This window comes from Lactuca virosa, chromosome 3 (genome assembly GCF_052849685.1).
Source record: "Lactuca virosa cultivar CGN04683 chromosome 3, Lactuca_virosa_CGN04683_v6, whole genome shotgun sequence".
Lineage (NCBI taxonomy): Eukaryota > Viridiplantae > Streptophyta > Magnoliopsida > Asterales > Asteraceae > Lactuca > Lactuca virosa.
Window position 1 is genome coordinate 205,875,569 of NC_136428.1, and position 72,089 is coordinate 205,947,657.

Genomic DNA, 72,089 nt, shown 5'->3' on the forward strand with positions numbered 1-72,089 from the left:
TTAATTGTGGTGGGCTTGATCAGTGCACAAGAATGTGTACTCGATCCTTTACTTGACTCACACATCCATGTGAACAAGTAGTTAGTCTTAATTTTTCCAATGCTTGAAAGTTCTTATTCATCATGCTATACAACTTGCATGATTCCAAGTTTCTATCCAACTGAAACTTAGGTGATGAGAATCTTTCCTTATTTGGTAAATTTAGACACTACCACAAATGAAAGAATCAAATTCATATTTCCACTCTTGCTCTTAATGGAATCTTATAAGCAACAAAAGTTTTCACAAATGCCATTGTAAGGATATTTTAAAATAAATAAAATCAAAAAAAAATTTCTTTTATTTTAAAACTTTGTGGAAAAACTATCCTTACAATGCAAAAGCACATGAAAACTTTGTTGTTATTTATTCCTAAGCAATATATCATAACTCTTAAGAAGTAGCTCAAGAATCCGATCTTCAAACTATGCGATAGAAATCCATCTATGCCATCAGATTCAACATATTCTTTCTTTAAGTTTCTTCACTTTTTCTTTGATTCTTAAAACATCAACATGTGACCCAGTCACATCATGTATCAAGAATCTCAGAATAGAAACTTAGCAGAGTTAGATAGTGGACTTTACCCGAAGTAGAGTCAAACTTATTGACTTTAATATCCTTAGGTAAATTTGGCAGCTTCGCAATCAATGCCCCTTTCTTTGGCAATAGACCCTTGATAATGAGACTATCTCAGACTTAGCCGTTCTCTTTACCATTTGGTCAACCGAGTTGACTATGGCCGATCGCTTTCCATTGGGAAGAGAGAGCTTTACTGGATATCCAATGTCATCATTGTCAATGACCATAAAGTTTTAGGAAGTTGATCTTAGCAAATAGATAAGATCATTAAGGGTCTTGTCATAGTCTGTTTCATAGGAGTCCCAAAGGAACTCACTATGTGACTTAGAAAATAGTTGAGTCACCAACTTTCTCAAGACTTTGACACCCAACTCTCCCGGCTTGTCAATATCTGACTACATCTCCAAGATGTGATCACATATAGACCTTTGCTTGAGTGACCTTAAACTTTTCAGGAACTTGTGGGTTAGGGAGAATAATTGGAGGAGGTGAAAGAAGTATGATTTCCATGGGACATCATCTTCATTTAGGAAAGCTTGTTTCAAGAGATTTGGGAAGATCATCTTTTGGGAGATATTCAAGAGAGTTGATTTAAAGTCCTTAATATAACACCCAATATGAAATATTAAGGCTAGGACCCAACAACCTATTTATAACTGGAAGAGGGATGCCGTAATCCAAGTTATAAAATAGTTGAAGGTAGGTAAATGACGATTTACCAATTTCCACCATGAAAAACGAAATATAATTAAGTTTTAATTGGATTTGAAACTCCTAGATCTTTTGAGATACATTGAACTTTCAATGGCATGTTTGAATCTCGATTGTGCCCTCTCAAGTTTGTGACTGGGATGCTGAGGATCACAAACAAGGTGTGAATAACCATGCAAATTGACTTGGTACCCTTAACTTTATCACCTAATCGATGTGCCGGTTAACCACACACGCTCCACCGATCTATAATAGAGTCAAGTTACCCTTTGCCACTTTTACTAGTCCTTATTAGTGTGCCGGTTAACCACACACGCTCCACTAATGACTTGGTAAGGTACAAAGTGTAATTTCATGGGTTAGGACCTTTTCACATTTTCCTAAGTAACTAAGATTGGGAATGTACAAGTGTTTAGTTACTTAGTATTTATCATTAATACTTTTAATGAAGGGAGAATTATAGTCCTTTCCTACCCGTTCGGCTAACGACCCTCCACCAGTCAAGGAAGCGGTGGGTGAGAGTGGACACCCATTAAACTGCCATTTTATAGGCAGTAACCTTATACCCCCCTTATAGACCGGCTTCGTGAATGAGGCCTACTAACGGTAAGACTGACTTTACTCTTATACATATATATAAATATTATTAACTTATAATATTATAAAGTATAAGGGTTTGAATTTTAACTTTTAAAATTCTAAGGGCTAACTTGGAATTAAAGTATTCATAAGAGAAAAATTTTCAAATTCCAAAACTTGAGGGCAAGTTTTGAAACTATTCAAAACTAATTAATTCCATAACTTATGTGTTTAAAGTAGTTTTAATTAAAAAAAAAACCTTCAAGTTCCATAACTTGAGGACAAGTTATGGAAGACTTTAAACTAATAAAAGAATGTAACCTTTCTTTATTTTGTAATTTATGGAATTAATTAAGGTTACACATTTTATTACTTAATGAAGTGACTCTTGAACCTCCATAACTTGAGGACAAGACTCTTCATTTTTGTAACCATTACCAACTTTTATGAGTTTTATGAAACTTAAATGTGACTTTTCATATAACTTGAGGACAAGTTACAAAAACACATTTTAGAATCAACTCTTAGATTAAAATGGATTGAAAACACATAATCAATTAACTTTTCTATTAATCTAAGCAACTCATAAGAACAAGATAATTTAATCAAACTTTTTCATGTAATTAGCCTAATCACTAAACTAATACAAAACATGAATCTATTGACAATTATCTTTGAAATTGGATTAGTATGAACATTACCACATCAAAAACAGGATTATAGGTTCAAAAACAGCTTATGGTAATGTTCCTAGTCCATTTCTAGCCAAAAAACTCGAAGATATGCTGTCAGGGGCTCCTACTCGTCGAGTGTATCAACCTACTCGCCGAGTAGGATGATTTTCTTCATGGACTCGGCGAGTTCATCAGTGGACTCGGCGAGTCCAGTGCCCAGAATGCCCGAAATTCGACTTTTTCAGCATTTTTCAGCAATTTGCATCAAGTATAATTGAAAACAAGCCTAGGCTCTGATACCACTGATGGGTTTTGAGCATTCTAACACTCCTAAGTGTACATGCAACCCTAAATACCTTGGATCTATGTTTTCTCTATTATACATGCAAATATGATTATCCAAGGTATTATCCTAACTAGCATACCAAAACATTGATACTAGGATACTAAAATAGATAGAATACATACCTTATTGTTGTTGCTTGACTCCATGAAGCTTGAGAGCCTAGTGCCCCAAGTGTGACACCTCAAATGGTTCACACAACATCATGAACTCTTGGAATAACCATGAGAAGAAGACATACATGTTCAAATCGGCTAGCCCTCAAAATATGTATCACTAGTCCAATTTCTTGAACTAAAGGGGTTCTTATATAATGTGGCTATTAGGGTTACACCATGTAACTCATGACTTTACCCATTCCTTATGCTCCACCCATTCCTTATGCTCCATGGGTTTTAACCTCCATGGAGTATCCATGGATCACCACATGGGTTAAACCCAACATAAAGGAATCTTGGATCATAAGCCCACATATATAAGAATGAATGATTTACACAATCAATCCCCATATATTTCATTAGTCTCTTTTTGATCACTAAATTAAGTCCAAATTAATTCTTGATCAATACTAATTAAATAACATGATTTCATATTAATATATTAGAACTTATAATATATTAATATGTCACAAAATGTTTTTTCCTCATAAACGGTCTATCCAAATGTTCCGATGCCATGCAACCCAAATGGACCATGCCGAGTCGGGTCAAGTACATACCAATTATAGTTATGGACTTACACACTAATCCAACAAAAACGTCCATGGATCATCCATGGGTTGTGACATTGGTTTAGCCCAACATAAAGAACTATGGATCATTGGCCCACATTATAAGAATGAATGATTTACACAATCAATCCCCATATATTTAATTAGTCTCTTTTGACCACAAAATTAATTCCAAATTAATTCTTGATCAATACTAATTAAATAATATGATTTCATATTAATATATTAGAACTTATAATATATTAATAAATCATAAATAACCTCTTCTGAAAAGTCCATCCTTCAAATTGTTCCAGTGCCATACAACCCAAATGGACCATGCTACTCTCAGGTCAAGTACATACCAAATATAGTTATGGACTTAGACACCTTATCCAACAACTCCAATGTGCCATTGGCTCCCCCACATGGTCTTATATCCGACTGGCATAGGCTCCCCACGGGGTTTTCCATGCATATATCATATAATCGGTAGCATACCACTTAGCATAAAGCTAACTATCATACCACATATCTCTAATACAGCTAGTGTACCACATATCATAAAATGGGCCGGCCGTAGTGCCGTACACCCATTGGTATGGTGAGAAGTCTCACCTCTCGAATGCTGAAGTTACAAGCTAAGATCAGATAAATTCCAATCGCTGCTCCAACTCAACCGCCTATAATCATCATGTGATTAACTTGTCGCAATCCCAAAATACTGAAAATACCCTTAAAGTCAACCCTGGTCAAAGTCAAGGTCAAGAGTCCATGTTGACCTCAACTCTTCATGTGCATATAGCAACTTGTCGAGTTAGCTGCATAACTTGTCAACTCACCGAGTTACCTTCGTAAATCGTCGAGTTCTTCCTGAGTCCATTCCACTGACTCCCGAGTCAACTCGCCGAGTCACCTTAGTGACTCGTCGAGTTCATCAAATGTTCAGAAACCTAAAGTCCATTCAGAGCAAAAACCCTAATCCTTCACTGTACTCAGTCAGAAACTCGCACATGGGCAAACCCTACCCCGGCTCGTTGAGTCAACTAAGGGACTCGATGATTTCCTTTAGTCCCTTTTATGTTCAACCCTTTTTAGTGAGATCTAAGGTCCCAAACTTCAGATCCAACCTCCGCTAGTGCAGATACCACGTAAAGCTGCAAACTTTACATGCATGCAAGACCCTCCAAGGCTATAACATCAAAACTTAGATTCCTACAAGGTTTTAGTAGATGGAAAGGGGCTAAGCTAGATAAAGTGAGCAACTTTATGTCATTGGGGACCTAGAGAGGTCCAGATCTGGAACCATATCCTTGTGATAAGTCCAGATCCGAGTATGACCCCATTTTGCACCCAAAAGTGACCACATCCTTCCATGAAATGAGATCTAAGAAAACAGAGATCAAGGTGGTAACTTTTTACCTTTAAATGGATGCTCACAACTAGTAGATGCTGGATTCCAAGCCTTCTCCTCTCTTCAAGCTCGTCAACCTTCAAGTTTCCTTCTTCAAAGGAACAAGTTTCACTCTCTAAGACTCACACACACTCAAGGAAGCTCAAATATGCGGCTAGGGTTTCTTTCTGTGCTGTAAGGACGATGAGGGAAGCTACAAATGAACCATAAGTCCTTTAAATAGGGGGCAAACCCCTAAAAATTAGGGTTTCTCTCTACAACGCCTACTCGTCGAGTCGGGGCCTTCCGACTCGTCGAGTAGCATCCAAATCCCGCGTCCTCTAATTGTCTCTACTCGACGAGTTGGAAGACCCCAACTTGTCGAGTCCATGCACAAAACCCTAAAACTTAGATAAATTAAATAATACCTGGAAGAAGTGGTATAAGTCCCCTCCACTTGAACTAGACTTCGTCCTTGAACTCTGCTGGCCCAAACAAATCCGGGTAGTGGTCTCGCATCTCATCCTCCGGTTCCCAAGTCCACTCGGAGCTCCTGCGGTGCTGCCATTGCACCTTCACTAGCTTCACCTCCTTGTTCCGAAGAACCTTGGTCTTCCTATCTAACATCGAAACAGGCCTCTCAACATCGTTCAGGCTCTCATCCACCTGAATGTCGTCTAGAGAAACGACTACGGCCTCGTCGGTGACACACTTCCGAAGCTGTGATGCATGGAAGGTGTTGTAAATCTGGCTAAGCTCCTCCGGCAGATCCAAGCAATAGGCCACCTTGCGCACCCGGGCCTTAATCCTGAACGCTCCTATATATCGGGGCCCTAGCATTCCCCTCTTCCTAAACCTGATGACTCCCTTCCATGGTGACACCTTTAGTAACATAAAGTCCCCCACCTGGAACTCAAGATCCGATTGTCGCCGGTCAGCATAACTTTTATAACAGCTCTGCACGACCCGCAGTCGGTCGCGCACCTGCTGAATCAGACCGGTAGTCTTGATCACTACCTTAGTGCTCCCCATGACCCGGTGTCCAACCTCGCCCCAACAAACCAGGGTCCCACTCCTCCAACCATACAACATGTCAAACGGGGGTCAGTCGATACTGGCATGGTAACTGTTATTGTATGAAAAATCTGCCAATGGAAGGTACGTATCCCAATTCCCTCCAAAATCCAACACACATGCCCGCAACATATCCTCAAGTGTCTGGATCGTCCTCTCACTCTGGCCATCTGTTTGGGGGTGGTACACCATGCTAAAATTCAACTGAGTGCCCAGTTCCTCATGGAACTTCTTCCAGAACCTAGATGTAAACCGAACATCCCTGTCAGAGACTACCGACATTGGCACCCCGTGTCTAGCCACCAGCTCTCGCAAGTAAATATCCGCCAACTTTTCAACGGATATACTCTCAGAGATCGGAATAAAGTGGACACTCTTCGTCAACCTTTCTACAATCACCCATATGGCGTCCACACCCCTCGCTGTCCTCGGTAACTTCGTGATGAAGTCCATAGTGATCTCCTCCCACTTCCACATTGGAATGGGTAGCGACTGAACCTTGCCATGAGGCCGCTGATGCTCGGCCTTGACCTTCCTGCAGGTCAAGCACCGCTGCACAAACCAGGCGATCTCCCCCTTCATGTAGGGCCACCAATATCTCAGTCTCAAATCTCTATACATTTTCGTAGCCCCCGAATGTATAGAGAACTTGGACCAGTGTGCCTCCTCTAATATCTTCCGTCTCACTCCTCCAGTTATTGGTACCCACACCCGGCCACACTGTGTCAGAAGGCCACGACTATCCTTAACAAACAAGGGATATTGCCCCCGAATCCGCTCTATCTTCAAATTCTCCTCTTCAAACCCTCGACCTGGGCCTCCTTGATCATATCCAACATGGAGAGATCACCTTCATCCTCAAACAAACAATCCCAATCGGGGAACCTGCCGCTTTACGGCTCAAAGCATCAGCCACCACGTTGGCCTTCCCTGGATGGTATAAGATGTCACAATCATAGTCCTTCAGCGCGTCCATCCACCTCCTCTTTCGCATGTTGAGGTACTGTTGATCCATCAAATACTTCAAACTCTTGTGATCAGTATAAATAGTGCACCGTACTAAATACAAGTAGTGCCTCTGAATCTTGAGGGCAACTACCACTGGCCCCAATTCTAGGTCGTGAGTGGGGTAATTCACCTCATGAGGCTTCAACTGCCTCGAGGCGTAAGCTATCACATGCCCCCTCTACACCAGTACCGCGCCTAACCCTGAGATCGATGCATCACAGTACAACACCAAATCACCTAATCCCTCAGGTAGTACTAGAATTGGAGCCTTGCATAACCTCCATCTCAGGGTCTCAAAAGCCAACTGTTGATCCGTGCCCCATCGAAATGTCACATTCTTCTTGGTCAAGCGAGTCAAACGTACAACAATCTTGGAGAAAACCTGGATGAATCTCCAATAATAGCCTGCTAGACCCAAGAAGCTACGGATCTCGGAAGCATTGTTCGGCACTTCCCACCGCATCGCAGCCTCAACCTTGGCTGGATCAACCGAAATGCCCTCCTGGTTTATGATGTGCCCCAAAAACTGTACCTCTCGTAGCCAGAAATCACACTTGCAAAACTTGGCATATAGCCTCTCCGCCCTCAGGGTCTCCAATACCTCTCTCAGATGCTGCTCATGCTACTCCTTGGTCTTAGAATAGACCAGGATATCATGAATAAAAACGATCACTGACCGATCCAGCATCGGTCTACACATTCTGTTCATGAGATCCATGAACGCTGCTGGGGCATTGGTGAGCCCGAATGGCATCACCACAAACTTATAGTGCCCATACCGAGTCCTGAAAGTTGTCTTTGGTATATCCACATCCGGAATCCTCATCTGATGGTATCCCGACCGAAGATCAATCTTGGAAAACCAAGACGCACCCTGCAGCTGATCGAACAAATCATCGATCCTCGGTAATGGATAGCGGTTCTTCACCGTTAGTTTGTTCAGCTGTCGAGAATCAATACACATCCTATCTGACCCATCCTTCTTTTTCATGAACAGGATCGGAGCTCCCCGACTTCTTGGTTGGATAAACCCTCGGTCTAGCAGCTCCTGATGCTACATAGATAACTCCTACATCTCAAGGGTGTGCTAGTCGGTATGGTGCTTTTGCTATCGGTGCGGAACCCGACCCTAAATCAATGCGAAACTCTACTTGCCTCTCCGGAGGTACGCCCGGTAACTCCTCGGTAAAGACATCCTGAAACTCCTGTATAACCGGCACACTGCCCACATCCGTCGTGGGCTCAACCCTCGTATCCGAGATATAAGCCAGAAATACTGTACATCCCTGCTGCAGAAATCTCCTAGCCCTCGCTGCTAAACAGAGGGTTAGCCCCTGTAAGGCCCTCTCACCATGAATAACCAGTTCTCCCCCACTTGGGGTTCGAAACCTCACCAAATGGCGCTCGCAATCGATCATGGCCCCATTGGCCCCCAACCAGTCCATCCCGACAATCACCTTCAGCACTCGCAACGATATCAGGACTAGATCAACACAAAACCTCTCCCCAAGCACATTCAGGACACAACCCCGATACAGCCTCACAACACTCACGGTGCGGTCAGCAGCAATCTCCACCTCGAGCAAGGAATCCAAAGTTCCCGGCGCATCCCGAAACTTCTTGCTAAGCGCAAGAGATACAAACGATCGGGTAGCTCCCGAATCGAACAATACATGATCAGACATACCATTGACCAAAACGGTCCCTATACAAGCACAATGTACACATAAGCGATGCAAATAAACATAGAGCAGAGGAAGATAAACACGTACCATCCACAACGTCTGGCACTACCCGAGCCTCCTCGGTAGTCAACTGAAATGCACGGCTCTTCACCGCTGGAGTATCCGCCTTAGCAGGGCGGCCATCAGTGAACCTCATAGTGGCGGGTGCAGGCGCCATCACTGCCCATCCCCCTCCATGAAACCTCGGGCAATTGGACTTTTTATGGCCAATCTAGTTGCAGTGGAAACATATCAGGCCTTTCTTGGGGCAATCCCTGCTCAAGTGACCCGGTTGGCCACATGCGTAGCATGCTGAGCCTACTATCCGACAAGCCCCACTGTGCGGTTTACCGCACTTGGCATACCGCCCGGCCCTGCTGGCCCCTATTGGAAGTATCTGAGGTCTTAGGCTTTTTAGCCTGACCTACCGCTGCCTGTGCCTGCTCCGGCTTCCGCTTGGGGCGGAAGTCCAGCTCCATCTCCCGCTCACGGGCCTTCTCCACCATCTCATTCAGGGTCTTGCACCCTGTGAAGGTCACAAACTCCCGGATATCATCCCTCAGCATGGAATGATATTTTGTCCTCCGCATGTCCTCATCGATAGCATACTGTGGGATCAACAATGCTCGCTCCCGAAACTTGGCGGTGATCTCCGCCACAGTCTCGGTGGTTTGCTGGAGCTCCTGGAACTCCCTCACCAAATCTGCACCTCAATAGCTGGTGCAAACTCCAAATCAAATCGCCAAAAAAACTTGGCCCATGTCATCTCAGCCACACCGACTGCTCCCACCTGACTAGTCACCTCACCCCACGAGTCTCAGGCTCTGTCTCTCAGCATATATGAAGCAAAACTCACATTCGCCGCATCAGGGTAAGAACTCGTGCGCTGGGCGTTCTCTATATCTACCTCCCAACGTCGGCTAACAATGGGGTCCTTGGCCCCAAAAAACTCTGGCGCTCCGCACACCTTGAACTCCCGGAATGAGAGAGTTCGGGCCCCAACCTATCCCGCATAAATCTCGGCTCTGAATGACATGAGCCTCTCCTCCATAATCTCCATCATACCCTCCTTGACCGTCCCAAAGATCACTGGGGTAGCGTCTAAGATGCCCTTCGTCACCTCGGCTGCAATGACCTCGCGCAGCCTCTCAATAATGGGCTCAGTACCACTGCCCGATCCGGATCCAGATCCCGATCCTAATCCCCTTGCTCCCAATCGTGTCACCACCATGCTGAACTGAAATGTCATAAATCATATTGATCATGATATCTATATAGAGGATCTTCTCACACCGGTCCTCCTTAGAGCTGTCAGATCTAACATTGGTCTGGGTACATGTACTGTGCTTTCAGTAGTACGCGCCAATTACTACCTTCCACACCTACCTGTACCTTCCCCAAGGCATTAACTGATAACTCGAATTCTTCACAAAATAAATCATATCCCACAAACTACCGCATAACCCAAATCCCAGGCTATCCTAAGATTTGCTCTACCCAACTCAATCAAACCAATCATAACAGGTTGCCTTTGTGCATGCAAATTATACACAGAAAAGGATCAAATAGACTTTCGAACAAGATATTCTACCCTAGGACCACAACTAAACAAAGAACAGGAAATACGGCCAAATCAATCATTTTAAGGCTATAAGCTCCTAACCATATACAATTTTAAAAGCATACACATAGCAAGATCCATACGATTATCGTAGCTCAAATAACAATATAACATGGCTAAAATATTGGGGAACTACTTACTTGGCTCGGCCGATCACGCGCGTTGCACTCTCCTCTTTTCCATTCTTTAAAAGTTTTAACTTTTATTTTATTTTTGAAAACAATTTTACATTTTCCTTAGCTTAAGTCCTGACACACCCGAGAGTCTGAATCCCTCAAACCAAGGCTCTGATACGAACTTCTAACAACCCAATTTTTCAAAAGAAAATTTTCATTTTTAATAAGTCAAATATTTGACACAAACCATAAAATCCCCAAATACAATTGTGTTCAATTTACTAACAATAACAATTTTATTCCAAAACATCAGAGTGTCCCACAAACGCCTGAGAGAGAGAGAGAGAGAGAGAGAGTGCACACCAAGCCATCAAGCCTTGCTCTTGCCTTTAGGCTCAGATGTACCTCAAACAAATCCACAAACTGTAAGCTAATGCTTACTGAGCCCCCCAGAGCATATCCCACACACAATCCACATAACACATATCATATTAGCTATAAAAGATACATATATCACATAAGCCATGCATACTAACATATAAGGATGTCGTGGGCTACTCCCAGGGTCTTATACCTTGATGCCATGGGCTCCCCCATGGTCTTTACTCAGGAATGCCACGGGCTCCTCCACGTGGTCTTATATCCAACTGCCACGGCCTCCCCCCCGGGGTCTTCCATGCAATAACATAATAATCAACTAGCATATCATATATCACAGAAGTATCTATCATACTACATAACTCATACATAAATATATAAGGATGTCGTGGACTCCCTCCAGGGTCTTACTCCAATGTGCCATTGGCTCCCCCACATGGTCTTATATCCGACTACCACGGCCTCCCCCCGAGGCCTTCCATGAAAATATCATATAATCACTAGCATACCACTTAACATAAAGCTAACTATCATACCACATATCTCTACTACAACTAGTGTACCCCATATCATCAAATGGGCTGGCCTTGGTGCCGTAGACCCATTGGTATGGTGAGAAGACTCACCTCTCGAATGCTGAACTGACAAGCTAAGATTAGATAAATCCCACTCGCTGCTCCAACTCAACCGCCTATAATCATCATGTGATTAACTTGTCACAATCCCGAAATACTAAACATACCTTCAAAGTCAACCATTGTCAACCCTGGTAAAAGTCAAGGTCAACAGTCAAGGTCAACAGTCCATGTTGACCTCAACTCATCGAATGCATACATCAACTCGTCGAGTTAGTTGTATAACTTGTCAACTCGCCGAGTTACCTTCGTAACTCGTCGAGTTCCTCCTGAGTCCATTCTACTGAATCCCGAGTCAACTCGTCCAGTCACCTTAGTGACTCGTCGAGTTCATCAAATGTCCAGAAACCTAAAGTCCATTAAGACCAAGACCCTAATCCTTCACTGCACTCAGTCAGAAACTCGAACACGGGCAAACCCTATCCCGATTCGTCGAGTCAACTAAGGGACTTGACGAGTTCCTTCAGTCCCTTTTATGTTCAGCCCTTTTTAATGGTATCTAAGGTCCCAAACTTTAGATCGAACCTCCCCTAGTGTAGATACCACGTAAAGGTGCAAAGTTTACGTGCATGCAAGACCCTCCAAGGCTATAACATCAAAACTAAGCTTCCTACAAGGTTTCAGTGCATGGAAAGGGGCTAAACTGGATAAAGTGAGGAACTTTATGTCATTGGGGACCTTGAGAGGTCCAGATCTGGAACCATATCCTTGTGATAAGTCCAGATCCTAGTATGACCACATCTTGCACCCAAAAGTGACCACATCCTTCCATGAAATGAGATCTAAGCAAATAGATATCAAGGTGGTAACTTTTTACCTCTAAACGGATGCTCATAACTAGTAGATGCTGGATCCCAAGCCTTCTCCTCCTTTCAAGCTCCTCAACCTTCAAGTTTCCTTCTTCAAAGGCACAAGTTTCACTCTCTAAGACTCACACACACTCAAGGAAGCTCAAATATACAGCTAGGGTTTCTTTATGTGTTGTAAGGACGATTAGGGTTTCTCTCTACAACGCCTACTCGTCGAGTCGGGGCCTTCCGACTCGTCGAGTAGCATCAAAATCCCGCATCCTCTAATAGTCTCTACTCGACGAGTTGGAGCACCCCAACTCGCCGAGTCCATGCACAAAACCCTAAAACTTAGATAAATTAAATAACACCTAGAACAGGTGTTACAAAAAGGGGAAACAATCATAAATGTAGTGGAACAGTGGGAAAGAAGGTAGTGTATCACATTATTGTGTTGTTGCAATAGATGATCATTTACACAGTGTTGCAAAGTCTCATCAGTGTATGGTTTTATACGTTGAATCATTAACTACTTCTATTAGAAGAAAATATTGGGAGAGAATGGTATGATGCATGTAATACATTTCAGTACGAAATGTACCTATCGGCAAAGAGTGTCGAATTTTTATCGGTGTATGGCTAATATAGTGGAATCATAAAATTCTTAATTAAAAGCTTTATAGGGAAAGAGTAGATTTGTGCATGTAATATATCATGGTACATGATATACCCATTGACACAAATTTTTCAAGTTCTCATCAACATCTGGTATCTTACGCTGAATCACAAATTTTTTAAGAAGAAAGTTAGGTAAGAAAGGGTTGGTGTGTGTGATAAACTACGGTACATAGCTTAACCATCGACATATTTTCAAGCTTTTATCAGTGCATGGTATCAAACATTGAATAATCAATTTTTATGATAGAAAACTTGTAGTTAGAGAAAAGGATGTCTCGGTCACACCGAGGTGCAGTCGGTGTGAATCATAGGCAAACAATCATCAAATTAGTCGAATATTGTACCACCTCTTTAATGTGAACCAACAATCACCAAACTTATGCTCCTTTATACATCTAAGGGTGTTTGAGATTGTTTTATTTAAGAAAAACATCATAAATGGTCCCTATGGTTTTTTCAAATATGATGTTTAGTCTCTAAGTTCAAAAATTTTACAGATGGTTCATTTGCTTTCAAAATTTTTGATGTTTGGTCCTTATTGCTTACTCTGTTAGCTTTTGGCCGTTAATAGAAGGGCATTTCCATCATTTCACTATCACATGGACCATTTATGAAGTTTTGTCTTTTTTAAAAATAAGAAAAAGAAAATATAATTGTTTAATATACAAAGGTCTCTCTCTCTCTCTCTCTCTCTCTCTCTCTCATAAAAACACACACTCAAATATGTACCTTAAAAGCAGGGTATTTTTTTCTTTGCCATTAAAAGGGTGTGATGATCCATCTTGACATAACAAAGCAAAATTGATGGTGATTTATTGAAAGATGTCATTAAAGAATACGAACCACAATTCAACTGTTGCGGAGATGTATTATGTGTGTTTGTACTGTAGTCTGAGATCGATTCAACTGTTGCGATGACACGCTTTGTCGTCCTGGATCAGATGTTTATGTAGAAAGAGGATTTGATTAACATGTAAGTTTGAACTTTGAACTCATCCAGCAACATGGATCCGATCCCCCTAATTGGTAAGAATTTAAGTCAAACTTTTCTTTTTTAAATTAGGCTAGATTAAGGGCTTGGTTTTTTCGTTTTATATAAAAGATCAAGCTCTGATAATGATGTGCATCCTTGTATTAGCCATCATATATATATATATATATATATATATATATATATATATATATATATATAATCTAGCTTATATGTAAATCATTCGATATAAAATACCAAATATTTAAAATTAAGTATCTCCTATGTCATTACCAAGATGATATGATTACTTTTTGAGGTATATAGATGGAGCTTCTCAATCAGTAGAGGGTTACCCATTATGATGTTATAGAGTTGCAGGTTGTAGAACAGATGGAGTTGTAGGTTTTAGAATATATGAACGAAATGTGGAGTTGAAGAAATCAATCCGGGTTTTTTCTTCATATCCTAAATGGCGTTCAAAAGTTTTAAAAACACAATAACCATCTATGAAATTTTTTGAACTTAGTGATTAAACTTCAAATCTGTAGAAACCACATGGAGCATTTATGATGTTTTTTCTTTATTTAATTTCATAATTTTTATAGAAGTGTTTAATAGTTTATATAATAATAACAAAATGTATTAAGAAAATGTTTGAATTAATTTACATGATAACAAAAACCTATAAGTATTTATTTAACGAATATATATATATATATATATATATATATATATATATATATATATATATATATATATATATATATATATATATATATATATTCAAAGTTAAGAGGGGGTATATGAAGTAAAATAACAAAAAAGAAAATATAAAATTGGACTAGAATTTCAACACCTGGCTATGATTCTTGGGGTTATAACATAATCTAACACTAACCAACTATAAGCCATTTAAAACATAAAAAAAGGAAATTCCATACGTACCTCCCAAATTGCTTTGTGTATTCCCATATGAGTGTAATAATGCTTGTGTATACCCTTCCCCATGATTTATCTGAGTGATGGATGATATATATATTAGCACCCATAAAAAATAGTAATTCCATAACACTAAATATTGACACTATAAACATTTTAAATATAAATTATAATAGTTATAAAATAAAAATATATTAAACTATAATATAATATAATAAAGTTCAAGCAACAACTAAATTAGATAATATTTAAAGCGTGATGGACCATTAGTGCAATGAATAGTGACCCGACATATATACCGGCCAAAAGTACTTCAAACAAAAATGCCGGCCTCTTTAAAGTCCCAGTAAAATTTTGCATACTAACACCAAATTGGCAGTCCATTGCAGACGCCCTAACTAAGCCAGATTTTTGAATTTGTTTTTCCTCCTAACATTGAATGACGTATACGAAAATAGGTGAATCTCGAAAGCTAAAGTCCTATGAGAATTAGGGCCATTTTATGGAGAACATGATTTCGATACTCCCAAATCGACCACATGAAGACCAAATTTACCGCCAAATGAGTCGACATAATAGTTGTAGGTTCTTTTGATTGTGATCGACTAACTAGAAAATATAATTAAAAGAACACAAAGATATATCACAAAGGTTTTTCACTAAGAAAAAAAATTCTCACCAAGAAAATAAGTACAAAGCTTTTAGGGTCCGTTAATCAACTAATGATACAAACCGTAATACATAGTTTTATAGTAAAACAATATTGTGAGAATCCCTACATGCAATATTATGAGAATCCCCACATTCCAGGGATATCACCACGTAAATATAAAAATATATCCAATATCCCAAGGATATCGGATCTGCTAACAACTATGTATATATATCTATAAATACAAAATATTACATTAACATAGATATCACGATGACGCGACTCTTGAACATGGGACTTCACGCCGGCGCTTGTGAGACGATGATGCTGATAGCAGTCAATGTGACATGGTTTTGTATCATCAAATTCTAAGGTTTGACCTTACAATCACCCCCAATTTGATGATGTCAAAACCCAAAATGTTTTTTCTTCTGAACTACAATAGAACTCATCCACATCTTTTTCAGCTTCATGCTTGACCAATAAATAATTAGATATAACAAAATCTTATAAACATTTATATCTTCCCCTCCCACCCCCTTTAGAAGTACAGTAGCAGTGATTGCTTACTTCAGTCTTTGTAGAGTTAGAGATCAATTAGAGAACAATGAAAGTTTGTCGTTCTTGTTATCTCCCTCTTTTTGGCATCATCAGTCAGATAGCAAAGTCCGTGCCCCCTCCCCCCCCCCCCCCCTTAAAAGTAGCCTGATAATAAAGAGCTTGAGGTAGATGACATGTAAGAGGGGAAACAATAATAAGTGTAGTGGAATAGTGGGAAAGGAGTTAGTGTTTCACACTATTGTGTTGTTGCAATAGATGATCATTTACACAGTGTTGCAAAGTCTCATTAGTGTATGGTTTTATACACTGAATCATTAACTACTTCTATTAGAAGAAAATTTTGGGAGGGAATGGTGATGCATGTAATACATTTCAGTACGAAATGTAACCATCGGCAAAGAGTTTCGAATTTTTATCGGTGTATGGCTAATATGTTTGAATCATGAAATTCTTAATTAAAAGCTTTGTAGGGAAATAGTAGATTTGTGCATGTAATATATCACTGTACATGATATACCCATTGGCATAAATTTTTCAAGTTCTCATCAACATCTGGTATCTTACGCTGAATCATAAAATTTTTAAGAAGAAAGTTAGGTAAGAAGGGTTGGTGTGTGTGATAAACTACGATAGATAGCTTAACCATCGACATATTTTTCATGCTTTTACCAGTGTATTGTATCATACATTGAATCATCAATTTTTATGATAGAAGACTTGTAGTTAGAGAAAAGGATGTCTCAGTCACACTGAGGTGTTGGCTGAAGTTTTCCTGTCTGTAGAATTGTTCGCGGAACACGGCGTGGTCAAAAGGGAACACAACATGTTGGGTCATCTGGACTGTTGACCTTGACCGTTGACTTTGACTTTGACCAAGTTTGACCTTAAGGGTATTTTTGGGTATTCTGGGTTTTGATGGAATTGGTCATTTGATGGTTGTAGGATTTTGAGTTGAGAGCTGCGATTTGGAGTCGGACCTTATCAGTTATGTGTTGCTTGTGAGGTGAGTTATCCTCACTGTACTTGCGGGTCGAAGGCACCAATGCCGGCCCATTGGATTGATATCCTATTATGCATGCTATTGTATTGTTATGATCTGTTAGATCGGTATCCTGGTAGATAGGATGTTGCTATGCTTAGTGATCTATAGATCTGCATGTCTGGTTGTAGACTGTGCGTAAGCCAATAGGCAGGGGCATTCCAACTGGATGGTTGAGGGCCTTGGGTATTCCATCTTGAGGATGATTGGACCCATAGTATGTCGGCATTGCAACTCGATGGTTGTGGGGCCTGGGGTATTCCAACCCGACGGTTGACTAGACCCATAGTATGTTGGCATTCCAACCTGATGGTTGAGGGGCCGGGGTATTCTATCTCGAGGATGATTGAACCCATACTATGCTATTTTGTATATGTGTTATTGTTTGTGTGTAGGTATTTTTGGGGAAAATTCACTAAGCTTTGGGCTTATAGTTTTGGGTTATGTTTCAGGTACCTCAGATGTTCGTGGGAAGGCAAAGGCTTGATCGTGCACCTCCTTATGTTGTGTTTTGTGATTTTGGGAAAAACTCTGATGTTAAACATGTTTTGAAAACTACAATGTAAAAAATTATGATTTTGGATGGTTTGAAAAAGTTTAAATTTTATGAAATTTTATGGATGTTACATATAGCCTTTGAGTTTCCAAAATCTTCAGGAAGGTAATTAAAGTGTTAAAAGGTTTATGGCCAAGAGATGATAGAGAAGAATCATTGTGTTAACAATGAATACATGCATCCATGGAGGAGGATGAGGAGTAGATCATCGTTCAAATGAATAAGTGATGCTAAACTCTTTGCTTTCACATCATTCTGTTGCATCAGATGAAGGGTCCTGATGTGGCGCCAAGAGAAAATATATCTTTTGTCTGGGCACAAATCTTTCTTATTTTGAGTTGAAAGTGATATGAATTTTGCCATACTTGCTGAGGATCACTTTTAAACTAAAGGAGGTAACCGCTGAAGAAAGGATGCAGAGGTATTAAGACTGATTATACAGTCAGGCCAAATGATAAGATATGCTGATGAAAATGTTAGAGGAACGACTTTGAATGGAAAGCATAACTCATCCTGAGACTTGTGCTAAAGAGACAATATATATTATATAGGACGTATTTTTGGAGTTTTGAAATTTTTTAAAAACAAAATGATGAAAATAAAAGACTTATTTTTTGCGGTTTTGTAATTTTCTTAAAACAAAATGATGAGTACTGAAATATAATAAAGCAAAAGAACATTAAAGACAATGTTCATAACATTATTTAAATAAGTTGAAAACCTCAATACATGGAAAGCAGGCCCAGTTCACCAATGAGAAAAGTAATCTTCTGTTCGTCCAAAGGCTTGGTGAAAATATTAGCGAGTTGATCATTAGTGGGAATATACATCTGTTCAATATTCCCCTTTTGAACGTTCTCCTTGATGAAGTGATGTTGAATCTCTATACGCTTTGTTTTTGAGTGTTGAACCTGATTTTGAGCGATTAGAATAACACTAGTGTTATCACAGCAAATAGGAGTCTTGGGAAACTTAAATCCATAATCAAGATGCTGATTCTGAATCCAAGGAATTTGAGCATAAAATCTATCGGCGACAACATATTCAGCTTCAGTAGTTGAACAAGCTACAGAAGATTGTTTCTTACTATACCAGCTTGTTGAAACATGAAAAGTGAACGTATAACAATCACAAGTATGAAGATCCGAAGTCAGTAGTTTCCGAGAATGATGATGTCCGAAATAAAGATGGAGTCCGAAACGAAGATCAGTCCGAGATGATGTGAAGATCCGAGATCAGATTGTCTGTTTGAACATTTATTACTTCTTGTCTTATTCATGGTGTAACGTTTCATATGACTTATCTTTTCGTATCTAACCAGTTGTCAGTAGCTGATTATTAACCAGTCCTAGGAATGTTTCCAAAGTATTTACGATGTACCTCCTTAGCCTATTTACGGAGTGTTTTGAATGACAAGAAAATATGTATTGTTACTCCAAAGATAGCAAAATTCTCTTTAATTCTATTTTCTCTCAAATCAAGATCTTTCACAATATTCTTCTTGTTCATTAAATGTCTTTACATTGATTATACTCCTAGTTTACTTCATTTCATATTGAGTACTTTGTTGAATATTTCATTCATGTATTGACTGGTATTACCAGACTCGACTGGAACATCTAGTTAAGAGCAGACATTGATCTTAAAGATTAAGTCAAGGTTTGAGTTTTCAAACCTTGTCCTTGTGCATTGATTCTAGTTCTCACAATTGGTATCAGAGCTTGAGTGGTTGTCCTTTGAATCTATAAGAACAGATTATAGTTGACTCGAAGTTACCTTGGTATTTCGATCATTTCTGTGTTCAGGATAAAAGTTCTTCTATATACCGCTTCTGCTCTAATATCTTAACTTCAATGGTTGCTCCTAATTCTCAACAAATGTATTCAATGCAAATAGCAAATAGTGTGGGTTGCCCTTCTCGTGCCCCATTGCTAGTTGTTGAAGAGTATGATCACTGGAAAGTCAGAATGGAAAGGTTCTTACTTGGTAAAGAAAAAGGTGAAGCTATCTGGAGATCTGTAAAAAAAGGTCCACATGTTCCTATTAGACAAACTATGAGAGATGTTGCTGCAACTCTCATGGGACAGGAAGAATAGTGTCAAGCACTTCTTACTGCTGATGACATCGAGAAATTACATGCAGATCAAATTGCTTTTTCCGAAATGGCGTTTGGTGTTCCTCCTTCTCTCTTTGAGCACATTAAGTTGTGCAAATCTGCTAAAGAGATTTAGGAAACACTCCAAGACCTGTTCGTGGGATTAGAAAATATGAAGGATAAGCGTTTGACTTCTTTTGTCAACGAGTTTGATACTTTCACCACAACTATGGTGAATCAGTTGCCTCGGCCTCTAACAGATACCGAATCGTAGACAACAACATGACAACTCATGGGATTGTCTGAACTCCACTAGAATACAATCTCTAGTTCATCAATAGTCTTGGTAAAGGATGGGGAAACGTGAAATCGTGTCTTCAGAGTAATGGATCTCTGAAGAAGCTGGAGCTTTACCAGTTGTTTGACGAACTTCAAGGTCATGAGTCAAATGTCGCACAAACATTAAGAAAACTCTCAGGAGGTCCTCTTTCTCTTGTTAGCTTTTTCGATCCTCATGTATCGAACCCCCCTGTTTCAGACCCATTTAAAGCTGTTATCCCAACTATCCCACTTGTTCAACTCTCTCCACCAACTTTACCTGCTCCTACTAGTTCCAAAAATCAGTTTGATGGAGACCTTGACCCTGAAGCATTGGACTCTGAATTATGCTTTCAACAAGATTTTTCCTTACTCTCCGTGAAATACAAGCGTCACTTGAATCCCAATCACATACCATATCACAACCGTTTCCAAGATCCTCATCAAAGTAATCCCCAACCATTTCCTAAACCTTTCGAGAATCCACCTGCATACAAGCTAAACATTCCGACACAAAATCACCCCTCGGAATCCCACGAGATTCCGAAGTCAGACAAACTGAAGATCGTTTGTCACAAGTGTGGTCATGCAAACTACATTTCCAAAGGCTGCTTGGCTGAAGTGCCACAAAAACCCAAGATCAAGGACTCTGCATACTATACACGTCGAGCCCAAGAAATGGCTGCTAGTGAGAAGGCATTCGTTATTACTGTGTCGAGAGATGTGGAAGGATATTGGTCATCAGGAGATGAAGATGATGTGAGTACTAGTAGAAGCATGTGTCATATGGATATATAAATAACCGAATGTGATGAAGGCTACTGTTTATCTGGATCAGAGGAAGATTATGATGATGTTGAAACGAACTACTGCTACATGGCGACAAACTACCGACTCGGTAGAAGCATCGTTCAACAGGTAAAATCTATGATTTCATATAATAATTTTGATTTATCTCTTTGTGAACCATATGTAATCCAGATCCAATCAGATATGAACATCATTTATAAAGCCTATGAGTCTGCGATTGAAGCTAGTGAGAAGATGGAGAGTGAACTAAGTCGTCTTAGATTACGTTTCGAGGATAAGAATCTTAAGATAGAGTCTTTAGAACATGAACTTGTAATGTCAAAAGATAAATGTATCCTTCTTAAGGACAAATGTGAAATCACTTATGCTGAAAGGAATGTTTTAATTTCTGATAACAAACGTCTCAATGCCAAAACCTATTGCTCGTCCCTTGAAGGAGTTAAAAAATCTAACTTTTATGGGAGACATTCTGAACCGCAAACACTCGGATACCCCTGTCTGGCCATTGTCACCCTATCATGAGACTTCAGACCGATTCTCATCCCTGATTCCTGGGTTTCAACAAATAGTTGTCAAATGCCCTGATTCCACGCCTCTTCCGCGTCTACTACCCCTGGACCTGAATCAGACCTCGTAATTTTCCCCTAGCATTAACAACACTATAGTTCAAATTCTGAACCACAGTCCTCACAATTGTGTTGTTGAAGAAATTATTCCGGAGACAACTGGCCTTGACTCGAATAAATCAGATTTTGTCTGGGCATCTTTTGATAGTGACGATGAAGAAGAAATCGTAGTAGAATATTCTTCTGATTCTTGTGTTTCTGATTCTCAAGTGATTTCAAAAACCACCTTAGCCCTAGTTGAACCCAAGTTTAACAACCTATCTGTTTGGCAAACTTCCAAGTCATCATCTAACTCCAGGAACAAACCTTCATTAAATAGGAGAGATGTCCTCGATCCTAAGATAGAAGCCACAAATGCCCTAAAATAGGAAATTAGGTCAAGACAAGACTCCAGGTTCATTGAGAATTCCAAAAAGAAAGTATCTTCGACTGTGAGGTCGACCACTAGGAACCATAACACATTTGCGCCTGTTAATATTATTAAAAGGTCATCCATTCCTCCTAGCTCGATAGTTAAAAAAAAGTTATGAGTCCCATTCCGAAAAAGTCTGTTGATACTTGTCCCACAACAAATAACTCTCCTCGGACTGTTTCCTCTATTTTCATTGCTAAAACTGATAGTATAATTTTTTAAACGTCAACAGCTTTCAAAACCAAATGTACCATCAAAGGATGTAAACAAAGAACGATTTGTTAAAAACACTATCACTCAAAAAATTTCAAAGAATTCAAAACATAAGTGTGAGTGGAGAACTAAAAGTGTTGAAAAAGATATTGCAACTTCAAGTAACACTGTGATCCCTACAACTCCAAAAACAGTCGGTTCGAGAAAAGTTGTTCCAAAACACTCTGTTATTGAATATGATTTTTGGATAAATGAAAAGACTTTGGCATTTTGATTCTTTCCCAAAGGATATCGGAACAAGCCTTCCGAGACACCTGAAGCTCAAAAGTCACAATCCAAGTCCAAAGCCCGTACCCAAATCCCAAAATCTAACTCGGAGCCTAAAAACTCCAAAATTCACTAATTTTTGCAGGTACTCGGTGCTTCAGAACAAGATACAATATGGTATATTGATAGTGCTTGTTCCATGCACATGAAGTGCATATTACGGGGCATAAATATTTTCTGTGTGATCTCAAACTCTCTCCAAATGCCGGCTATGTGAAGTATGGCAACAACTCCAACTCTCAGATCCGAGGTTATGGCATCCTCACCAATGGAAACTTCTCTGTCTCAAATGTGGCATATGTAGCTGATCTGAAGCATAATCTAATTAGTGTGGCTCAACTTACTGATGTAAATCATCAAGTTGAATTCTGCAAGAAACACAGCTATGTCATGACTAAATACCTGAAAGAATTTCTGATCAATTCAAATCACAACAAGAACATGTATCCTCTTGATATCAACATGATCATTGGCAAACCTCAACTCTGTCTACTCTCAAAGGCAGTTGTTGATGTCAGTTGGTTATGGCATCGAAGGCTTGCTCATCTAAATTTTCGATATATGATTGATCTTGTTTATGGTGAAATGGTCAGAGGTCTTCCTCTCCTTAAGTTTGAAAACGATCATCTCTCTACTGCCTGTGAATGTGGGAAGCAATTGAAGAAAGGTCATCCTGTCATCATCAAAAAATCAATCTCAGAACCGTTAGAACTACTTCATATAGATCTGTGTGGACTCTCCACTGTAGAAAGTCTACATCACGAGAAATACATTCTTATGATTGTGGATGATTTTACAAGGTTCACCTGGGTTTTCTTCCTTAGGCTCAAGTCAGAAACAGCCTCAGAACTTATCAACTTTATCAAAGGAGTTGAAGTTCTCGTCAAACTGCCTGTTCGACGAGTCCGAAGTGATAATGGTTCGGAGTTTACCAATGTCACCATTGAGAAATTCCTCTCCGAGAAAGGTATTGACGATAATTTCTTAGCTCCATGCACTCCTCACCAAAATGGTGTGGTTAAACGAAGAAATAGAACCCTAATTGTAGCTGCTCGATCGATGCTTAACTTTGCAAATCCTCCACTTTATCTTTGGGCTAAAGCAGTTTCCACTTCTTGCTTCACTCAGAATCGAAGCATCATCAATCGACGCCTCAATATGACACCGTACAAATCCATGAATGGTCGTAAGCCGAGTATCTCCTTTCTACATGTCTTTGGTTGTCGATGCTTCATCAAAAACAATCGTGATTAGCTCACGAAATTTCAGCCAAGAGCAGATTAAGTAATCTTTCTTGGATACTCAACAAAATCAAAAACTTATCGAGTTTTGAATCGTCAAATTCATGCTCTAGAAGAAAGCTTTGATGTCACCTTCGATGAAAACTATGTTCGGAATTCTGGCCCAATCAATGTTAAAACCCACATCATGGAGTCCGATGCTCCATCACCAAGATGTCCGAATCCTCAAATAATTCATGAAGTCGATTTTGAAACGTTGTGCGGACAATCTGAAATAGCTCTTGAATCGGAATCTCGATGAAGACAAGCCTCATCAACTATAGCTCCAATCTCACAAAATGTTTCAGGTCCGACACCCACATTTCCTCCATTTGATTTTGAACCGATTCAACCTTCTCGTGTTGAGGGGGAGAATGGTCTTCCCTCTCTTGAATCAAATGTTGAAGGATTCCAAGATGCTGCAGACCAATTTGCTGAATTTGATCCCATTCTGGACAACAACAACGACAACGCCAACTTCTTTGACTTTCTAGACGAAAATAACGCTGATATCTTCGGTTCAGAAGTTCAGGGGGAGCATCATCCTCAAATTCAAGTTGTTCAGAGGGAGCAACACAACCCCATTGTTGATGTTGGATCATCCGCTGCAGAAGAGCTTCCAAGACTACACATCTGGACCAAGGATCATCCTCCAAACCAAGTTATTGGAAATCTAAACATCGGTATTCAAACTCGTTATGCCACCAATATCGAAAATGAATGTCATTTCTCGGCATTTATCTTAATGGTTGAACCAAAATCCATCAAGGAAGCACTTGAACATGCTGACTAGATTACAACCATGCAAGAAGAATTGGCAGAATGTGAACGAAATGAAGTGTGGACTCTCGTTCCTCCTCCTCAGGATCATCCCATTGTAGGTATAAAATGGTTGTTCCGAAACAAGCTAGACGACGCTGGAGTTATCATTCGAAACAAAGCAAGATTGGTGCCAAAGGATTCACACAGATTGAAGGACTTGATTATGAGGAGACCTTTGCTCCTGTTGCCCGTCTTGAAGCCATCAAAATCTTTCTTGCTTATACAGATCACAAAGGCTTTAAAGTTTACCAAATGGATGTCAAAAGTGCTTTTCGTAATGGTGAAATGGATACTGTAGTGTATCTTCAACAGCCTCCTGGTTTTGTTAATCATTCTTATCCAAATTATTGCTACAAACTCCGAAAAGTTGTTTATGGCCTCAAGCAAGCTCCTCGTGCCTGGTACGAGACTCTCACCAACTTTCTCAAGCGTTCTGGTTTTCAAAGAGGAATTCTCGATCCTACCCTGTTCCGAAGATCGAATGTAAAACATCTCATGTTGGTTCAAATCTACGTTGACGATATTATTTTTGGATCCACCGATCCATCAATGGTTGCTGATTTTGCCAAGTTAATGGTTAGTCGATTCTAAATGAGCATGAATCGTGAACTAAGTTTCTTCCTTGGTCTCCAAGTAAAGAAAACCAATAAAGGAATCTTTATTCACCAAGAGAAATACATTTCTGAGCTTCTCAAGAAATACTCAATGGAAACCTGTGCCTCGACAAAGGTACCCATGGGTTTCAGACATAAGATCTTTTCGGACCTATTAGGTGTTGCCGTTGATGAAAATAGGTATAAAGGAATGATTGGATCGCTACTCTACCTAAAAATAAGTTGTCCAGATATCATCTTTTCTACGTGTTTGTATGCCAGATTTCAGGTAAATCCAAAGATGTCTCATCTTTTGGCAGTTAAGCAAATATTCTGATACCTCAAACATACAAAGTGTATCGGAATCTGGTACCCAGCAAATGAGAGTTTCCTCCTACAAGCATATTCTGATTCGAACTATGGCGGTCTTCAATTTGATAGAAAAAGTACCTTTGGTGGCTGTCAATTTTTGGGTGGAAGATTGGTTAGCTGGTCATCTAAGAAACAGAATTGCATTGCACTGTCAGCAGCCGAAGATGAATACATTGCTACTGCTAGTTGCACCTCTCAAGTTCTTTGGATGAAATCACAGCTTTTGGATGATGGTTACCGGTTCCAACAAATTCCCATCTATTGTGATTCTCAAAGTGCCATTGCAATTTCACACAATCCAATTCAACACTCCATGAAAAAGCACATTGATATACGGTACCATTTCGTTAAAGATCATGCTTTCAAAGGAAACATTGAACTTATTTTTGTTCCATCTGATGATGAAATTGTTGACGTCTTTACTAAGGCATTGGACGAAACCAAATTCAATGGTTTTCTGAACAAAATGGGTATGATTTTCCTGTTCCTCAATTCTTTCAAGAGGCTTGCACTTTTTGATGTTATCATCAGAAAGTGAAACAATTCTGAAGTCAAAATATTTTTCATCTCCGAATCGTTTCCTCTCGGAATAAATAGGATTGTTTTACGTGTCTCTTTATCTAACCCTTTCTTCTAGTCTAAGTTGTACATCAGACTCAATCTTTTGAAGATTATGACCAATATAGTCACATTGGTATTTTGTTTGATCTCGCCTCGGAATCTATCAAAAAACTGTGTTATGAGGATCATCTCGGAATTCATGTCCGAAACGGTAATGTGTGTTCGAGTCTTACCCTTGTCCGAGATCTGTCCATCATGTCTCGGAATCTCAAAATAACGATAATGCGTGTTCGATTGTTATCTTTGTCCGAGATATATTCCATCATGTCTCGGAATCTCGAAATCTGTTTAAATATGTCCTCTAAGATCTTCTCTCCTTTTACCTCTGATATTCAATATGAGTCTGTACAATCTCGAACTCTATATCATGTACAAGCATTTTCATTTCCATCTCGGAAGTATTTTATGACATATCATCTCGGAACTTTCATGCTCCGAAATCACTTTGACAAATCATCTCGAAACTTCCTTGTTCCGAAATTACTTTCTGAAGAAGAAGGTCAAAAGGTTTTTCAATATTATTTCAAAAACGTTTTTCTTAATAACTCAAACGGTTATTTTTTTTAATGATGATTATCCTTTAATCCTTGAAAATCGTACTTTTTGCACACGTCTCAATAAAGTAAACATCCTGTCAATTAAACGACGGTTTCCATTTCACACGTCTTGCCATAGTATTATTTTGTCCTTGCAGGTCAACTTATTCCAGATATGGCAACACATTAAATGTGCTCCATATCCATATCCAGGTTTCATCATTACACCTTTTTTCTAACCCGACCCACTTTCATTCAACCTATAAAAGGCTTACAAAAACCCATTTGATACTTTACACGCTCATCTCTTTCATCTCCCTCTCTCTCTCTCTCTCTCTCTCTCTCTCTCTCTCTCTGCAAACTGTTCTTCGAGCACTCATAACCCGCAACAATAGTTTCCTCTCAAACCGCCACTAAAATCAGCAAAATTGCTCCTACGAAGAAATCCTCCAAGGGTTCTGCCTCATCGTCCTTAACCGAACCATTCCTTAAAGACACCACTCACTTGTTCTCCATGGATCCCATGGACTATGATGAGTCCATCCGGGTTATTATCGAGTTCATATCCCATAATCCCATCTCAGTTCCTCTCACAAAAATCCCTGATCCACCCATTCCACTTCGTCTCCTTCACACCGCCTTTGATATAATCAAGATCAAAGATGGGGTCCCAAAGATTAGGATTACTGGAGATCATATTGTACCAGTCTCAAAGCAAACTTTCTTAAGGGCTATTGGGATTCCAGAAAACCCTAAGGGTTTCACAGTTCAAGAACCTTCTCCTGAAGAGTTTTAGACGTTTCACAACCACATTTGGTATGCTGAAGAATTTAAAGCGAAAAAGTTCAAGAAATCTGCAGTTCTTGGGTTATGGACAGTTCGCATGCACTTCGTCCTTCGAGGTCTATCTGGGAAACATGGAGGAATGGACACTATGAGCAAAGACTGTCTCTACGTCGTTTATAACATCTACTTCAGAAAGACAAACGCTGTCGACTTGACCGAAGTCTTGTGGCAAGACTTTCGGTAATTTGCAATGAAGAGAAAGCCTCTAGAGATATTGAGTCCGAGATTCTGGGCTCTTACCATTCAAGAACTCTACAGAGAAAGGCGTGAACCAATTCCATTCGACACAATTCCGAAAGAGGTATTTCTGACCTTTAAAGCTATTAATACTTATCGCCTTCCGAACCAAGCATCTTTCGGACCTATCCGTAGACTGCATGAACAAATGTTTTCCACTCTACCATCCAAGTCCCTTTATTTGAAACATCATTTAGAGACTTCGATTGTGTACCGCCCTATACAGTCTACCCATGTCTCCATTGATCCCAACTCGGATGTGGCCAAGCCAGTGTCAACTGGTGGAAAGAAAAATAAGGCAGCCAAAAGAAAGACCTCTCCCTCTAAACCAAAAGAAAAAAAGAGAGCCAAACTCGATACTTCCTCTCAAAAGGAATCTATCAAAGACATTCCGACTGACTATGGTCATCCTCTCACCCCACCTGCCCACTCTTTGGAAGTACCCTTCTGAGTTTCAAAATCACCTACACACACTCACGGGGAGTCTCCACATAATCCACCCTTACCTACCTAAAACGATGATGTCGGTGTTGAACAATGTTCCTTGCACCCCCCTGGAATACACCCACAAGTCATCTCAAATATCCCTCCATCTTCTTCTACACAGGCACAATTCGAGACCCCTATCTCGGATCCTAAGCATTCCGAAGCTGGGTAGTCCCTCCAACCTCTGAAGCCACAACTAGTCTGATACATGGCTCAGGTAAAGAACGACTAGGTATTGACGATCCCGATTGGCTAGACTTTGTTAGCAGGGCTCATACAAGGCATTCAGAGCTCACTCGATCTCAAGTGGAATCAACTCTCATTTCTATGAGAAATCGAGCAATGCAGAGCAACACACCTTTTGTTCCCCCATTAGATGACGTCACTGATAAAGCATTTACATCAGGAGAGACCCATCAAGACAACATTCCGAAGTCCTCCCACCACGATGCATTACATCCAGATCCTGATGAGGAACCTACATCATAATTTATGTTTGATGATGATTCTGTCTCCATTGCTGCTCCTCCAATCATCTCAACTTTTCACATTTCTCAGAAGCCATCTTCATCAAGTCTAATTTTTGACTTCAGCCTTTCATCCTCTTCATCAGATCCTCTTAATGAAGAAATCCAAGTTGATGACCATGTTCAACACACTCTCGGAGGTGAAACTGAAGCCAATCCTCCTAAGGATGATCAAACAACCAATGCCAACAATCCTGGCCCTTCCGAAACTCCAATCCATCAAGAAAGTGACAAAGCCAAGTCGGAGAGTTCCACCTCGGACATGGGATCTGTTGGATTAGGTGTCTAAGCCCATAACTATGATTGGTATGTACTTGACCCGATATAAGCATGGTCCATTTGGGTTGCAACTCTCTGGAACAATTTGATAGGATGGATATTTGAAAAAGAGGTTATTGTGATTTATTAATATATTATAGTATAATATATTAATTGAGAAATCATATTATTTAATTATTATTGATCAAGAATTAATTTGGAATTAATTTAGTGATCAAAAGAGAAGAATTAAATTAACGGGGACTGATTATGTAAATCAGTGATACATATGGTTTGGGCTATTGATCCATGATGGACTAAGTTTATGTGAGAGTGCATGAAGAGTTAGTCCATGTTTGTTATGGGTCATAAGCCTAAGTGTATGGATTAGGGTTAACAAATGACCCTTGGATTTCTACACTATATATATATATATATATATATATATATATATATATATATATATATATATATATATATATATATATATATATATATATATAGCCGCTAAGCCAAAAATCGTGCACTAGTGATTCTAAGATGCTCTAGACGATTTTTGTGTCTCCAAACCTCTCTCTCAAGTTCCTCCTTTTGTTCTTGGTTTGTTGTAAGACATTTGAGGCATCACACTTGAGGTGTTAGGCTCTTGAAAGGCCAAAACTCTACAAGCTACAACAAGAGGTAATCTTCTAACTAGTATTTTATGATTCAAATATTAATATTGTATGCTAGTTGTAGGCTTCATGCTTTGGATAATTTTTGTTGCATGTATAACTAGAGAAAACTTAGATCCAAAGCTATTAGGGTTGTATGTGCACCATAGGAGTGTTATAGTACCTAAAACCCAACAGTGGTATCAGAGACATGGGTTTTTTCTGTTATATATATGCATAGATTAATTGTTCAAAGTTGAAAAAGTTGAAAAATTACATTCTGATTGAAGGACTCGACGAGTACATACATGAACTCGACGAGTCCATACATGAACTCGACGAGCCCATGTTCATCAGTGATGAACTCGACGAGTCCATTATCAGACTCGACGAGTTGGATCATCTGTTGGCAGTTTTTCGGGTTTTTTGGCCAAAATTGGATTAGGATCATTACCACAAACTGTTTTGTATCACAAAATCTGTTTTTTCTGATATGGTAGTGATTATCATCATCCAATTAAAAGATAAATTGTCAAATTAGAAAATAATTACTAGATTATATGATAAACTAATTATTTGTGTAATTTGATTTGAAATTATCTTACTACAAGAGTTGTGTTATGATCAAATTAGTAAAAGACAAAATGGTTACTTTATAAGTTTAAAATTTGATCTAAATGTTTTAAGGAGTTACAAAACTTTTCATCAACATTTAAAACTCAAAAAGTTTTTTAAGGAGGTACAAAATTTGTCATCAAATTTTGAACTCAAAAGGTTTTGAAGAGTTTCATAACTTGTCCTCAAGTTATGGAACATGGAAAGTCACATTCATAAAAACCATTAACTCCATAAGTTATGGAATCCAAAAGTTTTCAAGAGTTACAAAACTTGTCCTCAAGTTTTGTAATTTGAAAGGGTCTTATTTTATGAAATATTGAATTCTAAAACTCTTGGGTTCATAACTCAAAAAATTAATTAAATGGTTTTAATTTTGAATTTAGTATTTGGAACCTTGATGTTTTTGTTGAATAGTTCAAATTAACTCTTATGGACTTTATTAATAGTTAATTAAATGTTTAATTAAAAGAGTATTATTAAATCCATAATCATATAAATTAAGTTTAATTAAATTAAGAGTATAATTTATTAATAGATTTAACCATCAAGTATTTTAAAAGTTTAAAATACACCCTTATACTATATAAAATTAAAAGTTTAATATATTATATATGTATAATTAAAAAGTCAATCTTACCGTTAGTAGGCCTCATTCACGAAGCCAATCTATAAGGGGGTATAAGGAAACTGCCTATAAAATGGCAGTTGATTGGGTGTCCACTCTCACCCACTGCTTCCTTGGTTGGTGGAGGGTCGTTAGCCGAACGGGTAGGATACGACACAAACTTCCATTAAAAGTATAATGAAAATACGAAGTAACTAAACACTTATAAATTCCCAATCTTAGTTACTTAGGAAACATGTGAATTTGATGCTAACCCATGAAATTGCAATGGGTAGCTCGTAGTTTGTCATAGATCAATCGAGCGTGTGTGGTTAACCGGCACATTGATTAGGTGATAAATATCTTCGAGAGTACCAAGCTAATTTGCAGGGTTATTCACACCTTGTTTGTGATCATCGGTATCCCGGTCACAAACATGAAGGGCATAATCGAGATTAAACATTCCATTAACAAGTTCAATGAATCTCAAAGAATCTAGGAATTTCAATTTATTTAAAAACAAATGTTCATTTTCGTTTTTCGTGGTGGAAATTGGTAAAACGTCATTTACCTTTTTACAATTGGATTACGGAATCCCTCTTCCGAATTGTGAAATATTGTGTTGGGTCCTAGCCTTAATATTTCATTTGGGTGTTATATTAAGGACTTAAATCAACTAACTTGAATTTCTCCCTTGTAGATGTCTAGTTCTGACAACTATGGTCTTCCCAAATCTTATGGAAAAAGCTTTCCTTACAAAGATGATCTCCCACGATTGGATCGTGTAAATGGATATCATGTGTCACTTCCTCCACCTCCTCCAATGGTTCTCCCTAACCCACATGTCTGTCGCCTTGAAAAGTTCAAGGTCACTCAAACCCTATTGGCAAGAAAACACCAAGATGGAAGGTCTGTGTGTGCACATGTCGTAGAGATGAAGTCACACATTGACAGGCTGGGAATGTTAGGTGTCGTTTTTCCAAAGAAGCTGGCTGTTGACTTGGTTCTTCAGTCACTTCGCGAGTCGTATGGTCATTTTGTTAAAGACTGTTATATGACAGATCACAACGTGACCCTTATTGATATTACATATTTACTAATTGTTGGTGAATCAGAAATGATTTGGTGCATTGGTCAAGAAAATTTGATTGGAAGATCTGCTTCCCAAACTTCCATGGACATTGACAATGGAAACATTGGAAGTCCAGAAAAGTCTTCTCTTCCCAATGGAAAGGGATCGGCCATGGTCAAACCATTTGACCAAATGGTAAAGAGAAAGGCATAGTCTGAGATTGTTCCATTTGCCATTCCAAAAAGAGTCTGTTTGCTTCTACTACCAAGAGAAGGGGCATTGGTTGCGAAGCTGCCGTATCTACCTGAAAGACCAAAAGGATGGTAAAGTCAAAATGTTTAACTCTGCTTCAGGTAAAGTCCACTATCTAACTCTATTAAGTTCCTATTTGTAGATTCTTAATACATGATGTGATAAGTTTGCATTTTGATGTTTTGTAGGATCGAAGAAAAGAAAGGAAGCTTAAAGGAAGAGTAAGCAGAGTCTGATCGCGAAGAGATGGATTTCGATCGCATGGTTCGATGATTAGATTTTTGAGCTGCTGCTTTGGAGTGATGATAAATTGCTTAGAAATATCTAGTGACATAGTTTTCATTTGTAATTGCATTGTAAGGACAAGATTTTCCGCAATTTTAATAAATAAAAAAAATTTTGATTTTATTTTATTTTATATTTCCTTGCAATGGCAATTGTGAGAATTGATGTTTGTATGTTTCTAGTTTTAGCAATATGGATTTGATTCTTTCGTTTGTGGTAGTGTCTAAATTTGCAAAATAAGGAAAGATTCTCATCACCAAGTTTCAATTGGACAGAAACTTGGAATCATGCAACTTGTATTGTATGATGAATGAGAACCTTCGTCTTTGGGAAATTAAGACTAATTCCTTGTTCACATGTATATGTGAGTCAAGTGAATGACTAGGGGATCAGGTACACTTGGTTGTTCACTGGTCAGGTCCACCACAAAGAACAATAAGACTATTCGTCATGATTTACTAAAAGTTTAGTGAATATGATTATGGTTACAAGATTAAGTATAATTCTGAATCATTGAAAAAGTTTCAATGTATAGCAGAACGAATAAGAAGAATCAATTAGGCAGAAAGATTAAAAGTTTCTCCAATGTGAAAGGAAAGGAGAATACTTTAGTATCATGTTTTATGATCATTTTAATGATTATGAAAACCATATCACAATTGATCCTCTAAGGACACCTTAGTGCATTTGTGTGACTAAGAATAGGAATCGGGAATTGTTGAAATGGTTAAATCAATTAAGGTGAGTCATACTTCGTTCCAAAATCGAGTCTTAGAGTTATTCTCCAAGATTATGACTTGAGTGACATATCTTAAGTAGGTTATAACACATTAAAATTGGTAGTTGTGATGTTTTGGATAAAACAACGACCAACTAAGACCAATTATGTGAAGTGTTATTCTTGATAAGAATGCACACTGACTCTTGAATATTTGTTTGTCAAGGAATGTTTCCTGACAAGAGAATCTTATATTTCAAGAGGACAGTGGGAGTCTTAAAGATCTTGAATAGTTTCAAGAACTAATCAAGAATAAAACCTATTGTTTATCACTAGCACATGACTTGAGGTTTGTAACCTATCGTGTTGACATATTCTTGTTTCTGTGCCCATTTCAGTTAAAGATGACTATGCATGTGAGTTCTATGAGTTCACAATTGATTGTATAAGGCAAAGCACCTTCATCAGTGAAAGTTCATTGATCAGTAAGGGTGATCTGCTCAACAACTTGGAAGACATGGTAGGCTCTTGTGCTGCCAAGTGGAAAGAAATTAAGATTGAACAAGTTCAGTCCATATGAGTTTGAATTTGTCATAGACCTTATCCTATGATAATGGTTAGGAATAACAAATTCACATGGATAGGAAGACACACACCATAAAATATAAGTGACATAAGGTTTCTCTCCATTTCATGAAAATGAGTGTGAGGAAACACTTTCACTAAGAAGATTTTGAGGAGATAATAGTTGTGTTAATTGCATTCTCAAATTCGATTATGATTACATCATCCATTCACAGTTCGAATTGTGAGAAATGGCAAATAGTTTGAACATTCAGGACTTATTGTTCTAAGTTCTGAAATAGTTTAGACACACATGAGATTTCTAACTAAAGGTGTATGAGCTTAGATAAAAGCTTATCGAAGAATCTCGGATCAGAAATCTAAACTTTGGAAAGAAGGTCAATAAGTATTGATTTCTAGAAGTCCAGCTGATTTCTGGGTACATGTCAAAGCTAGTGGGAGCATAAGTGTTATGCTAGTAAGGATATAATTATCATGATAGTGGGAGCATGATTATTATGTTAAGTGTTGCAGGTTAGCAATACCATTTACAGGAAACAAAGTTTTAAATTTGCAAAGTTGTAGAGTTTGAAAAGTTGTTTCACTATAGTAAGGGAGAGGATACTTATACTTTATTTCAAATCTAATAACTTAGATTGAAATATTAATTAGATTTAGTCTGTATATATATATATATATATATATATATATATATATATATATATATATATATATATATATATATATATATATGATTACCATATTGGAATGTTTCAACATGGGAATTCTTTGTATGGAAATGTTATAACAAAAGACCGGTCAAGTATCATCTCTTTATGTAAGATATTATGAATCGTATCCTATATGCTTCAGATATAGGATCGATTACATATGTTATAATATTCTCGCGTTCTAATTTTCCAAATGCCTAGGGCATTAAAAGGGAAAGAGGACTAGAACCGGATGTGACTTAAATGGTTAAACAACTGTCAATGATGATCTAAGGTTCGCCAAGGATTGGTCACATATGGGCAGTTGGAAGTATAGTAATGAATGGACTGTATTGACATTATTATGAATAGACAGGATTCTATTAATAATGAGTTGTCATATGGAAAATATGGAAATGTTTCCATAATGAGAGTTGGATATTAAAAATTCTATGTGTAGGATAGAAACTTTTATGCTAGAAGGATGTTCAAAGGAATGCACTTTGAAATTGAGACTTCGCTTCCATGGAATTGTTCTTGTGACAATCTCCAAATAAATACTTTGTAATATCATTGACAAAGTCTCTATGATTTCTGTACCTCGACATTACGAAAGGAATCATTTCATAATAATTTAGAATCTGACACATTCTAATAGTGGCAAGAATTTGGAATTCTTACACTTGTGATAAAGATTTGGAGTTGTGAAATGAGTTTCATTGAAGATGCATTCAATTGATCTATTTCACAAAGAAAGGACCATAGGTAAACATAATGTGCATGCTTGGAGCATGGGATAACTATTGTTTTAATTCAAGTATAAATATGATAAATCGAAACATTATACAATGAATAATGTGTATTCAATTTGGTGATTAAATAAAAGGTGTTTTATTTATATTCAAAATTTTTGAGACCATATTGGATTCGATTATTCGTGTGTTTCACTTTGCATGTTTTGACTTCCCGAATAATAAGATTATTCAAAATATCCACATTTGATCATACTTTGGAAGTAGGGTATGAAAGTAGACTGTCATGAATGGGTTTTGTAAGATTGTCTAAGGTGTTAGACATAGCAAAAGGTTGCTATAACATTCTTGAGTGCTATTGAAATAAGATTTGAGTATTGGACTAAACCCACGCTCTCATCAATCACTTCATGGATTTTATCACGAGTGATTGTGAGACGATAATATCTTATATTCTTGAAATGGGGAGATATGAGTTGTAGTTTATAACTCGGTTGCACATTGATGATATGTAAACGCACCCGTAACTTGGTGTTATAAAACGTATTGTCGTGTGTGATTTGATGAGTAAATTGAGCAAGCATATGAGTCGAATTTTATCCGTTCCTTTTACCCTAAGAGGGATAAAAGCAATATTTGTGGGCCCCTCGATGATTTAGTGATGACAACCTTAAGTGCTTGGCCAAGCCTGGACTGATTTGATTTGTTCAATCAGCCGGTCGTCATAAATGGGAAATTGGGAAACAACACATCGACAGAGAGAATGATTATAATCCATGTCTAATATCTGTACGATATCTAGAATGGAGGAATATATGATCCCTTATCTAATGGACGCCTTACTAATAAGATCAGAGTTCGACAACGGTCTTTTGAGAGCTACGATTGCTAATCGGATTTTAAGTCATACTTGAAATAATAGTTATTAGACTTATCCAAGTGGGTGACTGTTGGATTCGGTGTCTAAGCCCATAACTATGATTGGTATGTACTTGACCCGATACAAGCATGGTCCATTTGGGTTGCAACTCTTTGGAACAATTTGACGGGATGGATATTTAAGAAAGAGGTTATTGTGATTTATTAATATATTATAAGTATAATATATTAATTGCGAAATCATATTATTTAATTAGTATTGATCAAGAATTAATTTGGAATTAATTTACTGATCAAAAGAGACTAATTAAATTAACGGGGACTGATTATGTAAATCAGTGATACATATGGTTTGGGCTATTGATCCATGATGGACTAAGTTTATGTGAGAGTCCATGAAGAGTTAGTCCATGTGTGTTATGGATCATAAGCCTAAGTGTATGGATTAGGGTTTACAAATGACCCATTGGAATTCTACACTATATATATGTAGCCCCTAAGCCAAAAATCGTGCACTAGTGATCCTAAGAAGCTCTAGACGATTTTTGTGTCTCCAAACCTCTCTCTCAAGTTCCTCCTTTTGTTCTTGGTTTGTTGTAAGACATTTGAGGCATCACACTTGAGGTGCTAGGCTCTTGAAAGGCCAAAACTCTACAAGCTACTACAAGAGGTAATCTTCTAACTAGTATTTTATGATTCAAATATTAATATTGTATGCTAGTTGTAGGCTTCATGCTTTGGATAAATTTTGTTGCATGTATATTTAGAGAAAACTTAGATCCAAAGCTATTAAGGTTGTATGTGCACCATATGAGTGTTATAGTACCTAAAACCCAACAGGGTCATCAACAGAAAATTATGCTGATCCCTTTGCCTTGCTGGAACTCCGAGATAATGTGTCTGCTGCAGTCTCCAAGGTAGCATCTTTAGACAAGTCCGTTGCCCAACTTGACTCCAAAATTGATGCCAAAGTGCCTGGTCTCGACACTAAGATCGATGCAATTCTCCTCTCCCTCTCGAAAGTCAAGAAACCAGGGCCCTCGGATGAAGAAAGGACACAACAGCTGGATCAACTCATGTCCCTCCGACTCAAGCACACCATTGAGGCGGTTGAGCAAAAATACAAGTCGAGTCTTGATCACTACCTTGACACCATCACCACCATGCTGAAAGTTCATGATGACATGATCAGTGCCACCAATGAGCTGATCAAACAAACACATGTCAAGCATGAAAAGAAGATTTAGAGGATGGAGAAGGAGATCAAGAAGAAAGATGAAATGAATTTCATCATGCAACAAGTACTCATCAAACTCCTCCGAGCCTGCTGGAATATAGTGGATGTTCCAAACAATAAGATTGATGAAATGCTTTCCATCCTTGCCACTTTATTCGACCACCTCAAAGCTCAGGCTCTAACCGCTGAAGCCTATGATGCCCTTACCTTGCAGATGAACACCAACTTTCAGAAGGTGTTTGATCGACTCTCGGAATTTCTGAGCTCAACTTTACTTGCCTTGGTTGCAGGGCCATCCGATGCAAGAGGGGTAGAAGGCCGAACCAAAGTAGATCAATCTATCTCTTGGAAGCCTGCCATGGAGTTCAAACTCTGAGATGAGTCTGATGATGATTTTGTTCAAGTTGTATCTACAGGTACTCCATCTGATGATGATGATGAATATGACAAGTACATCACAAATGTTGTGGTAGGAATTCAAGCTCCAAAGAAATTTCCGGCGAAATTTCTTTCCGAGGAAGAGCAAAGGTTATGGTCTGATGTCTCATGGCCATCATCCTTAGCTGATGTTTTACAAAGAAACCGTGAAATGGCTAAGGAAAAAACTAAGCTTGCAATTGAAGCTTTCCGAGCCACCCAGTCAATGTTGCCTTCAATTCCCTCACCAAGAATAGCTCCAATCGATGAAGGTTCTCCACTTCGGAAACCTGACAATATTCCGGAAGAGCCCCTAATTGCTCCACCTCCAAAGTTTACCATTGATGAGAACATGCAGCATGTGATTTATGTTCTCAACAAGCAACAAGACAAAGGAAAAAAAATCCTATCTTGGAATTACACATCTCCAAACAGACCACCAAAAAGTCAAAAGGTTGGTCTCAAGCTCAAATAGATCAGGCTCTTAAAGATAGCATTCAAATCCAAGCTCTCAAAGATAACCCCAATCCAATACTAGGGCTTTCCCTACTCTATCGTGAAGGAATAATCCATGACTTGGACATAGTGAAATTCATGTATTATGATCTACCAACCCAAGACTCTGACCAGTTTCATCTTCCCATCTCTCCTTATGGCAAGTTCTACATCAAATTTGCTCCTCTCCACCCTGAAGATGATCCTCAAATGTTCATCAAAACCGAAAGAGAAGTGTGGTCTCGGAAGAAGTGTGGTCTCTGAACAGAATTGTGGTCTCGGAAGAGAATTACCAAGATATATGGGTTCGAAAGAAAAGTTTTAATAAACTTTGACATACACTGTTTGTTGCATCGCTACTACGTCTATCGGAACAAGTCAACACAGGTCACCAACACGGACACCGACTTCCCATCCATTAATCCTAATGACATCTTGACCATTGTTGCCCATTTCCGAACTCATCAACATAGCCACACGAGCATTGTTGCCTATAGAGCTGCAATGAAATTTCTCAAGGATTATGTCCTAGAGTTTTGCATATGTGACTTCGAATTGGCTCACTTGTTCGGAACTGAAAAGTTCTTGGCAAAGATAGAATACAAACTGCCTAAAGCTGAAATCTTGGCAGAAGGGCCAATTGATAAACCGGTGTTGGGATACGTCTACCTTTAAAAAGAATTCAAACAAGGACTTTTTCCGAGTCCTAGACAAACACCTCGTACCCTCCAAAGTTCTTCAGAAGTTTATGTAACAAACCGTTTTTTCAAACCTATGTAATAATGTAGGTCAATTTGTATTTCTTTTTAAAATAATAAAGAGAAATTTTAGCATACTGTGTATATTTACATAATTGACCCTCAAAAATAAATTATTAAACAATCTCGATTGGGATAAACCAAGTGATAGAGATTGTAACAAGGTTTCAAAAAACATAAAGAACACTAAAATCCGAGTTATAACGAAGAAGTTATGACCAATCGAAGATCCGCGACAAAACCGGCAAAACACTGTTCAGTGTAAAAACTAAATTTTCAATAAAAGGCTTTTTAGCCTTAACAATCTAAATGAAAGTTGTAGTTTATGTTAAACCAAGAACTTTCATAAAAAGAACGGCAAAATCTGACTTCGTATGAGGAAGTTACGATTTTTCTAAGTTTCAGTATAATAGTGTACAGCTAAAAACTCGAAATAAATATCGAGTGATTTTTAGCCGACACAACCTAAACGAGAATTGAAGGTCTTGTCAATAGTAGTACAACGGTAAAAAGAAAGACAAAAACGGACGTCGGATGAAGAAGTTATGAATTTTTAACGGATTTCCTGTCCCGGTCTGTTAAAAATAATAATATTAAAAATAACGTCAAAATCATCCGACGAAGTCTAAAAGAAAGTCGTAGAGTATAAATTTACCTACGCGTGCATATAAAGAACGTCGAAAACGGAGCTCGTATGCGAAAGTTATGATTTTCGCAAGTTTTTGGCACAAAAACCAAGAAAAATTGAAAACCAGGCAATTTCGCATGGGTGACCTTTGGACACGTCACCCTCGCATGCGAGCCTCCACGTGACACCTTCTGATAGGACCGAAGTTCGCCGTGTCACCATCTGATTGGACCGCAGCCGAGGTCTAGTAAGCAGTCGACACCTTCGCATCAGACACCACCCGGACATCCCTCGGACACCCCCTCGCACCGTGCCTTCTTCCCATTGGACCGAAGTCCGGTCCAGTCCGAAGCCACCACCGTCGAGCCATCTGTCCTAGCCTCTCCCCGTGTACCCTTCGCATGTCCGACGGGTGCCTAGCTGACTCACCCTTCGGTCCGAGGCTGCGGCCTATAAAAGCCATGCGAGAGCTTCCGAAGAATTCACATTTTTCACACCAATTTTCACACACTTTCACCCCTTTCACTTCCATAAGCTCACATACAACCCCTAAAGCCCCGGTATCAAGTCTAAAACCCTAATCAAGCCTCGAAGCCCCGAGATTCCCGAGAAGTTAACCTCTCTCCAGTCGAAACTCTGCCCGATTTAAGTCGGTTTCTCGTCAAATAAACTCCTTTCCAGGAAATGAAACGCTGCCCAAATCCCCATCTAACAAGTGAGTTCATACCCCCGTATTTTCATAATTTCTACTGTTTTAAGGGGGGAATACAAGCATAACACAAGAACTTTGTGTTATAAAATCATGATTTCAAATCATGATAAAACGACATTAAATCATCAGAAATACTCAAACCAATAAACTCTTTTATAAACTTATACTTTTCCCCAAAAATCATATTTGTATATATACATATATATATATATATATATATATATATATATATATATATATATATATATATATATATATATATATATATATATATATATATATATAAATAAGATTTAAAAGGCTTAGGACTGATAACTCATTCTTGGTCCTTTTCCTTGTTTGGACGTGGGCTTATAGTACCGGTTATTTGTCCGAGTGTCGTTTAAATTTTACTTATATATTAAATTGTATATGTATATAAATATAAAAGTTATTTCATCAGTTTAACTACCTTTGTAACATGCTGAGCAAGGGATTACATGCAAACATAGTTAAATACCGATTCAGAAAGTGCATATAAATTATAATATGTATAATTTATGATACATAGAACAATAATTCATGATTTAAGTATACTAGAATACATTGTTTTACAAGAAACAAGGGTTTGATTCAGAACAAATCAAGGGTTTACACTTATCAAATACATGTTCAGAATACTAATTCAAGAACATACTGTCAATCATTTATTTCAGAATGATTGGGTTTTCATAACTAATATACATGTAACGTTTATATGCTTTTTATGAGACATTCAATTCAGGTTGTTTAATTCATTTTAGACAACCAAGGTAAAGTCCTGACATTATAACTAGAATCTCCAGCCCGGGGATCGAAACAAGTTGTGTGTAGATCTATATCGGGATTGATAACCCCGCACTCAGGCTGCTAGCTACAGTCAGGCATACACGCCATTGAGTGGCAATTGTTATCAACAGTTTAAACGCCCACAAAGCGTTTGTTTCAGGCCATCCGTCATAGTATGGTTATAATAACTCATTAACGTTAATGTATAAACAACTAAACGAAAGTACACCTTCAAAGTACCAGTTTACAGAATACAAACTACAATGGTTCAATACAGTTTTCAGTAACAGCTGGTGGAGCAAGGCACACTCTCAGTTACAAGTTTTCATAAAGGAATACAAATACAAAACATTGATACAAAGAGAACAGTTTTATGGGAATAAAACTACTTTTCATATACAACAGAAAATATAGGATTTTCTGGAACAGTTTACATATACAAAATATAGAGATACTCTTTCAAACACAAACACTTATGCACTCAATCAACTTTATGTTGATACTCTCTTTTCAAATTACTTGTATTCTCAGGGATATAATACACAGGTACTCCCCGAGCTTTTTGAGAAAATGGAGCTATGTTAAGTCATATCTTCTTTTGTATAACTATTTTGGTTCAATATACAATGATTGAACACATGTAAATACTTATACTTTTTAAATGCAATGGTTGTTTGTACTTTGATTACTATGATGCATGTGTTGTGATATTACAATTGAAGTCCTCCACCCCAGACGTTTCCGCCGTCTGGTTTGGGGGTGTGACAGTTTATCACAAATACAGATAAGTCTGAAGCTCCGTAGAATGTGAAGACGAAATTCATCAGCCAACTTTAGTGGTATCTGGAAGTCCAAAACTGGATGTACAGAGCTCATGTATTCATCCAAGAAGAAGCCAAATGAGTTGACCAGATTGCTAAGTTCACTTAGGGGGAGATTGTTGAAACATGAAAAGTGACCCTCTAGCAATCACAAGTATAAAGATCCGAAGTCAGTAGTTTCCGAGATTGATGATGTCCGAAATAAATATGGAGTCTGAAATGAAGATCAGTCCGAGATGAAGTGATGATCCGAGATCAGATTGTCTGTTTGAACATTTATTGTTTCTTGTCTTATTCATGATGTAATGTTTCATAGGACTTATCTTTTTGTATCTGTTAGATAATCAGTTGTCAGTAGCTGATTATTAACCAGTCCTAGGAATGTTTCCAAAGTATGTACGATGTACCTCCTTAGCCTATTTAAGGAATGTTTTGAATGACAAGAAAATGTGTATTGTTACTCCAATGATAGCAAAATTCTCTTTAATTCTCTTTTCTCTAAAATCAAGATCTTTCACAACATTCTTCTTGTTCATGAAATATCTTTACATTGATTATACTCCTTGTTTACTTCAATTAATATTGAGTACTTTGCTGAATATTTCATTCATGTATTGACTGGTATTACCAGACTCGACTGGAACATCTAATTAAGAGCAGCCATTGATCTTAAAGATTAAATCGAGATTTGAGTTTTCAAACCTTGTCCTTGCGCATTAATTCTAGTTCTCACACAGCTAATCAATTTGTTTCCTAAGAGTTTACAGCCACCAGATGTACTTTTACGATCTAAAGAACAACCTACATATTCAGAGTCAGTGAAACCAACCAATTCAAATGGGGAGTCGTGAGAAAACCAAATTCCTAGATTTGGAGAATGTTTTAGGTATCTAAAGATCCGCTTGACTACTTTAAGAGTGACTCTTTTGGATTTGCCTGATAGCGAGAACACATGATGATGCAAAACATTGTGTAAGGACGACTCACTGTAAGATAAAGAAAATACCCTATCATTCCTTGATACATGGAAGCATTGACATCAATACTATCAGCGTCAGCGTGAATCTTTACAGGAAGGGACATGGGAGATTTGACTGGTTTACAATTAGTGAAAGAGATTTTCTTCAACATGTCTTGCACTTATTTTCTTTGACAGATGAAGATACCATCTGAAAGTTGTTTGACTTGCAGACGCAAGAAGAAAGTTAGTTCTACCATCATGCTTATTTCAAACTTATGAGCCATGACTTCTGTGAAATCTTTACTCAAGGCTTCATCAGTGGATACAAAGATGATGTCATCAACATATACTTGTGCAAGAATAATATAATACCCTGAATTCTTGATGAACATAGTATTATCATTGACACCATGTTGATATCCATTCTAAACGAGATAATTTTCCAGAGTATCATACCATGATCTGGGAGCTTGCTTCAATCCATAAACTGTCTTGTCCAGTCTATAAACATGGTTAGGAAACTTATCATCTTTGAAATCAGGAGGTTGTTTGAGAAACACTTCTTCTTGAAGCTCTCCATGGAAAAAGGCAGTTTTGACATACATTTGATATACCTCGAAGTTCATATATGATGCATTGGCAAGAAAGAGCCTAATTGCCTCGTGTCTTGCAATAGGAGCAAATGTTTCATTGTAGTCTATACCTTCCAACTGAGTAAACCCCCGAGCCACCAATCATGCCTTAACTCTTATAACAATTCCATATTCATCCATCTTACTACGAAATACCCATAAAGTGTAGATAATTGACTTATTTTCAGGGAGAGGAATAAGATTCCATACATCATGACGTTCAAACTCATTTAACTCATCTTGCATGGATTTAATCCAATCAACATCTTTGAGTGCATCATTTATCTTCTTGGGATCAATCAGTGAGACAAGTTTACGTATAAGCAAACGTTTTTTGTTGCTTGACGTCGAGTACGAACGCCATCAGAGATGTTTCCAATGATTTGGTCAGCGTGATGACCAGGGACGAAACTCAATTTGATCACAGATGGGCCAGATCCACTTGAATCCATGGGAAGATCTTTAGAGTTTGTAGGAAGAGCATCAACGACTTCAACAAGAGAAGTATTTTCACTTATTTCTTCAACAAATTATTTGATTTTAACAACGTATTTGAGAGAGGAGGATGGAGATGGAGGGAGACAAGCTTCAAACGAGATAACACAATTAATGAGCTCATAATCCTTAGATGGAGAATGAGTGAGCTCATCAAGGATGGATGCAGGATGATCAACTGGATCATTTGTATAAGTGTCCTCATCAAACATGACATGAATATTTTCTTCAATAATCTGGGAATTGACGTTGAACACCCTATAAGCTTTAGATTCATTTGAGTATCCTAAAAAGAAACCTTCTTCAGCTTTTTCTTCAAACTTTAAACGTCGATCCTTTTGATTTAAGATATAGCATACACGCCCAAAAACATGAAAATAGGAGATATCTGGCTTTCTCCCATTAAGAATTTCATAGGAGGTTTTTCCATGAAGTTTAACAAAAATCGACTGCTTTTGAGTATAACATGTTGTGTTGACAACTTTTGCCTAAAAAGAGAGTGGTAGAATAGCTTCTACCAACATAGTGCATCCAACTTATATTAGCATCCGATTACGTCTTTCATTGACTCCATTTTGGCGAGGAGTTCGAACATATGACAAATTATGAGTAAATCCCTTATCATTACAGAATTCCCCTGGAGAAGAGTTTCTAAACTTTGTACCATGATCACTTCGAAGTTGCCTAAACTTTTGATCATACAATAGTTCATTTTTTTTTTAAAAATAGATGATTTCTTCAGCAGCATTACTCTTTTTCCTAAGAAACAACACCCAAGTAAATGTTGAAAACTCGTCAACAATTACAAGAATGAATCTTTTTCCATCCCCTGGCTTGATTGGAATAGGACAATACAAATCCATGTGAAGAAGATCGAAGGGATCAGTTATAGAAAAACATGATCATTGCTTAAACAAAGATTTGGTTTCTTTGCCTTTTACACATGTTGAGCAAAGCTGGTCTTTATGAAACTTCATCTTGGGCATTTCTCTAACGAGTTCATCACCATATATCTTTGAAAGAGTTTTAAAATTTAGATGAGATAGTTTCTTATGCCACAACCATTTTAATTGAGCTTGAAATAAGGAGAATAAGCAGTGTATGAGATCTTGATCAGCAGATAACATATCTAGGACATATATATCATTCTTTCTCTTGGCGGTGATAACGATTGATTTCATTGAGTCAATGATGTTTCCTTCCTTCTAGTTGAAGTGAACCTCATAGTCTGCATCACAGAGTTGGATTATTGAGATGAGGTTATATCTGAGTCCCTTGACATATGAAACATTCGTGAATTCCATAGTCTTGCACATATTGGCTCTAAAACCTTTGGTTTTTCCTTTGTTGTTGTCTCCATAAGTCACTACAAGGCCATCCTTCTTTACACAACCATCCAGGAAAACTTAAATCCTATCATGTTCCGGGAGCACCCACTATCGAGATACCAAACATGCTCATATCCATGTAGTTCTAAGAAAACACATTACAACACACTAACCCATATTTCAATAGGTATTTTCACTAAGGATTTAGCATTAAAAATATCATAACAAGCAGTAGGAAGACAATTTAATGAGTTACTAATTTTGGCCCACTTCTCATTTCTAATGAGAATATTTTCGGCTCTCTTAGTGTTTTCTCCAAAAGTATAGTCACTGATTTTATGAGAAGTATCTCCAAAACGATAACAGGCCCTTATCCCATATTTTTTACTTTTATTTTTTAAACACATAGGTTTCCATGGACTTGAGATTTTTTCATGTATCTTGTGAATTTTTAAAAAAACTTTAGAATAAAAAGATTTGTTATTGTGACAGGGTATGGAAATAGAGGCATGCCATGCTGATGTACACGAAGATTCATTAATATCAGAGGAAGAGTGATCAGTGACATGACTGCTAATAGTATAATTTGGAGAAGCACTGAGTGTTTAATGTGTGGAGTGAAATTCACCATTTGAAATGGGAAATTTAAGGTACATGTTATTGGTTGGAGTAAGGATGTAAAAAGTAGGATTTTAATGGTGGGATCCAAAGCAGTTAAACGGGTGGTACATTTAGTGAGACTATCAGGAGAGGTTATGCAGTGTTTGTCAATGAGAGATTGATTTATGTATGTGGTACTGCTAAACCTTGACATAAAATCTTCTTTAAGTTCAATGGGAGTGAAGAAATTTGGTTTAGTTTTAACCTATTTTTAGATTTCTACAACATCATCTATGTTTCCACCATGAATTTTCGCACACTGATATGGAATTTGGGAATCTATTATCTTATTTAACTTATAATGTGAGTGAAGGTCAATATTGGTAAGAGACAGATTATTGAACTTGATGTTTACTTGAGCATGATTTTCCTCAATTCCAGTCAATCTATTTGTCAGAGACTCAATTTGTTTTTATAAGAGAGTGTTTTTGTTGGTTAATGTTTGAAAGTTAAAGACACAAGTAATCAAAGATCATGCATTTTTAATTATAAAAACAGTTGATAAATTTTTTACCTTATATAGAGATGATGAATCCCAACCCAACATCTTTGAATCTCTGGCTTCTTTGGCTAGATCAAATTCAAAAGTACTTGATCCACTAGTTCCTTCATCAGTGACAACAACATCAGTGCTTGCCATTAAACACTTTTCCATTTCTTTATCTTCATCATATGATTCTTCATCATCCACTCAATTCTCTACTTCAACAATCAATATTTTCATATCAACATTTTTCCTCTTCAGATCAAAAATGAATTTCTTACACTTCACTTCATAATCTCCACTGGTGTCTACCTTCGTAAACTTGCATTCCCTGGCAAAGTGATCAACGCCTCCATAGTTAAAACACTTTGGGCCTTCTTTTTCATACTTTCGACCATCATCATAACTCTTAGGAACTGATGAGTCAGGTATTAACTGAAACCTTCTTGGACCAGATGGCTACTTATTGCTTCGACTAACATAGCATTTGACAATTAAGGTGTCTCCTTCAGATTCATCGGAAAAGTTATTGACGCTATTTGGAGTTGACTTCTTTGAATAGAGAACCATTTATTTTTCCTTATTAGTGTCTCACATGATTTCCTTGTGTAAGATTTTTGTTTCTTCATGATTACAAAGATTTCCAAATAGTGAGGAAAGATCCATGGTTGCAATCTTCTCACTATTTTTCAATACATCAACTTGATGTTTCCAGCTATCATTCAGGGAATCAAGAAACTTAAGCACCAAGGAGTTTCTAGTTTTGTGAATATTGAGACGATGCATATCACTAACCAAACAGTTAAAACAATTGAATACTTGAGTGAGAGATTCATTCTTCTGCTGAAAAAAGTGCTCATATCGTCGATTTAGGTTGTTTTTGTTAAAAAAGTTAACTTTATCAATTCCTTCATATGCAACCATCAGCATACTCATAATCTCCTTGGCAGATCTGTACCTTTGAACAAGATGATAGATGTCATAGGGAAGAGCACTTCCAATGGCAGCACGAGCCTTCACGTCAAGAGCAACAAGATGCTTATTTTCATCTTCAAATTCATGAACTAGTTTTTCAACCTCATCACATTGTTTAACATTCTCCTTCATAGGTTGATACATAGGAACGTAAGGACCATCATTGGCAATGATCAACATAGAATAGTCCATGGTTTCAAGAACCATCATGGCTTTTGACTTCCATATGGTAAAGTTTTTCTCATTAAACTATGGGATTTTGTAGCCAGAAGTAGTTTTAGAGAGATTTGATGAAGAGCAAAAATACATTATTAATCGATCAATGTAACCCGCTCTGATACCAATTGTAGGTTCCCTTGATCGTGGTCAATGAAAAGAAAATATAATTTAAAGAACACAAAGATATATCACAAAGGTTTTTCACTAAGAAAAATGTTCTCACCAAGAGAACAATAACAAAGCTTTTAGGGTTCGTTAATCAACTAACAATACGAAGCCTAATGCACAATTTTATATACGGACCCTAATACATAGTTTCATAGTGAAACAATATTATGAGAATCCCTACATTCTAGGGATCTCACTTAATCTACATAAATAAAAAAATATATCCAATATCCCAAGGATATCGGATCTGCTAACAACTAACTAACTAACTAACTAACTAACTATATATATATATATATATATATATATATATATATATATATATATATTACATCAATATAGATATCACGCTGATGCACACTCTTGAACACAGGAATTCATGCTGGCACATGTGAGATGTTGGTGTTGATAGGATTCAGCATGACATGGTTTTGTATCATCAGATTCTAAGGTTTGATCTTACAATAGTATATGGTAATGAATTTGAATCGTTTAACATATCTGCAATACAAAAAAAGTTGACTAAAAGATCACTCCACTAGCCCCTCACGTTTCTCCACACCTTACACGAAATAACGCACCTCAAATTTAAATTATCCAAGTGTTAGGTCGAAAGTTGTTTTGAGAGTCAAATTATAATCTCTTTTCTCTTTGTGTCAGTAAATAGCTAAAGTATAAGGGATTTTTGTTATCTTAATGTATTTACAAGACATAAGATAGTTTCGTATGTCATGTTTAGTGTTTGTATTTTTTGGTCTGTGAGTACCCTATAAATAGGGTAAGTACTTAGAGGTTAGAGTAAGAACTTTCATATAAACACTCTTTTACTTGATTCTCTCTGTATCATTTCAAACATCAATTGAGCTGAAAACAGATCTTATTTAGATCTTCGTGTTCTTACTTGTTTTCATTAAATCGATCGATATAAACACATTTCGTTTCTTTCTTCAATTGGTATAAGAGTAGTGTAACACCCTATTTATTTAATAAATAAATAAATAAAATTTATTAAAGACTAGTAGCTGTTTGGTAAATATTGGGCCTGAGTTGTAATGGATTTATAATGCTGGGGTTCAAAGGGTAAATATTGGATTACATTTTTAAAGAAAAGGGAAAAGAGGGGCTGAAATTGCAATTATGGAAACAAGTTTGGGGGATCGGGGTATATAAACCCGTCTCCCCCAGTTTTAACCCTAACCTTAATGAAGTGTCGGCCCCCCCCCTCCACTCCTCCAGCCGCCATAGCCGGTTTTCCCCCTTGTCCTCCGACCAGATGGAGTCCCGACGACCACCGACTGCCGCCGTTGTTGAGCTCGCAAGCCATTGAAGTCAACCGTCGTGCCTATCCTGCTGACGGGAACGTAACGTGATCGAAGGCGGAGCGAGGAGGTGCCGATGCGTGCGCTGTGAACGACCGGCTGCTGTCGCCGCTGCGCCGCAACTGGTCAAGCCTAAGTCGCCGTCAGGATGGCTCAAGACCGTTTTGGATTGGTAGGCTACGAGTGCCACTGTTGCATCCGCTATCACCATTTCTTCTTCTTCTCTTTTTCCGTTAGCCTCCGCCTACTTCCGAACACCGCAACCCGCCGCCATCTCATGTTGCTGCCGCCGCCACCCACCTCAGGTGGGTGTTGGGTTTATTAGTCCGAGCCAAAGGATGTGTTTGTTGTGTATGGTGGTGTTCTGAATCTCAAACAAGGGCTTGATGTGCGTGTTGATTGATTGGAAACCAAAAGGGACCACCGCCACCACCGCGAGGTGGTGGCTGCCATCGTGAAGCAGCCTTTGCCGCCACGAGGAGGGTGGTTGGATGTTTGCAAACAGAAGTTTGGGTGGGTCTGTTTCTGTTTTCTTTGGTGTGTTTGTATGTATAGTCCAGATTGGCCGGAAAAGCCGCTGCCACCACGTGTACCGCCACCGACCACCACAAGGGTGGTTGCGTGTGTGTGTTTATTTTAGTGTAGCGTGTGTGTGCGTTTATTTTAGTATTTTCATTGTAAATTGTAAAAAAATGAAATAATGGAAAGAAATTGAGAACCACCACCTTAGGGTGGTGGCTGCCGCCACCGGCCGTCGTGTCGGGTGGCGGTGTGCTTTGCCTCGTGGTGTGGATTCGTTTGGGGTGCTTTAAACCCTAATGGGCCCAAAGAAGCTCAAATGGGCCCAATGAAGCTTAATGGACTCTAATGGACCCAATAAAATCCTAATGGGCTTAATAATATTCTAGTGGGCTTAATAGGCCCAATAAAGCCCTAATTGACCTAAAAACCCAACAAATTGACTAGTGGGCTAGTATATGGGTTGGAAACCCTAATTAGGATTTTCAATAAAACCCTAATTTGGGGAATTAGTCGGGACACACGAGAATTATTTAATAACTTGAAATATTAAATAATAAACATTGGCAAGATTAATCTAAGCGATATTGGACTTAATGGATTAAGTCCTTAGAGGAATAAGTCCTTAATGGGTTAAGTAGGAAACCTAACCCTAATTGTCATTTTATGTGAAACCCTAATCTCGTTTGGGTTTATTATTGGGCCTCTTTAGTGGGCCTTGATGATCGGGTTATTAATGGGCCATCCAAAGTCAAGCAAATGGTCTAGAATAATTTAATGGGCCTAGGGTAAGGCCCAATAAGGGGTTTGGGCCCAATTTGGAAAATTAGGCCAAAGATGGGCCATAGTTTGGGCCTTAATGATTATATGATGTTGGGCCTTAGAATGAGATCATGTATAGGCCTAGGCCCAGTTTGGAAAATTGGGCCATATGTTGGGCTTTGATTCCTAATTGACTTTGGGCCTAAGGATTGGGCCTTGGGCTTCAATAAGCCAAGCTAGGGGTAAAGTAGTAATTACCCAAAGAGTGTACTTATGGTTATGTAGTGGAACACAATTATTAATTGGGTGATGTTTTGATATTTACAGATCAGGAATCTGTCATCCAACAGCTGGGGTTGAGTCTGCGGGACTTCAACAGTGTGGGGTTGTGTCTACGGGACTTCAGCAGTGTGAGGTGAGTTACCTTCCAGTAGAAGTGGGTCTAAGGCCACAATGTCGACCCACTAGTAGGAGTTGTATGATAGATGATTGTCTTTGTGATAATCATCTAGGTTTGCTACTACCTGATATGTTTTATGTGTTAGCATGATATGATGTTATGTGATATTGGTAGTCGGGGGAAAAGTCCCCGGTTACCGGTCGATAGGGCCGAAAGGGTAGTTTAGTACCCAGCTATGCTAGACAGATTATGATACATGTGGTATGATATTATGTGGTAGTAGTAGGGGGTGAAATAGTCCCCAGATACCGGTTGAAAGATACCGATGGCGTAGGTCGGGCACCCAGATATGCCTGACAATATATTCATGTATGTTATGCTATGTTATTACGTGGTAGTGGTAGGGGTGAAATAGTCCCCGGTTACCGGTTGAAAGATACCGATGACAGTTACCGGTTGAAAGATACCGATGGCAGATACCGGTTGAAAGATACCGATGGCAGTTACCGGTTGAAAGATACCGATGGCAGATACCGGTTGAAAGATACCTATGGCAGTTACCGGTTGGAAGATACCGAAGGGGTATACGGAACCCATGCAATGCTTATCTGTCTGTTTATGATATGTTGCTATGTGATCAGTATGTTATGATGTTAGTATGTGATCAGTATGTTATGATGTTAGTATGTGATCAATATGTTATGATGTTAGTATGTGATCAGTATGTTTATGATGTTAGTATGTGATCAGTATGATTACGATACATTATTATGTGATAGTGGTAGGGGTGAAATACTCCCCGGTTACCGGTTGAAAGATACCGATGGCATTATGTGGTATGTGGTATGATGGAGGAACTCACTAAGCTTCGTGCTTACGGTTTACAGTTTCAGTTTCAGGTGCTTTGTTTCCAAAGGAAAGGAGCCGGCTTGATCGCAGCGCATCACACTACATTTTCTGCACATGAGATTCTTGGGATTACACTCTGATATGGTTTTATAATACTATGTGTTGATCATTGATACTTTGGTTTTGACATGAGATATTATTATGAAAGTTTTTATATTGATCGGTTTTATGCAATAGCTTAATTAAAATGAAATTTTTGGCCTTGAATTTTGGGATGTTACAAATTGGTATCAGAGCCTTGGTTTGAGGGATTCGGTCACACTCCCGTGTGTGTATGAACTCAAACTAAGGACTTGGTATGAAAATTTTCAACAGTAAAATCATTTTATGAAAGTAGTTTGAAATTAATTTGAAAAGAGGACAGAACTTTGAAAAGAACAAGGTGTGTGATGCGTGCAATCAACCGAGCTCAAGTAAGTTTTTTCCCCAAGATACACATACGTGATATGATATGTTACGATATGATATGATTATGAGAACTGCATGCTAGATTAGGGCTGAGGAACTATGTGGATGCCTTATATGCCTATTGTATGTGCTTGTAGACTTGCATGCTAGTACGGATCAGTCAGTGATAGGATAGCCTGTTTAGGTTATGCCTGATTGTATGAGCCTCTGGAGTTACATGCTAGTATAGATTCCTGATAGGAGGATAAACTGATTTGATTGGAATATGTTGGTTAGTTTTCCCATTGTCTGAATGTTGCTTGCTTTGTGCTTCGAGGGATTCTTGGTAATGTGAGCTAGCTACTAAGTGAATATGCTAAATCGCGAGTGGCTATATTAATGAGGTAGCTAGTTGACATTAGTAGGAAGTCCTTCAGCAGCTGAGGACTGGGTGAGTACGGGAACCTAGGAAAGCCTATGAAGTGCTTTAGTGGGTTCGGTTGCGCTGATTAGCGAGCATTCAAGGTACCAGTTTGAGGAAGTGACTTGGAGGATTCAGGAGGATTATTGAGGGAAGTATGGATAGGTGTGGAAGGTAGTATTGGGCCCGTACTACTGAAATCACAGGATCCATACTCGAATCGGTGAGAGTCTTGGAGAGTCTGAGAAGCTTCAGGGAGGAGTTTGTGACCCGGTTTGGGGACAGAGGATGTTCCCGTTGTTGCAGCTTAGCCATTGGCAAGGTAGTTAGTGAGCGTGGCAGGGTGTCAGACCCTGAAGGGTATGAGTTCCACGAGGTTGCAGATGCGAGATCGATCTGGAGCACTTTGAGAAGAGAGGTTCGTGCTAAGTGCATATAATAAAGGGTCCCGGGAAGAGACCCATGAATTCTGATCATCGGGAGAAAGGCTAGCAGGGTCGGAGTCAGTGCAGCACGTACGGGAGAGTGCACAAGGGAGTTTGTCACTCCAAGGGTTTAGGCTGCTACAGGTGTGTCAGGGTTTGTTATGCCAGCGGAAGGTGGTAAGGATTCTTGGGTATATTCGAATCCTTGGAATGTCAGTTCAATATGGTGTTAAGCACCCAAAAGTGAGATTCAGATTCTGGTTTCGGCTCAGGATCATGGCCTGGGCCAGGCAATGCGCGATCACAGGTAAAATCTCATCGGAGATTACTTATAGAGTTATGGGAATGAACCTTGGTGGTCTTTCGTTCAGCCAAGGTATGACTTTAGAAGCTCTTGGTAGTTGTCTCGGGGCCTTTTGTGCCAGAATTGTCGCGATAAAGTTAGGGGTTCGTTTGAAACCCAAGGTATGTGGACCCTTAGAATCCTTTGGGAAGGAAGATTCTATAGTTGGTTCCTATCATCAAGACCAGGATTTCGTTAGATGTTCGCGGGAATGTCATCTTATGCCACTTCAAGGTGGATATTGGGAATCGGTATCGCTTCAGAATTGTGAGTGTTTGGATGAGGATGTTCAAGAGGAATGTACTTTCGCATGGGTTGTGATCAGTTAGAGTTTATTAGTGCTGAAAGATCGGAACTGAGGACGAGGATTCGTCAGCCAGAGTGAGAATTTAGACCTCCAATGGTCAACATGATAGGTGGATTGAGGTGTCAGACTGGACAAGATTTCAAGAGTAATCTTCAAGATTCATAGGATGGGCGATCTTAGGGTGTAACCGGTGACCGATCGCTAGCATGAGTAAGCACAGGTTGTCATTAGTGGGATATTAGAAAGCGAGAAGGATTGGGAATCCTTCCATTCTCGCTTGCCGTGAAAACTTAGCCGAAGCTAAGTGGGGGAGAATCGAGCAGGTGTCCAGGAGCAAAAATAGGTGTGGAACTAGGATGAGTTTTGCATCCCCGTCAGGGGGAAAGACTGTCGAGTGGCCGTCCAGGTTGAGGGTCGGGTGAGCTGGAAAGTTTAGAAAACGTTCCAACGTTTGGTTCATGTTTCTCCTTGGCATCAGATAGCAGGTTTTGGGAATCAGTTTAGAGCTCCAGTTAGAACTCAAGTTCAGTGCATGTTAGGTCGAGTGTGTGTTCGAACGGTATGGAGGGTGTTGTAAGTCTACAGGTGTAGCCGTAGCATTCACCAGATGGGCAGATAGTGTTAGAGTGTTGTAAGTCTGCGGGTGTAGCCGTAGCATTCACCAGATGGGCAGATAGTGTTAGGGTGTTGTAAGTCTGCCGGTGTAGCCGTAGCATTCACCAGATGGGCAGATAGTTTCAGGGTGTTGTAAGTCTGTGGGTATAGCCGTAGCATTCACCAGGTGGGCAGATAGTTTTAGGATGTTGTAAGTCTGCGGGTGTAGCCGCAACATTCATCATATGGGTAGATAGTGAAAGAGTATTGTAAGACTGCGGGTGTAGCCGTAGCATCCACTAGATTGGTTGATAGCATGAGCATGTTCATAGATCGTGAAAAGAATAGTCGTACCCACCAGTTCGGGTGCAACATTGAGGATTTGAAAATCCACGGATTGGATTTCGGAATTTCCCAGAAGGATTAGATCAGGTTGAGCCAGTGATAAGACTGTAGGAGCGCCACTACAGTTACGGGATCAGGGAAGCAATGGACCGTATAAGATTACTTGTGATATAAGGCTACCACTGGTTAGGTAGCAATCACTTTTAGCCTGGATTTGATGACGCCAGGATTCGACGTATAGACCCGAGCGGTTGGATCAGGAGGTTGTTAGAGCCTCAGCGACATGACAACTAGTGGCAACTAGTTGTAGAGAAGGATTTCGTTTAGAAGTCATGTAGAGCGACTGTGTATGAGTTTTTTGGCTCCGTAGTCGGGTTGGAACCCAATATTTCAGATGATTGTCGAACGAATTGAGACCAGGAAGGCCTCGGTAGATTTTGGAAAGTAGTCATGTAGCAGCATACTGCTTCAGGCAGAACAGTGTTCAAGCAGTTTCAGTGTTTGGGCAATGTTAGCATTGGTGCTTCGGGTTGCGAGTATGGGCGGAATAGCTAAATGATTTGGGGAGTGACAAGGCACTCACGACAGGATTAGCTGAACCTTGGTCAAGTAAAAGTGATATGCAAGGATATTTGGGTCTGTGACCCTATTTTATAGTGGGACCCGCGAGTGATCAAAAGTTAAGTATTCAGTTGTGGGATAAACGGACTGATTCGACGATAATGATTCTGTATGAGTGGTCTGCCAGGGAAATCAGACTATCTCAAGACAGTGGATTTCAGACGAAGTAAGGAATTCGTTCACCTACAGAGTTTAAGGGCTTTACGAAGATTAGTCACAGCTGCCCTGGGAAGGCTAGGGCGTGCTCAGGATGGTGACTATGATGCTAGAGTGGTTTGGCGTGTAAGAAATGGTAAGGAATGATTTCGAGGACGAAATCTAATTTAAGTGGGGAGAGTTGTAACACCCTATTTATTTAATAAATAAATAAATAAAATTTATTAAAGACTAGTAGCTTTAAAATCAATAATAATCCGTGAGATGTGGTTTTGGGAGCTAAATGTTATTATTTTAAAAGTCGGGGATTAAAAGTGTAAGTTTTGGACCCCATTTGTAAATAATTATGAAGGTAGGGGCTATTGGGTAATTGTTGGGACTTCTTTTGAAAGAGATTTTGGGGCTAAGGGGTTGTTTGGTAAATATTGGGCCTGAGTTGAAATGGATATATAATGTTAGGGTTCAAAAGGTAAATATTGGATTACATTTTTAAAGAAAATGGAAAAGAGGGGCTGAAATTGCCATTATGGAAACAAGTTTGGGGGAAAGGGGTATATAAACCCGTCACCCCCGGTTTAACCCTAACCCTAATGAAGTTTCGGCCGCCCCCCTCCACTCCTCCAGCCGCCATAGCCGGTTTTCCCCCTTGTGCTCCGACCAGATGGAGTCCCGACGACCACCGACTGTCGCCGTTGTTGACCTCGCAAGCCACTGAAGTCAACCATTGTGCCTAGCCTGCTGACGGGAACGTAACGTAATCGAAGGCGGAGCGAGGAGGTGCCGATGCATGGGCTGTGAACAACCGGCTGCTGCCGCCGCTGCGCCGCAACCGGTGAAGGCTAAGTCGCCGTCGGGATGGCTCAAGACCGCGGTGGATTGGTAGGCTACGAGTGCCACTGTTGCATCCGCTATCACCACTTCTTCTTCTTCTTCTTCTCTTTTTCTGTTAGCCTCCGCCTACTGCCGAGCACCACAACCCGCCGCCACCCACCTCAGGTGGGTGTTGGGTTTATTAGTACGAGCCAAAGGATGTGTTTGTTGTGTATGGTGGTGTTCTGAATCTCGAACAAGGCCTTGATATGCGTGTTGATTGATTGGAAACCAAAAGGGACCACCGCCACCACCGCGAGGTGGTGGCTGCCATCATGAAGCAGCCTTTGCCGCCACCAGGAGGGTGGCTGGATGTTTGCAAACAGAAATTTGGGTGGGTGTGTTTCTGTTTTCTTTGGTGTGTTTGTGTGTATAGTCCAGATCGGCCGGAAAAGCCGCTGCCACCACATGTACCGCCACCGACCACCACAAGGGTGGTTGCGTGTGTGTGTTTATTTTAGTGTAGCGTGTGTGTGCATTTATTTTAGTATTTTCATTGTAAATTGTAATAAAAAATGAAATAATGGAAAGAAATTGAGAACCACCACCTTAGGGTGGTGGCTGCCGCCACCGGCCGCCGTGTCGGGTAGCGGTGTGCTTTGCCTCGTGGTGTTGATTAGTTTGGGGTGCTTGAAACCCTAATGGGCCCAATGAAGCTTAATGGACTCTAATGGACCCAATAAAATCCTAATGGGCTTAATAATATTCTAGTGGGCTTAATAGGCCCAATAAAGCCCTAATTGACCTAAAAGCCCAACAAATTGACTAGTGGGCTAGTATATGGGTTGGAAACCCTAATTAGGGTTTTCAATAAAACCCTAATTTGGGGAATTAGTCGGGACACACGGGAATTATTTAATAACTTGAAATATTAAATAGTAAACATTGGCAAGATTAATCTAAGCGATATTGGACTTAATGGATTAAGTCCTTAGAGGAATAAGTCCTTAATGGGTTAAGTAGGAAACCTAACCCTAATTGTCATTTTATGTGAAACCCTAATCTCATTTGGGTTTATTATTGGGCCTCTTTATTGGGCCTTGATGATCGGGTTATTAATGGGCCATCCAAAGTCAAGCAAATGGTCTAGAATAATTTAATGGGCCTAGGGTAAGGCCCGTGTAAGGGGTTTGGGCCCAATTTGGAAAATTGGGCCATAGTTTGGGCCTTAATGATTATATGATGTTGGGCCTTAGAATGAGATCATGTATAGGCCTAGGCCCAATTTGGAAAATTGGGCCATATGCTGCGCTTTGATTCCTAATTGACTTTGGGCCTAGGGATTGGGCCTTGGGCTTGAATAAGCCAAGCTAGGGGTAAAGTAGTAATTACCCAAAGAATGTACTTATGGTTATGTAGTGGAACACAATTATTAATTGGGTGATGTTTTGATATTGACAGATCGGGAATCAGTCATCCAGCAGCTGGGGTTGAGTCTGCGGGACTTCAGCAGTGTGGGATTGTGTCTACGGGACTTCAGCAGTGTGAGGTGAGTTACCTTCCAGTAGAAGTGGGTTTAAGGCCACAATGTCGGCCCACTAGTAGGAGTTGTATGATAGATACTTGTCTTTGTGATAACCATCTAGGTTTCCTACTACCTGATATGTTTTATGTGTTAGCATGATATGATGTTATGTGATAGTGGTAGTAGGGGGAATAGTCCCTGGTTACCGGTCGATAGGGCCGAAGGGGTAGTTTAGTACCCAGCTATGCTAGACAGATTATGATACATGTGGTATGATATTATGTGGTAGTAGTAGGGGGTGAAATAGTCCCCATATACCGGTTGAAAGATACCGAAGGCGTAGGCCGGGCACCCAGATATGCCTGACAATATATTCATGTATGTTATGCTATGTTATTACGTGGTAGTGGTAGGGGTGAAATAGTCCCCGGTTACCGGTTGAAAGATACCGATGGCAGATACCGGTTGAAAGATACCGATGGCAGTTACCGGTTGAAAGATACCGATGGCAGATACTGGTTGAGAGATACTGATGGCAGTTACCGGTTGTAAGATACCGATAGCAGATACCGGTTGAAAGATACCAATGGCAGTTACCGGTTGGAAGATACCGAAGGGGTATACAGAACCCATGCAATGCTTATCTGTCTGTTTATGATATGTTGGTATGTGATCAGTATGTTATGATGTTAGTATGTGATCAGTATGTTATGATGTTAGTTTGTGATCAGTATGTTATGATGTTAGTATGTGATCAGTATGTTTATGATGTTAGTATGTGATCAGTATGATTATAATACATTATTATGTGATAGTGGTAGGGGCGAAATAGTCCCCGATTACCGGTTGAAAGATACCGATGACTGTTACCGGTTGAAAGATATCAATGGTATTATGTGGTATGTGGTATGATGGGGGAACTCACTAAGCTTCGTGCTTACGGTTTACAGTTTTGGTTTCAGGTGCTTTGTTTTCAAAGGAAAGGAGTCGGCTTGATCGCAGCGCATCACACTACATTTTCCGCACATGAGATTCTTGGGATTACACTATGATATGGTTTTATAATACTATGTTTTGATCATTGATACTTTGGTTTTGACATGAGATATTATTATGAAAGTTTTTATATTGATCGGTTTTATGAAATAACTTAATTAAAATGAAATTTCTGGCCTTGAATTTTGGGATGTTACAAGTAGCAATAATTACTTTGATTGAAGAATTTGTTCATGTTTTTCATCTTTTTGAGTCGTTCTTTCTGTTCATTTTTCCACAAGATTGAAAGCGTAATTCTTCGTTTAACCATGTGTGATTAACCGATTTTGCTATTGTTTTTGTCGATCGAGCTTATAATCATTTCATTTCTCTTCAAGAAATTCTTCTTTCATTGAATCAAATGGAAAATCTCAACATAAAGACAACGATGAACTTCGCGAATCTACTTGGATCTGTAACCAAGATCCCGATGCTAATTCCAGAGTATTATGATTAGTGGGTTGATCGAATGGAGGATTACCTTAATGGAATCGATGACGATCTGTGAAGATTGATCGAGATTGGACCTTATTGAGAATATTTGGTTCAAGCTGTTGGTAATGCCCGAGCAGCTGAGGATACGATTGCACAAGGAAATAAGATGAACTCTAATGATAAAAAGTGTCTCCATGAACTGTGAGGAGCTCTTCCTCCTGTCGTCTACAACTACGTTCGTGGATAGAAAACTTCTAAGGAAATATGGGATACTTTGAAAGAATAGTATCAAGGAAATGAGAGGACGAAGAAGTGTTTGTCTAAACTAGCAGATTTCAAGCAAAAGGAGAACGAAAGCATCCAGGCATACTATGACAGGCTGAATGATATGATCTTCATTTGCAATCCATATTAAGTGAGCCATACAACTCTGGAATTTAATCTTACTTTTGTTTTCGGAATTAGGAAGGAGTGGAGAAACATTTTTTTAATGATAAGGACACAATAGAGTTTCAAAAAATACTCCCTGTCGAATCTCTACAACATTCTGAAAGCACACAAATCAGAGGTTATGGAAATTGCTGAAGAAAACAAGTTGAATTTTGGTGGTCCTATGGCATTGGTGTCTAAAACTAAGGTTAATGAAAATGATTCTGAAGAAGATGCGAAAGAAGGTGAAGAAGGTTTTATCCTTAATTCTGATGATGAAGTTGTTGCCTGTTATTCGAATAATAGGGTAAAAAAGTTTTACAAAAAACCGTTGAGTTGAAATTTCAAAAACAGCTTGGAAAAGAAGGCAATGTCGAATGTTGGTGGATGTCAGATAGGAGTTGCGAAAGTTGAGAAGAAGTCTAAGGTGAAACTGAAAGGTGATCCGGGGTACAACTATAATTACTGCAACGGCTACAATCATTTGGCTAAATATTTCATGTTGAGAAAGAAAGAATATAAGAAAGAGAAGGTGAAGGATGAATCCTATTATGCGAAAAGGATTGAAAAAGTTCGTGCTCAAAGAAAAAATCTTTCGTTGATCGCTAAAGGAGGTGATGACGGGGATGACACATATCAGATATGATCTCCAGATCTAATGACAAGGAAATGTGTCATCCCACTCATGGTGTGTTATTCGCTAAACATAAGGAAGGTGAATCTGGTGAGAATAGCTGGCTTGGGAAAGATGTGGAAGACAGTGATGATGAAAGAATGGAGTATGCAAAAGGAGAGGAAAGTAACGAAGAAGATATGGAGACTACTGGAAAATTATTTGTTTCGACAACACCAAAATCTCCAATGACTACTAAAGTGTGTGATCTTCTTGTCTCTCTTAATATTCCTTTAAATTCTTATGATGATGTGTGATAAAACTTGCTCTTATTTAAATCACATGTTGATTTCAATGAGTAGTAAAGCTGAAAAATCTAAGGCGTCTCTATATGAAGCACAAAATAAGTTGAAACAGAAGATCAGTAAGATAGAGAGTTTAGAACTTAAAATAATGAATATCATGTGTGATAGGGATGTTATTAGGATGGATAAATGTATGTTAGTTAAATAGCGAAACATTTACTACAATACCGTGAAACGCTTGTATGGTAAATTCACAGATCTCTATCGTTCTGCTTATATTTGTGTTGAACAACATAGGAAGTTGCTCTCCTTTATTACTTTCAAAAGAGAGTTAGTAGATGAGACTACTTTCGACTGTGAGAGTAAAGTAACTGACTATGCCACCGTTCCTAATGATTCATATGCTTATGGTGTTGTTAACATAATTAATTGGTTAAATGTTGATGAACTTGTTAATATTGTAAAAGAGACTTTGACCAAAAACAAACAAATCAAAATTTTAAACAAGACTGAGAACTCGACACAAAGTACCCAACAAAATTTTGCTGATATGGAAGATGACTCTGACAATATCAGTGAAATCAAGGAAGAGGAATGTGTTAATTTCTCGAAATTGTATGTCATTAATGTCACCTCGTTAGCTAAAGACAAAGATAATGTTTACTCAAAAACAAATTTAAACGATAAGTCTTCTTCGACAACCAAAACTTGTGATTTTCAAAAGGAAACAGTTATTATCGAGGACATAACAAACAACGAAAGTGTTAGTGACACTGATTCTTATGAAAAGGAAATTCCTCAAGTTATGGAAGCTCAAGTGTATGATGATACAGAGGAATTCATAAAAATAGTGAATAAACAAGGGAAACATTACATGGGAACGAATACAGTTCTTTATCCAACATGCATTAAAGGTCTTCCCAACCAAGTTTTTGTAACAAAAGGAAATATTGATAATTTTGATCCAAAAAGCAATGAATGATTGAAAGAAGATAATAAAAATGTGACTAATGAAGGTTTTTACTCAAATCAAAATATGGAAGAAAACTTGTTAAACAAAAGATCACATGTTTTTCAACGTCAAAAGAGTCAAACAAAAAAATCTTTTTCCAAAGAAAATGAAAAAAAGTCGAATAAACTTTGGGTTGTGAAAACAGACCAATCCAATGTCGAAAGCAATAAGAAAGAAAATTGTGAGAAACCTTTACCTAATGATTCTAGTAATCAAAAGGCTAAAGCTCATTATTTCAAAATGAAGGAAAAATCAGTTTCACATGAAGTACCTTTGAAAAATCAAAAAGGAAAATTTCAAAATCAAGATAAAGAAGTTGAGAAATCTGATTTAAAAAATGAAATTTCCAAATGGAAAGCATGAAACAAGGCTTATTGGAAGAAACAAAAAGAAATTCAAAAGGAAAAGTTTTTGAAATACAAGAATAATCAAAAACATGAAAAGAAGTTTTCTCAAACTTTAAAAGTTTATACTTCAAAAGAGTCTTTTCAAGATGGTTTGAAAAATGTCAACAAGAATGTTGTTAACAAAAGTCGTTTGTCACAAAAAGCAAAAGTTGTTCAAAAGCAGAATGAGAAAAAGAATGTTAAAATTTCAAATCCTGTTCAACAAAATATTCAATAAATTTTTCATCAAAATTATGTCGAGAAAAATGTTCAAAAGGCAAAAGTTTTTCAAAATCATGCAATGAAACCACAAAATCGTTTTCAGAACAATGGACAAAGGAATTTTTCTCAAAATCGACAATTTTTTCAAAAGGATTCACATTTTGGTCGTCAACATCGATACCAAAATCGCTTTAAACAACGACCACAAAAGTCATCATCTCAAATGAATTTTACAAAAATGACGAATGTTGCAAACAAAAATGTACCATTCAAACCTGATGGTCAAAAATTTCCAAAATTCTGATTTGAAGCAAAAGTCAAATGTATCTTTCGTCAAAGGCAAAAATGACATGAAAATTATTAATCATTGGTTGGAGGGAAAATGAAGACAATTTTAGTGGAAAAAGTATTCTTTAGCACTAGTCCAAGAGGCTTATGAGTATTACTTGAACGAATCCTTGAATGGAAGTACATCTTCTCAAGAATCAGTGTCAAAAGTGTCAAAATGGGAAGAAGTTAAAGCTACAAAAGTTGATGTTTCTCAAGGAATGGTTGAAAAAGAGAAACTCAAAGTTGAAACTTCGCCATTAAATTATTACATGTTAATACCTAAAACTGACGAAGTTGACTTAATTGAAAAAATTAAGACCAAAGTTTGTAATTGGATCTTTAGTTCTTCATTGCACACTACATACCAAGATAATGTCTAAGGACCCAAAATGTCTTGAGGACCTAAATCTCTCTAACAGATTGCAGGTACTATGTGATGAGCAATATGATAAAAACCGGTATATTGATAGTCGGTGCTCGCATCACATGATTGGAAGGAAGAAGAATTTGAGAGATTTTCGCAAGTTAGATAATGTTGGAGTAGTAATGTTTGGAAACAACCAAAAGTGCAAGGTTAAGGGATGTGGGAAAGTTAGAAATGGAAAGTTCGTAGTAAAGGAGTCGCTTATGTCGAAGGGTTAAAGCATAACCTCATAAGTGTATCTCAACTTGTAGTAGGAATTGGGAACCAAGTGCTTTTCAATGAGGAAGGAATTGTAATTTTGAACAAAGAAACAAAGGAAGTTTTGTTGAAGTCAGAGAGGAAGGGTGATATGTTCACTTTCGACATAAAACATATAGTGGGCATACCCTTTGTGTGCTTACTATCGAAATCTTCATCTGACCTCTGTTGGTTGTGGAATCGAAGACTATCTCATCTCAACTTAAAAAATCTAAATAAACTTGTTCTAAATGATCTTTTTTGTGGTTTCCATATTTTAAATTTTGACAGTGATTCTTTAGAGAGTTTCCAGATGTATTTCCGGAGAAATTACCCGGCATGCCTCCCGCGAAGCAAGTAGTTTTCGGGATCGATCTAATCCTCGGTGCAGTGCCGATTGCTAAGGCGTTGTACCGATTAGCACCACCAGAGATGCAGAAGTTGTCCTCTCATCTTTTAGAGCTATTCGGCAAGCAGTTTATCAAAACGAGCAGTTCGCCTTGGGGAGCACCAATTTTGTTTGTAAAGAAGAAGGATGGTTCACACCGGATGTGTATTGATTACTGGGAGTTGAAAACATTGACGGTGAAGAACCGTTACCCACTTCCACAGATTGATGACCTCTTTGATCAGCTGCAGGGTGCATCTTCATTCTCCAATATCTATTTGAGGTCAGGGTACCATTACATGAGAGTCAGAGAGGAGGACGTGGAGAAGATAGAGTTTTGAACTCGCTATGTTCATTACAAGTTCGTGGTGATGCCGTTTTGGCTCACCAATGCACCGGTGGAATTTATGGATTTGATGAATCGGGTATGTAGGTCGATGCTCGATCGTTCGTTCATTGTTTTTATCAATGATATCCTAGTCTATTCCAAGACTAGGGGGCATTATGAGGAGCACCTTCGAGAGCTGCTAGGAGTTTTGAGGTGGGGGAGGCTTTATGCAAAGCTTTAGAAGTGTGAGTTTTAGTTACAAAAGATCCAGATCTTGGGACACCTCATTAACTAGGAGGGGATTCTGGTCGACCCAGCCAAGATTAAGGCAGTTATGCAGTAGGAGGTCCCAAAGTCTCCTTTCGAGATCAGGAGTTTTCTGGGTTTAGCAGGGTATTATTGGAGGTTTATTTAGGATTTCTACAGGGTTGCGGTACCTCTCACTCGTTTCATGAGGAAGGTCGTGGATTTTTGTTGGGGGCTTGAGCAGCAGGCTGCATTCGAGACGATGAGACATAAATTATGTGAGGGGCCCGATGTTGACCCTTCCGGAAGGGTGGAGGATTTTGTTGTTTATTATGATGCTTCTATCACCATATGAGGTTCGGTATCCGACGCATGATCTAGAGTTGGTGACGGTGGTGTTTGCCCTCAAGATTTGTAGGCCGAATATGAATATAAGGCAGCGTATATGAATATAAGGGTGTGAGATATCTCATGGATCATTCGAATATGAATATAAGGCAGAGTAGATGGCTTGACGTGGTCAATGATTATGACTATGATATTATTTATCACCCGAGGAAAGCGAATGTGGTTACTGATGTTTTAAGCTACAAGTCGGCTACTACTTCTATTGGGGGATTATGTATGAGGATTTCTATCGATTCGCCACTTCTATATTTTGATCAAGGAGTCTTAGGCCAGGGGAGTCAAGAAGGAAAATTAGAAGAAGGAGAGAATCAAGGGTGAGATTGACACGTTTTCTACCGATAGTTGTGGATTGTTGACTCGGTGCAGTCGGGTTTGGGTTCCAAATTTTGGTGGGGTCAAGAAGACCGTGATAGAAGAAGCACATAAGCCCAAATTTTTGATACATCCTAGAGCCACAAAAATGTATCCATATTTGAGACTTGGCTATTGGTGGGCGTGCATAAAGAGAGATATAGCTTGGTATGTAGAGAGGTGATTGACTTGTCCGATGGTCAAGGCCAAGCACCAGAGGCTGCATGGAAATTTGAAGCCTTTAGAGGTTCCCATGTGGAAATGGGAACATATCACCATGGATTTTATCACCAACTTACCCAGGACGGCTAAGGGATTTGATGTGATTTAGGTCATTGTCTACCGTTTGAGCAAGAGTGCCCACTTCTTGGCTATTTGTAAGAGTTCCTCGGCCAAGAAATTAGCCGATGTATATGTGCGTGAGATCGTCGCTCGACAAGGTGTTCCAGTCTCCATTGTATCGGATCAGGATGTTCGATTTACTTCACATATTTGGAAGAGGTTCACGAGGAACTGGGTATGAGATTGCACTTTAGCACCGCTTATCATCCACAGACTGATGGCCATAGTGAGCGGACATATAGAAACTGGAGGATATGTTGAGAGTGTGTGTTATAGATTTTGGTGGGAGTTGGGACTCATATCTTCCCCTGTCTAAGTTTTCATACAGTAACAGTTACCACTATAGTATCAGTGCACCGTGTTTTGAGCAATTATGGGAGGAAGTGTCGTACACCAGTCTATTAGGGGGAGGTCGGTCACAAGGTCATGGGAAAGACCGAGGTAGTCGTTTAGACGACAGAGCTTATCCAGCAGATCAGGCAGAGGTTTCAGACAACTCAAAGTCGACAAAAGAGTTATGTTGACAGACGTCGATCCGAGTTTGAGTTGTAGGTCGGCGATATGGTTTTACTGAAGGTATCACTCTAGAAGGTGTAATACGCTTCAGGAAGAGGGGAAAGTTGGGGTCCCGATTTATCAGATCGTTTCTAGTAGTTTCTAGGGTAGGTAGGGTGGCCTATCAACTGGAACTTCTCGAGGAGATCAGTCAGATTCACAACACCTTCCATGTTTCACAGCAACGGAAGTGTGTAGCTGATGATTCAATAGTGGTTCCTTTGGATGATATACAGGTTGATGAGTGCCTGAACTATGTTGAGAGACTAGTGGCAATTTTGGATAGGAAGACGAATTCTTTGCGCCACAAGGAGGTATCATGGGTCAAAGTGAAGCGTTTTGAGCACTATAACACTCCTATGGTGCACATGCAACCCTAAATGCTTTGGATCTATGTTTTCTCTAATTATACATGCATTTTCAGTTTTTCCAAAGCATTCTCCAAACTAGCATACAAATTGTCAAATGAACAACACAACTAGTTAGATGACTTACCTCTTAGAAGGACTTGTAGTTCTTGACCTTTGAAAGCTTGAGCACCCCAAGTGTGATGCCTCTAATGGTTCACAAACACCAATATGCAAGAGGAGGCTTGAGAGAATAAGTTGTTGGGTTTTAGTATACTACACTCCTATGGTGTACATGCAACCCTATAAACCTTGGATCTATGTTTTCTCTATTATACATGCAAATATTAACTATTCCAAGGTTTCATCCTAACTAGCATATTATGAAGCACCTATACTACAAAGTTCTAGTTAGATGACATACCTTTTGATGTAGCTTGATGTCTTCAAGCTTTAAGAGCTTAGCCCCAATAGTGTGGAAGCCTCAAATGGAATCACAAATCACCAAAACACCTTGGAAGAACTTGAGAGAATATGTATGCACACTAAAATCGGCCCACTCTTATTTTCACACACTTGTGCCAATTTTGTGAGCCAAGGACCCCTTTATATATTATGGAGGATTAGGGTTACATCCATGTAAACCCTAATACCCATGACCTTTCATTTACATAGGATCCATGGGTTAAAAGCTCCATGGACCATCCATGAAAGCTTAGCCCAACCAAAATGAACTTGGCCCATTCCATATATATAAGAGTCCATATTTAATTAGTTCTTTTTGATCACTTAAGTAATTCTAAATTAATTCTTGATCAATACTAATTAAATAATATGATTCCATATTAATATATTAGAACTTATAATATATTAATATAAATCATAAATATACTATTCTCAAAAGACTATCCATATAAATTGTGCCGGTGAAATGCAACCCAAATGGACCATGCCGGGTCGGGTCAAGTACATACCAAATATAGTTATGGACTTAGACATTAATCCAACACTCTCCCACTGGGATAAGTCTAAAACTATTATTGAGTATGACTTCAAAACCTAACTGGCAATCGTAGCTCTTAAAGCCGCTATCGAACTCTGACCTTGTCAATGACTTGTCCATTAGATAAGGGATCATATATTCCTCCATTCTAGATATCATATGGACTGAGACATGGATTATCAATCATTCTCTCTGTCTATTTGTTGTTTCCCGATTTTCGATTTATGACGACTGACTGAATGAACAAATCAAATCAGTCCTGGCTTGGCCAAACACTCACATGTGTCATCGCTAAATCATCGAGGGGCTCACAGATACCGCTTTTATCCCGAAGGTAAAAGGAATGGATAAACTTCGACTCATATGGCTTGTTCTACTACTTGTTGAATCATACACAAAGGCACGTTTTATAACCTCGAGTTACCAATGCGTTTTCGTGCAATCAATGTATAACCAACTCATAGTAACAACTCATATCTCTAGGTTTTAAGAATATAAGATATTATCGTCTCATGATCAGTCGTGATACAATCCATGAAGTGATTCAAATGAGCGTGGGTTGAATCCAATACTCAGAACTTATGAGCACTCATGAGTGTTGGAGCACCGCTTTGTCCAACATCTTAGACCTCTACAAGCCAACCCATGACAGTCTTGACTCATATCTACTTCCAACATATGACTGAATGTGGATAGTTTGAATAACTTAGTCATTCAGGAAGAATGACCTAATTTATTCTGGAAGTCAAAACATGCAAAATGAAACACAAGAATAAATGAATCAAATATGGTATCAAACCCTATGAATATAAATAGACCACTTTTATTTATCACCATACTGATTACTCATTATTCATTGTTTCAGTTTTATCAACTTTATACTTGAATTAAAAACAATAGTTGTCCCATGCTCCAAGCATGTACACTATGTTTTTCTTAAACAATAGCTTTGCCATACACCAAGTATGCACTCTATGTTTGTCTATGATCCTTACTTTGTGAAATAAACCAATTGAACACAATTTCAATGATTCTAATTTCACACTCCCAAATCCTTATCGAAAAATGTGAGAATTTCAAATTCCTATCATTTATCGAAATCTGTTTAGATTTTAAACTTATATGCACTGACCCTCCTGTAATGAATATGTACAAAGTCACAAAGACTTGTCAACCGTCATTATAAGGTATTCCAATGGAGATCAACTCCATGGAAACTAAGTCTCATATTCAAAGTACATTGCTTTGGACATGCTTCTTGCATTAAGTTTTCTAATCTTACACAGATAACTTCCACCTATGGAGACAACTCCATATTCTCATTTTGACTATCACTTCTGAATAAGAGATGCCTCTTTTCAGAATATGTCAATATGGTCCTTCCAAAATTAGCACTATACTTCCAACTGTCCCTGAGCAACCAATCTTTGGTAAACCTCAGATTGTCCTCGACAATTGCTTAATCATTTTAGTCATATCCAATTCTAGACCTTTTCCCTTCTTAATGCCTCTGGGCATTTGGAAAAATTTAGAAATGACAAATATTATAGCACATGCAATCGATCCTGTACCCAAAGCAAATGGTACACGATTCATGATGTCTCACATAAAGACATGATTCTAGACCAGTCTTTTGCTACACTATTTTTATTTGCCATGTTTTCAAAATTTGACTATGAAGAGGGATGCCGTAATCATAATCGAATTTTGAGAACGCAATATATAGAATTTCCTTAAGTTGAACCAATCCAACATGAAATTCATATATATATTCTTGACTAAAGATGATTAAGGTCTCAATCTAAGCCTTTAGAACTGAAATGAAGTATATCCTCTCCCTTAATTATAGCAAAACAACTTTTTCAATCCCTGCAGCATCACGAATTGAAACTTTTTGTTTTCTATAATTAACATTGCTAACTTGCAACACTAACAATAATTATCATGCTCCCACTAACATGATGATTATTAGCATTACACTTATGCTCCCACTAGCTTTGACATGTACTCAGAAATCAGCTGAACTTCTAGAAATCAATACTTTATTGACTTTCTTACCAAAGTTCAGATTTCTGATACGAGATGCTTTGATAAAACTTTATCAAAATCATACACCTTTCCTTTGGTACCATGCATGTGTGTCTAAACAATTTCAGAACTATGAAAAGGGATGCCGTAATCATAGTCTCAATTGTTTAGACCTTTTGCCATCTGCTTCAAATCTACTTGGTGGAAGTGTTTCCTCACCATCATTTTCATGAATCGGAGAGAAACCTTATGACCCTTAGATTTTATGGTGTATGTGTTCTTATCCATGTGAATCGTCAAAACCATAGTCACAAGACAAGGATAATGACAAATCCAAACTCATATGGACTGAACTTATGCAATCTTAACTTCTTGCCACCTGGCAGTACAGGGCCTGCCATTGCTTCCAAGTTGTTATGCAACCAATAGAGAACTTTCAGAACTCCTATGCAAAGCCAACTTTAACTGGAATGGGCACAGAATATGTCAACACGATAGGTTATAAACCTCAAGTCGTGTGCTAGTGAAGAACCTCAGGTTTTATTCTTGATTAGTTCTTCAAATTCTTTTTAGGATCTTTAAGACTCCCACTATCCTCTTGACATATAAGACTATCTTGCCAAATATTCAAGAGATAGTGCGGATTCTTTATCAAGACAAACACTTCACACAATTGGCCTTAGTTGGTCTTTGTTTTATCCAAAATATCACAACTTACCAATTTCAAATGTACAAGAGTAGGACACTTTTACTCTTACATTTGACAAGTGTTTTAAACCTTTCTTTAAGATATGTCACTCAAGTTACAATCTTGGAGTATGACTCTAAGAATTGTTTTGGAACGAAGTATGACTCATCTTCCTGATCTAACCATTTCAACAATTCATGACTCCTCTTCTTAGTCATAAGAATTCACTAAGATGACCTTTAGAGGACTAATTATGATATGATTTCTAAATCATTAAGATGATCACAAACATGATACTAAAGTACTCTCCCATCTTTTCAGATTTGAGAAACTTTTATCTTTCTGCCTAATTTGATTCTTCCCATTCGTTCTACCATACATTGAGACTTTTCCAATGTTTCAGAATTATACTTAAACTTGTAAGTATAACCATATTTACTAAACTTTAGTAAATCAAATAGTCTTAACGAGCTTTGTGGTGGACATGACCAGTGCACAAGAATGTGTACTCGATCCCTTTAGTCCTTCACTTGACTCACACATCCATGTGAACAAGTAATTAGTCTTGATTTTCCAATGCTCGAAAGTTCTCATTCATCATACTATTCAACTTGCATGATTCCAAGTTTCGGTCCAATTGAAACTTGGGTGATGAGGAACTTTCCTGATTTGGTAAATTTAAACACTACCACAAATGAAAGAATCAAATCCATTTTCCAATATTGTTGTCAGTGGAATCATATAAGCAACAATTTTCCACAAATGCCATTGTAAGGATACTTCAAATAAATAAAATTAAACAATTTTCTTTTATTTTAAAACTTTGCGGAAAAACTTATCCTTACAATCCACATGGAAAATTGTTGTTATCTATTCCTTAGCAATATATAATAACTTCTTAAGCAACTGCTCAAAATTCTGATGCGATCGAAATCCACCTTCGCGATCAGAATCAGCATATACTTCCTTTAAGATTTCTCTCTATTCTTTGATTCTTAAAACATCAACATGTGACCCAGTCACATCATGTAATGAGGATCTCAGAATAGAACTTAACAGAGTTAGATAATGGGCTCTACCTGATGTAGAGTCAAACTTATTGACTTTAACATCCTTAGGTAAATTTGGCAGCTTTGCAATCAACGCCCCTTCCTTTCGCAAAATAAACATATGGACCCTTTGGTAATGGGACTATCTCAGACTTAGCCTTTCTCTTTACCATTTGGTCAACCGGGTTGACTATGGCCAATCCATTTCCATTGGGAAGAGAATGCTTTTTCTGGATTTCCAGTGTCACCATTGTCGCTGTCCATAAAGTTTTTGGGAAGTTGATCTTCTAATCAAATTTGATTTACTATCGTTCCAAATCATTGCTGATTCAGCAGCACCAAGCAAATAGATATGATTATTGAGGTTCATGTCATAGTCTGTTTCATAGTAGTCCCAAAGGAACTCACTATGTGACTTAGAAAGTGATTGAACATCCAGCTTTCTCAAGACTTTGACACCCAACTCTCCCGGCTTGTCAATATGTGACTTCATCTCTAAGATGTGATCACACATAGACCTTGCTTGCCATTAGGGCTTGAGTGACCTTGAACTTGTGGGTTAGGGAGAATAATTGGAGGAGGTGGACGAAGAGAAGTATGACTTCCATGAGCCAAACTCGGGAAGTCATATTCATTAGGAAAGCTTGGTTTGGGAAGATCATTGTTGTCTAAACCAGACATCAACAATGGGAGAAATTCACGTAAAGTTGATTTAAGTCCTTAATATAACACCCAATATGATATATTAAGGCTAGGACCCAACAAACTATTTTATAACTTGGAAGAGGGATGCCGTAATCCAAGCTATAAAATATTTGAAGGTAGGTGAATGACGATCCACCAATTTCCACCAAGATAAACGAAATGTATTATTAGGTTTTAATTGGTTTTGAAACTCCTAGATTCTTTTGAGATTCATTGAACTTTTCAATGGCATGTTTCAATCTCGAGTGTGCCCTTCAGGTTTTGTGACTGGGATGCCGAGGATCACAAAACAAGGTGTGAAGTAACCATGCAAATATACTTGGTA